This window comes from Dipteris shenzhenensis, chromosome 13, assembly GCF_047967505.1.
Source record: "Dipteris shenzhenensis isolate YYH24624 ecotype China chromosome 13, Dip_SZ_1.0, whole genome shotgun sequence".
NCBI lineage: Eukaryota > Viridiplantae > Streptophyta > Polypodiopsida > Gleicheniales > Dipteridaceae > Dipteris > Dipteris shenzhenensis.
In genome coordinates, this window is record NC_141608.1 from 24,251,707 (window position 1) to 24,323,795 (window position 72,089).

Genomic DNA, 72,089 nt, shown 5'->3' on the forward strand with positions numbered 1-72,089 from the left:
ACTTGCATTCTTGGACTTTCTACACCCCCCCACATGGAGGGAATAATCCAATATAATTCCTATCCTACATGGAGGAAATAATCCAATATAATATCTATCTCCACCTATTTTATATTACTTCTCCATGGTCCTTGGGCCATATCTCACTAAATGCAGGCGTGGGACTGCCTAGGTGCAGGGGTGGTGCATGGAGGACCCATGCCACCTTATCATTTTACTTCTGAATAGCAAAATCAACCTATGGACTATTCTACAATTTCAAAAAGTAAAATTTGCATTCAAATCAAAAATGAAAAACATGAAGAACCCACAAACAAAGCCTCTTTTTTATTTTCGCACCAGGCTTAATGGAGAAACCTAAGAAAACCTTCATGATAGGCTTCTCCAAACTTGTATGAGTGACATCCTCGCTAAAAAATTTATGGCCAAATCCCCATCATTGTCAGTGATTAAAATTGCATAGGTTTTACTTTTCTCAAATAATTCTAGATATCTCCTAACATGCATGCAACCTACCCATGCTCCAAGCCCTATGAAGGAGAATTTGAACTAGGCTATATAGCAAAAGGTCCTCCAATTGAAAAGAATTCAAAATGTATTAATCATTAGAAAAATGAGGAGGGCTCTTTCATCTTCATTTTGGTATAGAGTAGGTAAAGTGGAGCAAAAGGGAAAGCTCAGGAAGCATACACATAATCAAGGAACACACGAAGTTGGTATTTGGATCTGTTCAACAGGAGTTTACTATTGCATAAAGCTATTTGAAGATCTTGAAGCAAGTGTCTACAAGTTGTGTTATAGAAGGAGAAAATTGCGTGTGTAGAGACTTTTGTGTTGAGCTTAAGCCATTGACTCCATTTTAGGAAGTTCCAATTCAATTCCTTCTTAGAGAAATCAGAGGATGAATTTTCTTTGAACGACAAAGCACTTCTGCAGGTTGTGCTCTCCTTGTTTGCTAATGTGAGAGCTATAAGAGGTGCATAAAGTTGTGTATAGAAGGTTGACAAATCATTGAGAAAAGGAGAAGGTGTGATCAGTGTGCAAGCCGTCGACTCATTAACAACCAAAAAAACTATAAAGCTACGCGTCTGAACTACAATGAGATCCTTCTCATGAAATGAGCAAGGTGACGAAGGGACAGAGGAGATCTATTAGTCCAGCTTATAAACAACTGTTTCAAAATAGCTTCATTGAAAGCATTACAAATTGGGCTTTAGTATTTCTTGATTCTGCCACATATTGAGCTTAGATGTAGTTGGAGAAGAGGTGTTGCCATAGCTTGGAGGTGACAAGAAACAATGTGCCTGAGGCAGTAGAGCAATCCATTCCACGAGTGTTGATAGGAGCTACGTAGATGATCTAAAGAGGCTGGCTTTGAAGCTTGAGCCTAAGAGGAGTTTAGTATTTCCATAGGCTTCTATTGCTTCTGATAAAATATCATCAATTGCTTTAGCAAATATCCCAATGTAACGGCAGACAACAGGTGAGGTTGAAGGCAAAGGATTTGAAGAGCAAGAGGTAGGAATTGGTCTTATTACTGATTAGAAGACAAAACATTGCAACCTGCAATTTCCCTATAGCTCTATAAAAGATTGTAACTCTATACAATACTATAGCATAGATCGTTGAGGCAGCAACATGCATATTGAGGAGTAGAAGATTGCTTTGGAGGAAGCCCGAAGTTGCATAGAGAGGCTTTTGATAGAGTACAATCACATACAAATAGATCAAGGTGTATTTCGCAACAAGAGGGATAGAATTTTATGAAGAGAAGATTTAGAGTCAAGGAATACATACGTGAGCTTGAGATAAAGCTTGACCTGACAAAAAGAAGAGCATATACTATCACGTCAAAGACTTTGGTAGGATAGAACACAAGCACAAGCCTGGCCTAAGCTAAAGGTTATCAATTAGTTACATGCTTCCTAAGAGGATTTGGGGTTCTTTGACAAGGATGATGCCTATTCCGTTTGAGGTCAAGTAAGTATTCATTGCTCTCTTCGAGTCATTTACTTCTATTTTGCATTGCAACAATTGGCATAATACCCATGGGTAGCATGGTGGAAGAATTTGACATTGGGGAAGAATTTGCTTACAGGACTTTGCTAAAAAAATATCAGAGAATTATGCCTTGAAGTAAGAATATGCATGATATCGGATGTGTCAATGTCTTGTTGGTGAAGTATTGATGCATTAGAGCACTTGCAATAAGGTTTCTCTAATAAATTTGAGTTGGAGGATGCATATGAGGGTGTGAATGCCCAAAACTGGATGTGCTTGATGCCCAAAAGAGAGGGATAAATTTCAGTTTGGCAAATCATTGTAAGAGAAAGTTTGGAAAGAATTTGATGGCCGTTTGATGCCCAAATATACGCATTTACAGAAAGTGGAAAATGCCATAAGTGCATTGATGCATACTTGGATTGATGTCCAAAAGTGGACTGGTTGATGCCCAAAATTGATGCTCTTGGATGCCTAAAAATAGAGCAAGGTTGAGCACTTGAGAAGATGGTAAATTCTCAGATTTTGATGTCATTCATCTCACTTGAAGTGAGTTTGATTAGAGAAATAAAAAAATCACGATTGATTTGGGGTTTGTTAAGTTGCATTTGGAAGCAATTGTATGCATAAGGCTTGTAATCAAGCATGGTTGAGGCCTCACAAGTAACCCAAATAGTGGGTGAAATTTTGACTGAGGATAAGTATAGCGTGTGGTCTTATCGAATGGAGATTTTTCTCCTACTCTTTGGGATTGATCACAGGTGAAGATGAATGCCCGGAGGTACCATGGTATGACCCAATGGATGAGCAAAAATTGGAGTACAAAACATGGGTGGAAAAATCAAGAAAAGTATTGCATTGGATATCTCTTTGCATTTTTGATAACTCATCCCTCACATTAAGAGGGCTAGTATGCCTAAAGAATCTTGGGATATCATTCCCAAATTGTATGATACAAGCACGGAGGCAAGAAAAATTCAGCTCAAGTAGAGGCTCCATGGAATGTGGGGAGGAAATAAAAGTATCACGAATTATGTGGCTAAGATAAGGAAAATTTGAGAAGATTTGGCCTCTATAAATTGCAATGTAAAAGATGATGACTTGGTGTCTATCTCCTTGAATGATTTGGGCCCTCAATACAAATCATTGGACACTTCTTTATTCGTGCGAGGCACTACGCCCAATTTTGAAGAGCTCGTTGCATTATGCATGACAAAAGTAGTAAAGCTTGGGCTCAAAGGTTCCACAAGTAGTGGAAGAGATAATTTGTTTTATCACTGCGGTAGTAGAGGTGATTTTAGAGGTTGGGGTGACCCCCAAGAGCCCATGGGAGAGCCTCATATGCCCATCAAAACACTATGGACATAAATTTGTTTGCCCAAAGAAAATGTGGTTATATGCTAAGAGGAAGGGGGAGAGCCCCAATTCGTGGAAGAGGAAGGGCCACTCATACTTCACAAGCTGGAAATTACCACTTTTGTGGTAATTTTGGACAATGTTAGTGAGATTATTATGTAAAGCATAATTCCACACATAGAGGGTGTGGTAGAAGACCATAATACAATCATTATGTTGGTGGAAGAGAGTATGCACATGAGCATGGATATGGCACTCACCTCTTTCGTATGGATTATGTTATGAGCAGCATGCAAGAACCTTCATTTAGTGATGATTGATCATAGATTCAGATCCACAAATCATATGACGCATCATGGTGAGTGGTTCATTCACAAGGATGAGATGCCCGATGAGGAGCTTGTTGGCCATGATACCATGCACAAGATTACTCATATTGGTGATATTCCATTGAGGGATAAGTATGGTGTGGAGTACATTGGGAGATCTTCTATATGTGCCCACAATCACAAAAAATCTTGCTCCCATTTGTCAGATGGATGACCAAATCTTTCAAGTGTATTTCAATAAGTTTGGATGCTTTGTGGGCAAGATTGTTACCAAATGCTTTGTGGGCAAGATTGTTACCAAACGTCAAAAAAGAAGAAGGTTATTCACATTTGATGCAGGAAAGCCCTATTTACAGTAAGGAATGTATGCCAATAGTGCCCCTAAACAAGATCAATAGGCTGAACTTTGGCACATTAACTATAGATGCTTGAAGGAGATGCAAACTAAAGAATCAGTGAGAGGGATGCCTATATTTGGCTAATTAGATTTCAGCCATGTATGCCCAGCATGTCAAAAAAGGTTTCCATTTCCAAAGAGGGACAGAATAAGAGAGTACCCTTTGGAAATAGCTCATTCGGATATTTAGACAATGCAACACCGAGGGGAGCAAGATACTATATCACTTTGATTACGACCGGATGACATGGTTTTATTTCTTCAAAGCTAAAAGGGATACTTTTCAAATGTTTTTTCTATTTAAGAGAATGATAGAGAAGGAGCTTGGGTCTTACATAAAGTGCTTTCCTATGGACAATGGTGGAGAATACATGTGAAATGAATTTGATGAGTTTCTATATAGCCAAGGTATTAAGAGATCGGTCACTTCTAGATATACTCCCCAATAAAATTCCGTTGCAAAAAGGAAGAATAGGGTGATTGGTGACATGGCTAGAGCCATGATGGATGAAATGAATATGCCATTGACTTTTTGGGGTAAAGTAATGCATACAGCTGTGTATATCATAACTAGAACACCCATGGATGCCATACACGGGATGATGACACCCTTTGAGGGGTATAAGCCAAGCTTGACATATTTGAAGGTGTTTGGTTGCGTTTGTTATGTGCATATGCCAAATCAAATAAGGAAGAAAATGGAGCCAAGGTCTATAAATGCATGTTTTTGGGATACCCATCTGAGAGAAAGGGATATAAATGTTATGATCCCATCACTAGACAAGTATATGAGAGTCGGGATGTGAAGTTTAGTGAGCATGAAGCATGGTATCACCCCAAACTAGTTGTTGTTGAGTATGAGTATATGCCAAAGGGTGAACAGATAAAGTTACAACAAGCTAGACCCTCAAGTAAAGTGATTTCAGGGTGAGGAAAGTATTGATAATGTGAGCCTATGGAGTGGTAGTTTAAGGGGGAGCAAGCATGTGGACAAAGGGAAGCAAGAAGTTAAAGTTGAGGGTATTAAGGATGCATATAGAGATGAAGGTAGTGATTTACAGCTTGTTAAATCTTAGGAGACAAAGAATGCCTCAAAGTATGTGCCACCACATGCTAGAAAGAAAATGGAAAGTACACAATCCTTAAGAAGATCAGAAAGGATGAGACACCCTATGGATAGATTGACTTACAATGGATATATGAGGATGCACTATGCATACATGGTTATCCCAAAGCACAACATGTTGAGCCTTTAGGTTTTGAAGAGGCTGTAAAAATCTCATATTGGAGGGATGCCATGGATCACGGCTATACAAAATGGATGTCAAGAATGCATTTTTGAATAGTACACTTCATGAGGAAGTTTATATGCATCAGCCGGAGGGGTATATATGTCCCAAATACCCTATGCATGTGTATAAGTTGAAGAAAGCCTTGTATGGGCTGAAGCAAGCTCCAAGAGCTTGGTACGAGAGGATAAGTAAGACCTTGTTGAATATGAATTTCAAGCAGTCTAAAGCTAATAGCTCAGAATGTGAAGCAAGAGGGTACAAAAAAGGTGATTGTGATCATATATATGGATGATTTGATCATCACAAGGAGTCTTGAAACAAAAATTATGGCAATTAAGAAGAGATTGACATTGTCAAGTGAACTTGATGTGAAGGATCTTGGATAGGTAAGGTACTTTTTTGGGATTGAGTTAATTGATTCACCTTATGGTATTTGAATGATACAAATACAATATGCTTTGAATATGGTGGAATAATATGGTATGATACCATGCAAACCGGTTGAAACTCCACTTGAGCAAAATGCTAAGATGGTTGAGGATGGCTACTTCTTGCAAGATTTGACTATGTTCTGAAAGATGGTTGAAAGTCTTATATATCTCACCATCACTAGACCGGCAGACTTGAGCTATGCTTTGGGTGTGGTGAGTCAATTTATGCAAAGGCCCTGCAAGAATCACCTTGATGTAGTAAGAAAGATACTTAGATATGTGAAAGCCACAATCAATGTTGGCTTGTTTATGCCAAGGAAAGAGGAATATGCTTGCATGGCTATACCGATGTAGATTGGGCTGGCGGCATTGATGATAGAAGGTCAACTAGTGGGTATGCATTCTCTCTTGGAAGTGGTGTGATTAGTTGGAGCAGCAAAAAGCAACCCACAATTGCATTATCTAGCACGCAAGTTGAGTATAGAGGGGCTGCCATAGTAGCATGTAAGGAAACTTGGCTAAGATTGCTTCTTCATGAGTTGGGTGTATACATTGATGGTCCAGTAGTGATATACTATGACAACATTAGCACTATAATGCTGGCCAGGAATCCTATTACCATACAAGAACAAAACACATCGAGGTCCACTATCACCATCATCAGGGAGAAAGTGATAAATGGAGAAATTGACTTGAGATATGTCAGGACAGATGCCTAGGTTGCAAAAATCTTTACCAAGTCTTTGGGTAAAAATAATTTTTATCTTTTTAGAGATGCTTTGGGTTTATGTGATGTACAAGCTCATGCTGAGCTTGAGGGGGAGGATTGTTGATTTATAGATTATATATATATGGATGGTATGTGGATATAGAGAGTGGAGTATCCACATGAGGTGGCATCTTTAAAGCTTAGGTGAAAGGGACTTAGATGCCTTCTCTTGTATATTGAGAGGAGTTTGGTAGATGTTGTATAGAGTGTGTATCTTTGAGGTTTCCCCGTAATGAATAAAGTCTACCTTATGAGCATTGTTGTGAGAATCTCCCTCTCTTTCATCTTTACCTGCTTGTATTATATTACATAGAGGGTAAAGGAATGAAGCAAGTTCTATCTCAACTGAATCCTTAATATATGCAATATGTACTCACAAATGGATTCACATTTGCCATTGTTTGGTCTTTTGTGAAATCTCCAATCTTTAAAGGGGTTGTGGGAACTATAAATCCATCTTTTGATGAACAACCACTTTTGTTATGTCATTTGATAATAGGACTTCAATTCTTCTGTAAGGGAAAATCAGCTTTGCTACTTTCTCTCCACATGTGATCAAAGTATTTGTTTTTTAAAACTAAAAACAAATGCCCCTTATTTGTAAGTAAAGAAATATTACTATATGCTTTGAAAAGATTAAGCTATGTAAACATGGTTGGGAAAGATGAGCCAAATATGTCCCTTATGCTATCCAAAAGATGTCAAGTAAAAGGTAGTAGTATATAATGAAGCAGTGGAACAAAGATAAGCCAACCTTATGTCATCCAAAAGATGGCATCTGGAAGATATTGAATATGATGTGAGAAAAATATATTACCTTAAGCTCAAAACACCTGAAAAATAGATGTGCATTACATATACCTCAAAATACATGAAAAACAAATGTTCTTGCATTACCTTAACCTCAAATACATGAAACACTTTCAGCAGTTACCTACCATTTGAAACATGTGACATGTCATCGCGGTAATATACTTCTTGCATTATTGAGAGGGTGCCACCATAAAAAAGATGTCGTTCATGAGATGAAGAATATGATAATATTTTCCTCCATTAAACAAAAGTTTCAAAATTCAATTAGTTGAGATACTATTAGCTGTGGAGAGAAGAAGAAGAGTGAAAAAGAAGAGGGAAAGTGCATGATTAAGGAGGTGGAATAAAGGGGGGAGGGGGGGCGGGGCCTTGCCAATTTACGGGAAAGAGGGAATAATGGAGGGGGCAGTAATACAGGGGGGCATTGAAGAAATAGGGGGCATGTGATGTGGGAGCAACCATTTATAAATTGCATGTTCCAAATTTTTTTTCCATGAAAACCATTGACCTCAAGAGCTCACGGGTTTTATTGAAAAAAAGGGGGGGGAAAAGACGGGGACCACATGCACCTTGAACATTGAATTTCCCATTTCCCACAAAACTACTAGAATGTCTTAACTCCTTTAGAATAGATAAACCTACGCATAAGTATAGGATTAATTAGCCTCTATGAGCCAAAACAAATACGAGGAATGAAATTGAGCCATTATGACAATTTATTTCATCTATTAGCTTAGATGCAAAACACTATAGGGCTTGTTTCCGCATAGCCCAATGCGGTGGCCAACTGTGTACCTTGGGAGTGGGAGGGTGAGTTGTCACATTGAGGCCACACGCACAAGGAGGGGTTGGTGAGCACGTTGTAAGTTGAAGTAACAGAGGGTGTTGGTGTAGAGTGCCGAGTGCGAGGGTGACCAAACGAGTCCAACAAAAATCATTGGACTTAACACAAAGAACAAGTTGAACTGCGTTCAAGTGGCTTACTGTGAAGAGGAGCCAAGAAAAAGGGGGACCGAAATAGAAACAAGAGGGAAAGGGGGAAGACAAAGGAGCCAAAAGCCTCAACAAATCACAAAAAAGATAGAAATATTTTAACAAGTTGAATACATTCAAAAGGCCTGCCTTGGAAGTTGAGAGAGAGAAGAAGAAGAAGAGAGAAAATAAGAAGCAGCAAAAGAAGGAGAGAGAGAGAGAGAGAGAGAGAGAGAGAGAGAGACAGAGAGAGGATTCAAGCTGAGAAAGAGCTCCGAAAGAGTGAGAAGGGGGGGAGAAAATGATGGAACCAAAATAGCAACAAGAGAGAAAGGGGGATGAACAAAAATAGAAAATGGAAGCCACCAATGAGGGCACAACAAAAATAACCAATCAAAACCACACGTTTTTAGTTTCTCTAAGAGGGTGACACTTTACATAAACCTACTCATGGAGGGCACCAATCAAAACCACACGTTTTTAGTTTCTCTAGAAGGGTGACACTTTACATAAGCCTACCCCCAAGAGCAGGCCAAAAATTAGTGAATTTCGCTTCTACAAAAAGTCGCTGCCTCAACTTAGGCCTAAGCCAAAAACGTCGTCTCAATCTCTTGCATTATTCAAAGGCTACCTTAACGGTAAACCCATCCGTTGCTGAGGTTTTTCAAGTATTATAAGTATTATTGAAAGAAGTTATCAATGCCCACACAGATAACAGTTTCCTTCCTCGCAGAGCCTCAGTCGTAACCGAAGTTATGCAATACAACATTACTGGCCTTGTTGGCAGTTAAGTTTCTCTCATTTCCTGCACCGTTGAGTGCCATTCATGGCCGAACCACATGTCTCCCATTATAGATTAAAGGATCCAACAGATATCCTCCATACTTACGGTATCATCCCGGAGTTGGGAATGTGGAAAACATATCAGAATTGATATGTAATAAATGAATAGAGGATCGTCGGCACAATTTCGCCCCTAGGTGTGATTGTTGTATGAGTATGCTGCATGAAAAAATATGGCCTTCGGCGGACCTATCAAAATCTGTTATTGCTGACATTTTGGGTCTTCATGTTAACGCGGCAGATTTTACTGGGAGGTACTTGAGCTGTGGGTGCAGGCTATGCGTTTTAGGCCATCTAAACCATTACACATGGTGACAAAAGAAGAAGGTTGACAATTGGGTCTGTCTTGTTGGCGAGATAATAAGCTTTAATCTACTTACTAGGCGTTTTGGGTTGGGTTGTTTTCCTTTTCCTCTAGAAATACTCTTTAGGCTATATGTTCCTACAGTTGTTCCACGTCCGCCGAATGCACAAAGTGTAAGCCTAAAAAATCAGTCATTGCTCAAAGACATGCTCTCTCACGCATACATATCTGAATGGTTTCTCACAAGAATAAATGAAAAAGAAGGGCACTAAGTTCTTTCACGCACACGTTTTTTGTGTGTGAAAGCCATTTGTATTATATTACAAGAAACCGTGGACCTGTCCCCCAAAAAAGAGGGGACAAGTAGTTACAACATCAAAAGATCTCATTATAGGACAAAAAGGCAGGATAATCCAGATCCCATGCATGCAGGCAATCAAAGAAAGATTGCCGTAGGGAAGCACGGAAGAAATGATACTTAGACAGGGAAGGGTCACCAAAGACTCTATCTGTAGACACACATGTCGAGTCATACACACACACTCTCTCACTCTCTCTCTTATATTATGTCTGATGATGAAGTGGGACCTCATTAGGTTTGAAAATCGTAGCCTTAGTTTCACCAAGGTTGATCTTCAGATTGCTGATGTCTTAGAAAACCTCTCGTTGGACCTGTTGCTGTGTCTAAGATCGGCACTACATCTTTTGCATACTGTAAGATAGAGTGGACAGCCCTGTTACAAACAAGTAGTGCTAATCACCTGTAAGCGTATGAGGGTCAATGCCCCCCACATATGAGTCTCCAAATGATGGGCCTACAATAGGGTTACAGTTTGGGTCTCTCAAGGGGGCAGCACAATGGCTCCCATGTCACCAGGAGAGAAGGCAGAAACTATGGCTTGGGCTGATGCATGCCCGTCCAAGAGATGGAGCGCATACTCATGGAAGGGCTGGGCATATTGTTTCTTGTTGGGATTGGTTGATGTCCATGATTAGGCCTGGAATGTCGACGTGGGACCGTCATGGATGAGGCCCATCGTGGGGCTACCAAACAGGGTTGGACTTGACTTGCAGGACAAACAAGACTCCATGATTATCTCACGACAGCTGGCGTGGTCATAAGGTGGACACGAAGCCATGCTCATAATTGACACGCTGAACAAATGACTGCAGAGCAAACCAAGCCACTCACGTTCATGGAGTTGGGGATGTTGCTACTGCAGGTGGAATAGGAAACAAACTTCCATGTGTTTGCTTTGGTGTTTCGTTGTTTTCTTGGATATCATTCTCGATGGCAGAGGGGGGAAGCATACCTTCCAGCTTCTTTATATTCCAAGTCTTGGTTTCCACTTGTTGCCAGTACATGAAGTATGCTTGAAGAGGATTCAGTGGCCATCAGGGTCCAGGGACAAATCGATAGGCCAGGTTGTTTGGGAAGGAGCAGTTGAAAATGGGATCTACAACTCTCTGTACTTTTTTTTTTACAAGTGCTCATCTTGGTGATTAGTGGCATTCCTACATGGTGGAGCGAGAGCGAAGCCTCAAAGTTGGAGCGACTCGGGTTGGGGAGGAGACCCAGGCACGTGGAGATCCACATTAAAGTTCAGTTGTACCCATGGATCTGGAGCAATCTCATGGAGCAGCCATAAGCAGCCAGTTGTGGCCTTGTCATCAAAAGAGGCCGAGTATCAGTATGCATGTGGAGCTGCATATGAGATGGTGTGGTTACGAAGGCTACTTGGTGTAAAGGCAAGTTCGACGAAGGACATGAAACCTCTTCAGATGCCCTATCAGCATTCTAGCTCCCTGGGTTTGATTCAACATCGAGGAGCTAAGAGGGGGTGTTAGAGTTCTGGGCATCTCCTGTTTGTATTACAGGCAATGAGGGTCACTTTGTGGGTGTGCCCACACGAGATGGTTGTAGTATTCTTCCTGTGAAATATGCAGTCAGTTGGGGGTAGTGCCAGGCCAGTTAGCCAGGGTAAGTAGGCTGGGTTAAGGGCTGGAAAGAGGGGCTGGTTAGAAGCTGGATAGGGCCTAGTAAAGGGCTGTTCAGCCTGTGTTTGGAGTCTTCTAGGGTGCAGTTTTCTACCCTGGGGTGTATCTTCCAAGTTGTGGTTTAAGAGCAGAGGTTTTTCCAGCACCAGTTTCTTGCAATCACTTGCAGTTCATTGTGCAGCACAATATCTCTAATCGCAGTATTTTCTCTTTCTAGTCGCATTTCTGTCTCTCTTCCACACGCTTAGTTCCGCAGCATACTTTGACAAGCTTTTGTTGTTTATGGTTTGTCTTTAGCCTCATAGACTCTTCGGTCTTTCGAAGACATTGATAATACTCTCTCTCATCTCTCTCATCTCTCTCTCTCTCTGCATGTAGGCACACCCCCACACCCTTGTAGGGATTCCACCTCGATGACCTGCCGTGTGGGGGCTCTCTCTTCCCTTGCTTGTCGTTCATGCCCTTGTCCCCACCTTGTTGGATTGTTGCTCCCCATCCTACCTGCCTTCTTCCCCGCCTCAAACCCCCAAAAGACTAGACCACCTAGAGGATGGATTTTGCCAAGCTTCTTCCTTACAACTTTGTAAACTTGGGACCCGAGCCCTTGTGTCCTTAAGGAAGAGGCCTTCAGTAGAAACCCATGCGCGGTCCGCACGCGCTCGCGTGCGTGCACACACACAGACAGAGTAGTGGACACCCTTGAGGAGGCATCATCAGGGCTAAAGCGCATAAAAAGACGCAAGAAAACAAGGTATTCCTTGAATTTTGACATCCTTTTGCAACTCTTTTTTCGTGGGTGCAAGGAGGCACAACATGCCTGTAAAGTTAAAGACACTGAAGGCCATGGAAGACACGGTGAAAGAGCGACAAAATCCGACTCCGCTTGAGCTAGCTACGAAGAATGGATTCCATGCATACAAGGGGGCCATACTACCATGTCTTGGGGAACTAGAAAAACTGTTGCCCTAATGAGAGAGAATAAAATGCTCAAGCAAACACAAACAGAGCAAGCCAATGGCATGAAAGCATATGAAGTGGAATTGTAAGACGTCAAGCAAGCACATTCCAAGGATAGCATGACTTAGATGCCCAGATCTTAAATAACAAATTGATGAATTAGCATGTAGTTTGTTAAAAGTGTTCTTATGCAGAAGGTGTTTCTAGAGATGTTAACTTAAATCAACACTTAAAATAGCTATTGGATGGAACAATTAATAAACTCAAATCCACGTGGAAGAAAGCAAAAGAGAGGATAGGTTAAAGAGAGAGAGAAATCGTGACACTGCGTGGGCTATGAATTGTTAGAATTCATCTCGTGTCTCCTTGAGTGAGGGCCTTGGTTGTGGGTCTGCTCGCTCATGTGAGGGAGAGTGAGGGCCTTGCTTGTGGGTTTGCCCTTTGCCCACCCCAGAGAGGCAGAGGGGGTTCACCATGGATGTCTACGTGCGCCCGGGGCCTGGGCATGGCTGCCTGCCCCTGTTTCAAGGTCACGGAGGGGCCGCCATCTGTCTGGAGCTATGCGGGTGTCTGCAGGCCTGTTCCGGGCCTGCTTGAGTCACACAAGGGGGCATGTACAGCCCGCCTTGGGGGCTGCCACCAGGCCGCACGTATGCGCCTGGTAGGTGCCCTGCTTTGCTGGGCCATTGGGCCGCCCAAGAGCCCGGCCCCACAGGCGACCTGCTAGTTGGTTTGCACAGGCTAGGGTCGGCCCCTCTAGTCGGCTACCTACTCCCCCCCTCAGTCGGTTGGTTGGGGCAGGGGGTGACCCTATAAATAGGGTCCCCTCCCTCCCTTGTTTCTCAGTGCACACTTGTGCAAGCCACCAGTGGAGGGTTTTTCTCCGGCAATTGAGGAGGTTTTTCCCGAGATCCTGTGTAGTCTCTCTTGTTCTCTGGTTTTATCTTGTGATTTTTTGCTGTTTTCTCTCCATCATCGCTTCGCACCGCTGCACTTCTCACATGGTATCAGAGCCTAAGGCTGGCTAAAAGACATTAGTTGTGGAAAGGAGATTCAGCAAGCTTGGGAAGCTATTCATAGTGGAAGATACAGGCTGCTGTTGATATGCTTTGAAGGGTGTTTTCAGATCGAAGGGGTAGTTTGTGTGAAGGCCGGATGCTCGGAGGTTGAAGGAAGCATTTTTTTAACTCATACCTCTTCAGCCCTCTCTCCTTTCTTCTTTCTTCCTTCATTGCTCTTCCTCTCTCCCGATCTTCACTGTCCCTCTCACTTTTATTCTATGGCTTCTCTACAAGAATTGGCAGAAAACAAGGTGAAGATTCCTGTTCTACCCACGTTCCCTGTTGATCGACAACTGGACGGGAACAATCATGGCGTGTATGATGGAGTCGATATTGCAGTCTTATGACTTGGTAGACTTCATCCTGGTAGGTGTCACAAGGCTAGATCCTCTTGATGAAAGTTTGGGCATTTTGGATCAGCAGACGGTCGTGAATCTAGCTCAGATCTGGGACCGTGTCAACGCAAGGGTCCGATCGTTCATTTTCTTGAATTGTACTCCTCAGGTCATTAATCATGTAAAGCACATGACAGCATCAAAGAGTATCTAGGAGCATTTGGCTTCCCTCTATAACTGGACTACTCCTATGAAAAGGGTCTCCCTTGAGGTTCAGATGCGGATATTAGATCCTGCTAAGTCATCTTCTATGAGGGAACACATCAATAAGCTTCAGGAATTCCAACAGGAGATACTTCAGGCAGGGAAGGAGATCTCATCTGAAGATATGGCCATTACTTTGTTGTCCCATCCCACATCCCAGTACTCTACTTTTTATTCTTCCCTGATTACGAGTGCAGGATGAGTTCTCTCACCTAGGAGGAATTAGTGCCTATGGTGCTGGATCAAGAGGACCAATTTCAAAGTTCAACCCATGGCACTGGCTCCGATGCCCTAGCACCCCCGCAGTCGGCGAGCGAGTCTCAAGGACGCCGTTCCCTTGATACGAGGACCGTAGCTGAGAAAGAGGCATTGAAGGCGGAAAGGTCATGTAATTCATTGCGGTGAGAAAGGACATTACTGGAAGCAGTGTCCGCATTGAGCTAACAATAAAGGCTCCAGTTCCTCCAGAGGGTCAGGATCTTCCTCTGTTGCTATCACTCCCGCTTTTGTGCATATTGAGATGCTTGATTCTGTTGCATCCTTTGGTGGAGAGGGGGTTCTATCTCTCACGCCATAGATGTCCAGCCCTGGATCATTGATAGTGGGGCATCCCGGAATATGAGTCCTTCTGCAGTTGGGTTAAAGGATTTTGTGATCTCCGGCGGTGATGTCTGTATTGGTGATAGCTCAACCATCAAAGTTCGTGGTGAGGGAAACCTCGACATCATTCCCAATGGAAAAGGAGGGATGCACTCCTCTCGAGTTTTGTTCGTTCCTTCTCTTGAGTTCAATCTATTGTTTGTCTATGAGACTTGCCGCTATGGAACCACAGTGTTGTTTGATGAAATTTTGTGGAAGTTAGAGATAAGGCTATTGGTCAGGTGATCCAGACTAGTACAACTAGTCATGGCATTTACACCTTGTCAGCACTCTCCACGATCACGTCATCTTGTCAAGGAGATCTTTGGCATTTTTGGTTTGGTCAATTGAATGCTGATGCTCTCTGACATGCTGCTTGAGAACAAATGGTCCTCGGACTACCGGATGTGGGCAACAAGCATGGACAATGCCGGTCATGTATTCAAGGCAAGCAACACCGAGATGCGTTCCCGAAGCAGGCCTCACGGCGGGCTTCCTTCCCGTTAGAGTTGGTCCATGATCCTCTGTGTGGACCCATGTCTTTTGCCAATCTTGGTGGGGCTCTCTACTTCATGCTACTGGTCGATGACTTCAGTCAGTTTATGTGGATATATTTCTTGCCCCTAAAATCTTTGGCATATTCTTGCTTCCAGGAATAGTGTGCCTTAGTTGAGAATGAATCTAACTTTCATGTAAAAGCTCTTCGGTCAAACAAAGGTGGTGAATGATGTTTTCATCCATTTGAGGAGGTTTGTGTGACCAAAGGCATTTGATACGAGTTTGACAACACTGGCACAGCTTCTGAAGCAGGCGTTGTTGAATGCAAGAATCGAACCGTAGTAGAGATGTCTCGGTCCATGCTTACTCATCGAGAAGTTCCTCGGCTCCTTTGGGCTGAAGCCACTGCCACAGCAGTGAATCGCTCTCCGGCGTTTGCTGTTCCCAAGGTCACTCCTTTTGAAGCCGATTTTGGCAAGAAGCCTGATGTTTCCTATTTCCGCATATTTGGATGTGATGCCTTTGTCCACATTCCCAAGAAGCAGAGGGGGAAGTTAGATGTAAAGTCCACTCAGACGATCTTTGTCGGATATAATTCGCAATCTACAGGCTATCGACTATGTGACCCTTTCAAGAAGGAGATTGTTCTCAGCAGGGATGATGTTTTGATGAGCAGCTTCCATCTTCTATCATTGATCATACCCCACCCCTTCTTCCAGCACCTGAGGAGGATGATAGTAGTGATGGAATTAGTGCCCTCTATAGCCCCCGCTCCGACAGTTCTTGAGTCTTCTCCCGAGAGTGACCTTGACTGTGATCCAAATGATTCCCACCTCTCTAGGACGTCGAGGATTGTTCCGGGGTAAGTTCTCAAAAGGTACCTCGTTGGTTGATTTATATAGACTCGGGCCCCAAGCGCCAAAAATAGCGAAGACCTATAAATGGTTCGTACCCTTGTCACTCAATCCGAGAATCAAGCCTGCCTAGCTCTAAGCCTCCCCAAGTTACCTGAGCTAGTCTTGTGTACCTAGTACACGTCAGATACCAGTCCATGCACATGACATACTCCCCCTCCTCTAAGAACTCACTCCTGAGTTCGCTAAAAAATCGGGAAATATTCTCTGGAGGTTTTGTAATGTCTCCCATGTTGCATCCTCCTCAACACGATCCTTCCACTTGATCTTGTATTCCGTGATAGATCGATTACGAATCTGTCTGTCACGAAATTCAAGAATACACTCAGGTTCATGTGGAATAAAAGTCAAATCAGTAACTTTTATTATCTCATGAGGAGAAACAAGTTGATCATCCGCACCCAAGACTTCTTTCAGTCTACTGACATGAAAGACTGGATGTACTTTAACATCAGGAGGCAATTCTAGTCGATATGCAACTGGTCCAATTCTTTTAATGACCTTGAATGGACCACAGTATCCGGGGGATAATTTCGGAACCAAACCAGTACTTAGGCTCTTGGATTCCTTGGGAATTCGTAAATATACCATCGTTCCTTCAGAGAACTCTCTAGGTGAACGATGTCTATTAGCATAAAATCTGTCCCGATCTTGGGCACTTCTAATAGACTCCTTGGCAAACTGCAACATTTCTTGCATGTCTTGCAAGAAGTTCTTAGCAGCATCATTTTGAATCCCTTTTAACCCAACCATAACTGGTGACTTAGGTTGAAACCCGTACATAAGCATAAAAGGACTCTAACCAGTACTCGAATGCTTTGCACTGTTATAAGCAAATTCTATCATAGGTAGATAATCTTCCCATGAAGACTGTCTCTTAGATACATATGCCTGAAGCATGTCTTCAACCAACTGGTTGACCTTCTCTGTACTGCCATCAGATTGTGCATGATCCGAGGAACTTATACTTAGAGTAGTTTCTAACTTCTCAAAAACAAGTGTCCAAAAGTTACTTGTAAAGTTTGAGTCCCTGTCACTGACTATGTCAGATGGCAAACCATATAGCTTAAACAAGTGGTCCACAAACTTGTGAGCCAGCTGAACAGCTGAAATAGTTGTTCTAGTAGGTAAGAATCTAGCCATTTTTGTCAAACGGTCGACTGTGACCCAAATGGAGTCATGACCCTTGCGCGTTCGAGGCAAACCAGTAATAAAATCCATGGAAATACTTTCCCATTTATTACCTGGAATCTGTAATGGCTGTAATAACCCCGCGCTTCTAAGGCATTCTGCCTTAGTAACTTGACAAACCCGGCAACCTACTACATAGTTTTCAATAAATGCACGCATCTTTGGCCAATAAAAGGTATGCTTCACAAGAGACAGAGTCCGATGTATACCCGGATGTCCAGCACTAGGAGCATCATGACACTCCCAGAGAATCTTGGATTTAAGGTCCAGAACATCTGGCACACAAATCTTTTCATTCCGGAACAGCAAGCCGTTCCTAATCATCCACTGACCTCCCGCCGCCTGTACCGTAGGTGGCACAATCCCTGAGTCCTGGTCAACCATGGAGCTCCCATCCTGGACTCTCTGCCAATAAGAACTGAAATAACTATCAGTTGTATATAGCTCTCAAGGATTGAAATAGGTCTGAGGATATTTCCGTAAATGGCAGAGCATTTACAAACTTAACTCGACTTAAGGCATCGGCCACACTATTCAACGAACCCTTACGATAACGTATTTCAAAATCAAAATCTTGCATTAATTCTGCCCATCTAGCTTTCCGTCCCCTCAATTCAGATCCATCACACACATACTTAATTGACTGATGATCAGTCAATACAAGGAACTTTGAACCATACAAGTAGTGTCTCCAAACCTTAAGGGCATACACTACAGCATAAAGTTCCTTTTCTAGTGTGGGCCAACGATATTGGGTGTCGTCTAGCTTCTTACTTTCGAAAGCTACAGGTCTGCCCTCTTGGAATAGAGCTGCCCCAATCGCATAATCACTTGCATCGGCCTCTAAAACATAAGGCCGGGTAGGATCGGGTAATGCAAGAACGGGTGTTTCCTTGATAGAAAACTTCAAGGTTTCAAAAGCCTTGTTCAATGCATCATTCCAAGAGATTGGCTGGGTAGACCTGCGTCCACGACCCTTCAATATGTTGGTCAGGGGTGCCGTGATATGTGAATAATCACGCACAGACTTCCGTAGAAATACCGTAAATCTTAGGAAAGAACGAAGTTGTTTCATAGTCTGAGGAATAGGCCATTCTAAAACCTTTTGGATACGATCCAGATCAATGCTAATATCTTCAGAAGAAATCTTGTGCCCTAAGTAAATGATCTCCTTCATAAAGAAGTCACATTTACTCATCTTGGCATAGAGCTTATGCTGTCTTAGAATAGCTAAGACAATCCGGAGGTGCCCTATGTGATCCTCAAGCGTTCGACTATATACCAAGATGTCATCTAAGAACACTACAACAAATTTGCCCAGAAAATCCCTGAACAAATCGTTCATCATCTGCTGAAATGTGGCAGGAGCATTGGTCAAACCAAAAGGTAATACAAGAAACTCGTAGTGACCATACCTAGTTCGGAATGCGGTTCTATCTATGTGTTTAGCATAGATACGGATTTGGTGATAACCCGTACGCAAATCAATCTTAGTGAAATACATCGCTCTGGCCAAACGGTCTATCAGATCATCGGAACGAGGTAGAGGGTATCGATTCTTAATTGTCACTTTATTTAATCGTTTATAATCTATACACATTCTCCATGTAGAATCTTTCTTCTTTCTTAAGAGGACAGGTGCACCCCAAGGTGATTTACTTGGGCGTATATAGCCCATATTCAGGTAATCCTGTAGCTGGGTAGCTAACTCATCCTCCTCTAGCCGGCTCATCCTATAAGGTGGTACACTAATAGGTTGAGCCCCTGGGACTAAATCTATGCGATGATCTATTGCCCGTTCTGGAGGTAAACCTTCCGGCAGTTGAGCAGGGAATACATCCTTAAAACTATCTAACAACATTCTCAATTCACGGTGTTCAAACACACTTAAATCATTCTTGTTAATTACAGAGACAACAAATGAAGAAAGCGGAATCAAAACACACTGATAGACATCATAATGAGAAGTGTTTAATATATTCCGAAGCTTCATCGCAGATACAATAGGGCCCTGAGAAGAGGGAATTTTATCACACTGAATACAAAATACTGAATACAAAATTGGGTGTCCTTATCTACAAAAGAAAGTGTATGCTCCGTCCATTCAATCTGAATATTGTGGGTTTTAAACCACTCTATTCCGATTAACAAGTCTACATGCTCCAGGTGCATAACATAACACGTAAGAGCCCCTATATAAGCTTGAATCCGGATAGGTAGCGCTTCAACCTTGCGATCCCAAAACTGCTTCCCAGCTGGAAGCTGCACCTCATAGGTGTGATCGCTAGGTACTGTGGACAGCCCCATCTTCTGCACAAATTTGTAATTAACAAAGTTGTGAGAGCGGCCCGGATCAAAGAGAATGTGAACCTGTTGGTCCCTAACTTCTCCACAAACTCGGAAAAGATCATGGGAATCAAACAACGAAGTATTGAAAGTGCAATTACAAGAAAGTGGGCAGGTAATGACATTTACAGAAATGCCTGTCATCGAAACTTGGTTCGCTCCCTTGGGTTTGGTACCTGGACCCGCCTGGAGCTTCGGTCCAAGCGCTAACTTTTGATTCTTGCGCTTTGGACATTCATTCTTGGTGTGGCCCCGCTCCTCGCAATAGAAGCATCGTCCTTCCTTCTTTAGCTTCAATGTGCGAAGGAAACGGGCTCCACCATTCTTTGCCTGAGTTAAGTTTTTCTTGGAGGCGTTGTTTGTAGACTTTGTCTCCCCGGTACCAGTCGTAGGCTGAAAGAACTTGCGTTTGTTCTTTCCACTCGTGTCAGAAACTGTAGTTGCTTTTGCACCGGCCATGGTATCATCATAAATACGCGCGTAGTTCATGGCCTCTTGCAACGTTGTAAATTTGTTGTTCTTGATTTGCAACTTGTACGAATCTGGCAAACCATCCACAAAGAAACCTAACAAGGTCACTGGATCCATCTTTGTGGCCCTGGTCTGCAGATCTCGAAACCTTTGAAGATAGACTTCAAATGACAAGTTCAGCTTTGACATATCGAGGGCTTTAAGCTTGCCAACGATATCATAATCGTCCTCCTTCTTCAGGAACTCCTTCCTGAAGACCCCTTCGAAATCTATCCATGTATCCGGCTTAGGTTGGAGTTCCTTCCACCATAGCAGAGCCTTACCTGACATGAAATCGGCTGCAAGCTGGATTTTCTTCTCATCTGGGTACGGGTGGAACTGGAAGTGTACCTACCACTTGTGTAACCAAGTGTCAACAACCTCCTTCGTTCGAGACTTTTGATCTCCTGGAAAAGGGTCTGGAGTTATGTTCGGACCTAGCACTGAAGCCATGGCATCCACATGCGTGAGTGCCTGCACAGTGCTAGTCAGAAGAGTGAGAGTCGCTTGAATCCCTTGGAGTTGCTGTGTCAACCCTGTTTGATTCGCATTAACCTGCTCGAATTTTCCATCCAGAGTAGTGGTGAATTCACTGAAGGCCTTCTTCGTAATCAGATTGTCATAAAGACCCTGGTCTTCCTCTCCCACAGGAGTGTAATCCAAATCCTGATCTCCCATGGTGAACTCGGGATTTGTAGAATCAGACATATCTAAAATCTGATTTGAAACGAATATAACTGAGAGAAATAACTGGGTGAATCGAAGCTGAAAGGAGAGTGGAGTAGAGAAAAATCGTTTGATTCGCATTAACCTGCTCGAATTTTCCATCCAGAGTAGTGGTGAATTCACTGAAGGCCTTCTTCGTAATCAGATCGTCATAAAGACCCTGGTCTTCCTCTCCCACAGGAGTGTAATCCAAATCCTGATCTCCCATGGTGAACTCGGGATTTGTAGAATCAGACATATCTAAAATCTGATTTGAAACGAATATAACTGAGAGAAATAACTGGGTGAATCGAAGCTGAAAGGAGAGTGGAGTAGAGAAAAACCGTCCCAAGAGATGCTGACGAAAGAGGATGCTGGAAACTGGCGAATAGCGGCGCAAATAATCCCGGAGTCTTCCTCTTGCTGAATTCGCTGCAGGCTGCAGTGTACGGAGATCTGCAGCAAACCGTACTGTACGGAATCCTCGTGCTGACCGTACAGGTGACGCAAACAGTACGGATTGCTGACGTGGCTATACGGTTGCTGACGCAATATGTACGGATGCTGACGCAGTCCGTACGGTTGCTGACGCGGGTGGTACTGCAGCTGACGCGGGCTGTACGGAATCGTGATGGCGCAATCAAGACGATAGGCAAGGAGGGCTTCTTGCACAAGGCTATGGCTGAGCTTGGGACCTTGCCAAGCTATATAGGGAATAGGGCAGCTAATCTAGGAAGCCCTGCTTCCCAGAAAAGCTCACCCTCCCAACTTTGGAGGGTGGTGCTTTTTCGAAAAAAACAGCACCTCCCACAGGGTGGCCGCACCCTGTTCCAGCCCCTTGCGCATCATCCTGCCTTGGCCGAAACTCCTTCCAGCCCTAGCGCACCACACAACCTCACGCCTCTGCGTTCTCTACCCCCACGCAGCCCTGACCAGCCACAATCTGCACGCCTGCCACTCAGCTCCTCTATCGCCTCTCCTACCTGCACCTCCGCTCTCTCCCAGCTATGCTCGATCCTCTCTCACCTAAACCCTTCAGCAAATTCGAATCACACTCTCTCTTTCTCCTACCTTTTTCCCTACATCCTAACCACCCCTGATAACCCATGAACCAACCAGAATTTGCAGCAGCAAATTTCGAATTTTAGGGCATACCTGGAGGAAGAAATCGTCCAAAGTACTCGCATAAAAAATTCCTACCTTAGGAGCTGGCTCTGATACCAACTAACACGTCCCGGCACTCCTGAAACCTCTGATCTGCAAACAAACACACACAACGTGAGAAACTGAGCAGGCTGCTCACCACCCAACCATGACATCTACGGGATGTGATCCCGAGTTAGGAGATGTCCCCTCCGAGCCACGAGCTGAGCTACTGGCACGAACTCCCAATGAGATCCAAACCAGCCTGGTGTCCCATACCACCAGGTGGCGCTGTGAAGCCTGGGATAACTTGCTCCCATCGGCTCCCTGAGAACTGAACCCTTGGGCCCCTTATATAGACTCGGGCCCCAAGTGCCAAAAATAGCGAAGACCTATAAATGGTTCGTACCCTTGCCACTCAACCCGAGAATCAAGCCTGCCTAGCTCTAAGCCTCCCCAAGTTACCTGAGCTAGTCTTGTGTACCCAGTACACGTCAGATACCAATCCATGCACATGACACAGATGCAGTGGAGAACGTCTAATGTTGTGCAGATGGTGAAAATACCAATAGGGCTGCAGGTGCATTATTGGAACAAAGGTACCTTGGCTAAAAACTGTAATTGATAATGGAAGAGAGATAGTTGGGTTCATTACACGCCATCATTTTTCTCTCTCTTTGTATCGCACCTATGCAAGGAAGGAGCTTTTGAAGTATGCAGAGACAAGGTTTGCATACAATTATATGATGCTTCGAAGACTCATTGAAATGAGACCTTCTCTTAAGCAGGTGGTGGCAAGCCCACAGTGGGATGCATGGCCCACTTCAAAGCAGGCTCTTGGGATATTGGTCTACGATTTGTGCATAGGCAGTGATGACTTTTGGGCTGATGCATCACACTTGTATGACTTGTGTAAGCTGATTGTCTTGTTACTGAAAAAGGTTGATGGAGACATGCCTTTTATTGGCAAGGTATATGAGGGGATGGATCGTATGATAGAAAATATCAGAGTGTTAGAGAAAGATCCTCGCAGGTTGAAAGAGCTGGAGGACTTGGCTGTGACTAGGTGGAATCAGTACTACTCTCCCATTCATGCGGCTGCATTTGTGTTGGACCCAGAGTTTCAACACAAGGCAACTGCACAACAAGGTGATGCAGAGGTGGTTCGCGGTTGGAACCTCACTCTTCAGAAGATGGTGAATCTGGTAGCAGATTTCTCCACATCTACAATACCTAGGCCTCCTATTGCCTTTGGCATCTGGAGAGTGAAGGACCAGCTCGCCAATTACCGCAATAAGGAGGGCATATTTGGATGGCTTGATGCCCAGCATGATAGGTAATCTTAACTCATTTAAATTCTTAAATTTTACTATTTAATGATTCATAATTTTCAGATTTCATGAGCTTTGCCATATATCTGAATTTTATGAGCTTTAAAATTTCAGGTTTCGAGTTGGGTGTTACATGGTGGGAGGATTATGGAGTTGATTTCCCACAGGTGCAATCACTTGCCATTCGGATTCTCAACCAGGGCTGTAGCTCCTCCTCTTGTGAGCGCATGTGGAGCAGCTTTGCCCACATCCATACAAAGAAGAGGAACCGTCTTAAAGCACACAGGGCGAATGATCTTGTCTTTGTTAATGCAAACTTGCGTTCGCTTATTAAGATGAGACAGGAGTACACTCATGAAAAGTTCATTGGTTTTCATATGCCTGATGATGCCCTCACTGATGATGATGAGGAGGGGGAGGAGGAGGACGACGATGAGGAGATGGCAGTGGAGGAGGAGGTGGTGGTGGAGGACTCTTGAGCAGCTGAGCTATCTAGGTTCTAGAATCTACATTCTAGATTTTGATCATATCATCAGTGATGTAGCGGCTGGCCTTAAGGCTTAGAGCCTAGGCTTTTGGGAATCTGAATTTTGTACTCTTGATTCTTGAGTCTTGAGTCTTGAGTCTTGACTCTTGACAATGAGACATATATGAATCATATATTATATTGCCTTTGGCATTTTGTAACTTGTCAATCTTCAGCTTTTCTCATTGATTTCAGATTTGTCATTTATATTTGTAATATGTATTGCTCACTGCTAAGTTAACTTCTAAGCTCTAAGTTCTAAGTTCTAATTTGTAACTTGTTCTAAGTTCTAAGTTCTAACTTCTAAGTGACATTGTGCCATGTGGTAAGTATTATGCACTATATTTTAAGTTACAGGTAGGGTGTAGGCTGTAGCATTCTAAATTTGTGTGTTCTCATCTCAAAACCCCCTTTTCTAACCCCCCCCTTGCTGACGTCGCGTTTCCCCGTTTCATCCCTCCCAGAAATCTTGAAACGTTTCCATTCCATGTTTCCCCATTTCTATTTCCCCTAACTATGGCACGTACAACCTGCCTTGGGGGCTGCCACCAGGCCGCACGTGTGCACCTAGAAGGTGCCCTAGTTTGCAGGCCATTTGGCCGCCCAAGAGCCGGCTTCATAGCCGACCTGCTGGTCAATTTGCACAGTGTCAGCCCCTCCAGTTGGTTACCTACTCCCCCCCTCAGTCAGTTGATTGGGGTAGGCCTTTCTCATCTCAACGCACACTTGTGTAAGCCACGAGTGGAGGGTTTTTCTCTAGTAGTTGAGGAGGTTTTTCCCGAGATCGTGTGCAGTCTATCTTGTTCTATGGTTTTCTCTTGTGAGTGTTTGATGTTTTCTCTCCATCATCGCTCCGCACCGTTGCACTTCTCACATGAACGAGGATTATCCCCTTCTAGAGATAAACGCATGAATATTTCTCTATTGAATGGTTCTTGGATATGATTACAATAGCAATCTCAGAGGTTCGGACAAAACCAGTGAGTTAGGAGTTCCTAAACATATACAAGTATTTGTTTACTCCTTGAAATAGGAGAATATGATAAGCGAAAAGTCCCCTTGGTGATCCCAAGGATAGGAACTCGTGAAGGATGCCGTACGATAGTGATGACAACTAGAATATAGGGAAAAATGAACAACATATTGGGATAGCAAGGTCATCATTGAAGATAAGAAACCATCCCATACTACTCTTATATAGTAGAGCATCCCACTTTATGAGAAGCGTTCTGGATAAATGTAGCCAAATGGCCCTTTGATAATGTTCAAGTCCGCTAGTCTCATGTTAGCTTGCTTTCCTTAATCTTGGTCCCAGCATGATTTGAGCAACCTTTGGTGTCCTTCCTTCAAAAAAGGATCTCAATCTTTTGTAACTACTTAATGTCAGACATGAGCATTGTCACACCTAGATCAATGAATCTCTTCAAGAGGCTACAAGGTGTAACCACCAAGAACAACAACTCTTTCTTAGCCAAATAAGTTGTCTGATCACCAGACTCTTTCGCCTTGGGCTAGTCCTCCTTTTTCTATTCTGCCTCTTCTTCCTGCAGTCTCACATAAGATGTTCAAGCTTATCACGGTGGTAGCACTTTCTCTTTTTCTTGCTCTCACTTTCAGAAGAGTTCCGATCCCTGAAGGATCCGTTCTATTTGGTTCACCCTTTCCGGGATTTTCCCTTTCCCTATGCTGGAAGCAATACTCACCATCTCATCATCACCCTTGTCGTGCAACTCTTCCTCTTAGTGTAATAGAGGGACAACTTCCTCAAAGATGAGAAGCCTCAACCTTGCTCCTACTATCGAGACAGTTATCGGCCCCTTGAAGTCGCATACACTTCACTCAATCGTAAAATCAACCACTAATTGTGAGTAGGAGAAAAACCTTAAAAGAAAAAGTGCCCCTAACCCTCCTAACTCTTAATACAACGGCCACTGTCTTTGATATTACAGTATTTCCAACACCCTATCACCACAATGTAAATATCCTACGTCAAAGTACAGTTGATAATTTATTTGATCATAATTAAAGAATTTTCCATCTAGGTTAATTATGGTCAAAAGAGTTCTTCTATTGGTCAAAGAATTGACTACGGTCAAAGATACTTGACTTCGGTCAAGTAAGCCTGCAGGAAGACTGGGTTTATACCAAGAAGGTTAACTGCGGTTAACCAAGATGTGCCAACTTCGGTTGGAGAGACTTGACTATAATTCAAGCGCCTCGACCCTTGGTCAAAGCCCCTTAATCATGATCAAGAGCGTTGACTCCGGTCAACTAGAGAATATATATATTTATATATTTGTTATGTGTGCACGTGTTTAGTGGGGATGCCCACCGTGACTAGGATTAGTCCACAATTTATTATTTTTGCATGCAAAGCGCTAACAATTAATGGGTGCCATGGTGGTGCGCTTTAATTAATTGTTACATATACTATGAGAGGCTAAAGACCCAAGCAATTTGGAGCGTAGCAAGCTTTTTGGAGGCCACCCGTGTGACCAAGTGCTACGAAGATCCCAGAAATTGCCCTCAGAGGCATGTAATAGGACTTAGTCTAGATTTGAGACAAGTGGCATGTTGCCATTTTGGAATGAGCTTGAAGCTCTTGTAAAAATGGAGTCACGTTTGAAAGTATGTATGACAGCTATACGCTAAACTATGTATTCCTTCTTCTCTCAAGCAATAAAATCCTTCAGGGGGGTCCAGCCAACTGTTGTCCTGGGCCCTAGTACTATGTAGAGTGAGAGAGAGAGCAAGAGAGTGCCTGCTATTACGTGAAGATTCGTGATGATTCCAACGAAGTAAAGAAAAGGGAGCTGTTCGTAGTGTCTGAAAAGAACTAGGCAAATTTCATTGGTATCAGAGCCTAAGGCTCAACCCTTTCTTAAGGGATGACGGTCCGCGTAAGCTTGAAAAAAAAAAGGCAAAGTGGCATCGTGTTATTCCGGGGATGTGAAAGGCTTCATGGGATATTTGCATGGAGGAGCAGTTCCATGGAGGACATTGTCGGTGATTTCCCCGCTAATAGGCGCCTTCTTGTGCGTTCAAGCTTTCACGCTGGCGCTTGCTTGAAGTAGAGACCTTGAGGCAACATGATGACTCCAAGACCCCGTGAAGGCAAGTAGAGACCTTGAGGCAACATGATGACTCCAAGACCCCGTGGTAGGAGCCGCATACGCGAATGGTTGCTCATTCTTCGCATACGTGACGATCTGCGTTGAAGCTTCACGAAAATTGACAAAAGCACTAAGGTGTTGAGCGCTTGCAGAGTTGCCGACATGGCATGGCCAACTCAATCGATGATGTGGCATTGGCAAGCATGAGTTAGTTGATGCGTGGCAGTTTCTGTGTCCAACTGATAACGTGGCAGTAACATGTGGCAGTTTCTGTGTCCAACTGATAACGTGGCAGTAACACGTGACAGGTTTACAAGTGCTGACGTGGAGCACGTGTTAGCTGACGTGGCACACACGTGTGGATGACATAGCAGTCCATGCTGGCAGACAGCTGAGATGGACAGATTAGCTGACATGGCAACCAGCTTAGCAAACTGATGTGGTAGACCAGTGGTTAAGTTAACTTTGGTTAGTTAAACTTGGTCAGAGGTTCAATTAGTTAGTCTAACCAAATTAGACTAGTTAGACAAACCAGGTTTGACCAACTAACCCTGGTTGTAGTTAACCAAACCATAGCTGGTTAACTAGACTACAGTGGGTTGAGTTCAGTTGGGAGCCAACCAAACCAGACCGGAACTAGTCTGGTTAGTGTAACCAGCCGGTTACTGAAACCGGCCTCTAATCACTCAGAGGGCAGTGGAACTAAACCTTCAATCACTTCAGCACTTATTTACAGCTCACAAAGCATATATCACTACGAAGGGGAGGCAGAGGGGAAGCCATCGGGCCAAAGAGAAGTCGAGGAATCCAAACGGGTGAGGCGTTATGAAGAAAAACGGAATTCAGCTGAAGGAGGCTGAAAAACCAGTCCAAAATTTCAACAAAGGGAGAAAATGAGAGAGAAAACCACACATGTGAAGTTTAGAAGGCCCAGGAAGGTCCAGGAATGGCAAAGGAGCATGTAGAAGGCACTAGAGCCACCTGGAACTCTAGGGGGGCCACTGAAGGTACATGGCCCTCTAGGGGGCCCATTAAAAATGCCACGTCATCATTTCCCAACAACCACTCTTTTAATTCCTTGGAATGCCTTTGGGCCTAGGGATTAATTACGCTTATGTACTAGGCACCATGCCGCGTTTAATTACACATTATTAAGCCCACGCTTGGACTTTTAAAACCAAAGTTGTCACGGTCTTGTAGTACATTAAAGTACTTAGAATTTCACGCCCCCGTGACATACCCCTCTCTTGAAACAGCAAACCACAGTTTGCTGCCCCAAAACACAGGAGCGAGCATGAAATATAGCATAAAAGAGTATAAAAGAAAGCCGCAGCTATAGCATACAGAGACAATGAAAATATGGCTAGGAGAGGCATGCATCCATCCATATACACTGCTCAAAATCTATGTGATCCTCGGCGATCAATAGTCAAGATGCATCAATATCATGAAGTCTCACAGCAGAAATACTGTCAGCTCAGTATCTCGGATGAAACATACAGTGTCATCAAGCGACCTCATGAAATCATAGTGAGCCCGTCTGTACTGAGGGAGTGGAGGTGCTACCCCCCTCTCGAACATTAGGTAATGCTCCAGACGCTCGCTCTGCTGAACTACCTGTAGGAGCCCGGGCAGTCGGCTCTAATTGAAAAGCATCAAGGTAAAGCTGCAATATCCCAGGTGAATCTGCCAGTTCACCTTCCTCCATCCATTTCACATCAAGTGATGGGTAATTTTGAAATTTTACCAAGTAGCGACGGATAACTTTACCCTTGAGCTTTCTATCTCTTTGTGCCAGAATCTGCTCTGGGACCAGAAGTTCATCCTGTTCTTCCACTTCAGGCTGCACCTCATCAGGTACATCCTCGGGAATATCTCCATGATATTGCTTTAATAAGCTCACATGAAAGGCATTATGTATCTTCCAATGCGGAGGCAACTTCAGCCTGTAAGCTACCTCGTTTATCTTTTCAGAAACCAGGAAAGGACCATAGTAACGCATGTGCAGCTTTGTGTACAACCTTTCCTTGCCTTTCTGATTTTTCAGCCTTGCCTTCTGAAAACGCAGCAAAACCCAATCACCTTCTGTGAATACCAATTCCCTGCGGTGCTTATCTGCTGCTCTTTTCTGCTTGTTGTCTTGACTTCTTTGCAAGGCATATTTGATCTTCTTGTAAGCCTCTTCAAGGCTTTCCACAAAATGATCAGCTTCGAAGATTTTCTCTTTTGTATGCAAAATGGGAGGTATCTTCCTGGCACCTTCCACTATTTCAAAAGGTGCTTTACTTGTGGATGTGTGCACCGTATTTTTGTAAGCATATTCCAGCAAAGGCAAATAATGCTCCCATTTGCTTTTGTGGTCTAAGACATAGCATTTAAACATATCCAAGATGGTAGAGTTTTCCTGCTCCGATTGTCCATCAGACTGAGGGTGAAAAGATGACGAAAAATTCAGCGTAGTGCCCATATTTTCAGACAGTCCTTTCCAAAAGAGGCTGGTCATCCTCGGATCTCTATCACTGATTATGGATTCAGGCATCCCATGATACTTGAGGACATGCTGCAAAAACAATTTGGCCATTTGATCTGTTGTAATTTTCTTTCTTACTGGCACAAAGTGGGCTTGTTTGCTAAACCTGCAAATTATTGTCCACAATCCATCATGTCCAGTAGTAGTACGTGGAAGATCAAACACAAAATCCATAGCTATGCTTTGCCATGGTCTATCCGGAATTGGCAAAGGGTGTAACAACCCAGGTGCCTTCTGCCTGTCAAACTTTACTTTCTGACAAACCATGCATGTTCTCACATATTCTTCCACATCTTTCCTCAAAGATGGCCAATAAAAGTATTGCTCCACTGCTGTAATTGTTGCTGTAATTCCCCTATGTCCTGCATATGGAGGAGCATGACTTTCCATTATGACTTTCTGTCGCATCTGATCAGTGACACAGAGTCGTCCATGCATCAAAATGAAACCCTCTTTCAACATATAGTGATCATGCCTTTGACCATCAGAAAGCTGATCATAAATAGTTGAAAAATCAGCATCATTAACATACTGATCTTTCATCACATCTAACACATTGTTGTAAGCAATGCTCACTGCTGAAACACTGGGTTTCTTGGAGACTGCTTCAGGCTGTGGTTTCCTGGAAAGTGCATCAGCCACGACATTTTTGTTACCCGGCACATGTACAATTTGAAAATGAAACATTGAGAGGAAGTTAGCCCATCTCATGTGCTTTTCAGATAATTTTCTCTGCGTGAGAAAATATCTAAGTGACTGATGATCTGTCTGCACATAAAAATCAGCTCCAAGAAGGTAATGTTTCCATGTGGTCAAAGCATGTATCACTGCTAACATTTCCTTCTCGTATATCTGCAAGTACAATTCAGCATCTTTGAGAACTCTACTCTCATATGCAACCACTCTGCCATCCTGCATCAAAGTGCCTCCTATGCTGTTTCCACATGCATCACAAGTTACAGCAAAGGGTTTTGCAAGATCTGGCAAGATAATAACGGGTTCAGAACACAACTTTTGCTTCAGCTCTTCAAAAGCTGCATTTTCCTTTGGTCCCTACCGAAACGGTACAGCTTTCTTTTGTAAAGCATGCAAGGGAGAAGCAATTTCTGCAAAGTACTTTATAAACCTCCGATAGTATGAACACAACCCAAGAAAGCTTCTGACTTCATGCAGATTTTTCAAAATTGGCCAACTCCTTATGGCCTCAACTTTTGCAGGATCCATCTTGACTCCATCCTTTGACAATATATGACCGAGAAAATGAATCTCATGCATAAAGAATTCACTTTTCTTGGTGTTTATTAATAGCTTGTGTCTTTTCAACTCTTGAAACACAATAGTGAGGTGTTTCTTGTGCTCCTGCTCATTTTTAGAGAACACAATGATGTCATCGAAGAAAGTGCCCACAAACTTTCTGTGTGCTCTAAAAATTCGTCCATCATTCTATTGAAAGTGGCAGGTGCATTAGTCAAACCAAAAGGCATCACAAGGAACTCATATAAGCCAAATGAAGTGCGGAAGGCAGTCTTGTAGACATCTTCAGGCTGTATCCTTATCTGATGGTATCCACTTTTAAGGTCAATACGACTGAACATTGAGGAACCTTCCAACCGATCCAATATATCATCAATGCGTGGAATTGGAAAACGGTTCTTAATTGTGACTTTATTCAAAGCCCTATAATCAATACACATTCTCCAACTGCCATCCTTCTTTTGCACAAGCAACACAGGGGAACAGTAAGGAGAATTACTTGGCTGTATTAATTCCTTTTCCAAGAGTTCCTTCACTTGTGACATTATCTCTTCCTGTTGTGCCTTACTGACACGATAGGGAGGTATATTAGGCGGTGAGCTTCCTGGAATTATATCAATTTGATGATCCTCGGGCCTCTTGGGAGGTAATTCTTGAGGAAGTGCATCTGAGAAACAATCCTGAAAATCTGAAATAAAAGCAGCCCTTTCTCTATCTAAAGCAGAAAGAGTAGAGCCTTCTTGAACTGGTTGGCTGTCCTCTTTGAGAAAAATCAAGTACGCTGAAATATGACGCTTTATTACATTGGAAATACAAGAAGCTGAAACTACAGGGATGGACTCTCCTTTCAACTTTACATCAAGTACATGATTTTTGCCTCTATGAGTTATAGAAATCTTCTTGTTTCTCATCTGCACATCAGCCCCCACCCTGTACATCCAAGGCATCCCAAGCAAAGCATCACACTCTGGCAAAGGCATAATGTAGAAGTCCTCTGCATCTTGATATCCCTGGATATGTATCCTCAACTTGCCAATGATAGGAGTGACAGGTGTGTTGAGTTCAGGGTTGGCCATATCACACATGCCGGATGGCCCCATTTCCTCAGGCTCGATGCCAAGCCTTCCTGCCATATCAGGAGTTATGAAATTTGCCTTTACCCCAGAATCAAAGAAAAACAAACAATTCTGATTTCTGATTTTTCCCCATGCTCTGCACATCTCAGTCTTTTTCATTTCCTCTTCATCATGTGCATGTGGCAAACTCCCAATCACATCTGGAAGAAGTCCTGCAGAAGGTTTAGGCTTTTTGCCCTTCCGATCAGCCTGTTTATCACCATTCTTATCATCATCTGACCTGTCTCTTTTCTTGAATGGGCAATCATAAGAGCGGTGTCCCTCTCCTTTGCATATAAAACATTTGTTTTGCTCCATGAGTGACTTTTTCTCTTCATCAGATAACTTGGTACGGGGCTGTTTATTAGGCTGTCCACGCCTTTGACCAGCTTTGAATTGGGCTTTGCTCCCTTTTGAAACGGTCCTTTGCCATAATTTTTATTTTCAGATTTGATGTCCTTATCCTGGTGTTTGGCAGCCCGTTTGTTGTCTTCTTTCTTGCTGTCCATAAAGCCCAAATTCTTCTCCTGCATCCATGCATATGCTGTCCTTGCATTCTCAATTAATTGAGTCAGAGAACCCACCTTGGTTTTGATGCAATAATCACGTAGCTCACTAGGCAATCCACAACAGTACCTCTCTATTTGCTCTTTCAAAGAAACATGCCTGTAAGAGCTCAATGGCAGCAAAACATCCCAAAACCTCTGGGTGTAATCATCAAGATTCTTGCAAAGTTTGTATGACAAGTCATGCCAGTGTGAAAGTACTTCAACTTCAAAAGTTGGAGTAAGCCAAGTAGAAGAGAACACTTGCTTAAATTCCAGTCAAGTAGCAGGTGCATCTCCATGAAGCATAAGGTTGGTGTACCACTTAAGTGCATTGCCTTTCAAAAATGTGGCAACCTTCCTCATCTTGGATGCTTCTGTAAACAAACCCCCAAGAAATGCAGCATCAAACTGTTGAAGGAATGTGAGGGCTTTGTACCTGTCCTGTACTCCATTATATGTATTAAACTTGACATGAGAACCACCATCCTTAAATTCTTTATATACATTTGATATTGGCTGTCCCAAAGATGGCTGTATATTTGCAGCATTCCCTTCACTAGGGAGAGCCATGCTTGGCTGAACATTAGGCATGGGAGCATATGCTGTAGCTTGCATGCCTGGCTGCATTCCCACATTGTCATACATGACTTGTTTTCTATGCCCAATTGGTGGTGAAATCAACATAGCATCAAAGATCGAATCTGTGCCAAAATATTCAGGTTGCTGCCTCAAATATGGCTGAGGTGGTTGAGCCACATTTATGGACTGCACATTATTATTTTGAGGAGTAGAAATACCCAAACCAAGGCCTTGTGCTGGTTGATCATACTGTTGCATTGGCTGTACTTTTTGTACCTCTTTCTCAAGTGCTCTTTTGGGCGATTCCTCTCTTGGAAGTCACTTTCTGAGTCATTTTTGATGGCTGTCCCTCATGGGAAACTGATGCATGAGTGTGCGGTCCGCCATGAGAAGCTGATGCATGTGTGTACTCACTCTTTCCGTGCTTGTGCTTTCTTGATTTCTTCTTCTTCTTGGCATTTGTTTGCACAATCTGAGCCAAATTTTGAGCCAGCTGAGTCAAAGCAGTCACTGCACTTGCAAGCTGTGCATTCAACAAGCATCATCTGACTCACTGCTAGAACTAGTATCACTGTTGAGCTCAGTTGTAGCTTCATGTGTGGCCTGCTCAAAAGGCATTTGTTGTGCTCCCTACAGCTGTACACTAGCTGGATCATTAAGGCTTTCCTGCCTTCTCCTTTGAGGAGTTGTGGAGCTCTCTTGTTCATGGGTACTCACCATGTTTATGGTTGTAATATTCAGCTGTCAAAAAGTGCAGCAAGGATATCCTTCCACCAAACTACCGAGGCCCACCTCTTGAGAAAGAGTGTGTGGTGTCCCGGCAACGGAACCAATGAAACCGGCCTCTAATCACTCAGAGGGCAGTGGAACTAAACCTTTAATCACTTCAGCACTTATTTACAGCTCACAAAGCATATATCACTACGAAGGGGAGGCAGAGGGGAAGCCATCGGGCCAAACGGAAGTCGAGGAATCCAAACGGGTGAGGAGTTATGAAGAAAAACGGAATTCAGTTGAAGGAGGCTGAAAAACCAGTCCAAAATTTCAACAAAGGGAGAAGATGAGAGAGAAAACCACACATGTGAAGTTTAGAAGGCCCAGGAAGGTCCAGGAATGGCAAAGGAGCATGTAGAAGGCACTACAGCCACTTGGAACTCTAGGGGGGCCACTGAAGGTACATGGTCCTCTAGGGGGCCCATTAAAAATGCCACGTCATCATTTCCCAACAACCACTCTTTTAATTCCTTGGAATGCCTTTGGGCCTAGGGATTAATTACGCTTATGTGCTAGGCACCATGCCGCGTTTAATTACACATTATTAAGCCCACGCTTGGACTTTTAAAACCAAAGCTGTCACGGTCTTGTAGTATATTAAAGTACTTAGAATTTCACGCCCCCGTGACAGTTACCCATCCAAAAAAAAGAAAAAAAAAGACAGTTGCAGAGACTGTTTCTGCCAGCAGTTTTCACCTACCTATCAGACTTTTGCTGTTAGAAAAGCAGCAGAAACACAGTAGAATCAAAGATTTGCAGAAAAAGGAATATGCATGCCTTTGAGCAGTGAAAAAGTGGAAAAACAGATGCTGGGACAAGTTGTGAATGCAAGACACCTCTTGTTGAGGTAATTTTCTCTTTGAAAAGCAAAGACTGTGTGCATCAGTTGCATACACAGTGTGTGTGAGAGCTTGCAAAAGACAAGCTGTAGGAAAATGGCTCAATCACCTATCCAGTGGGATTCACAAAATAGGGATGCACATCCAAGACAAAGAAGTGTGCAGCAAACACAACAAGAATTTGAGCATATGGTACACATTCATATGCAGGAGTTGGAAAAACTCAAAAGGGATCCAAGAGCTCAGCATCTGTTTCAAGCAGAAACTATGCTTGATGCAGCTTATAATATGCCAATGCCAGAGGCACACTCTCGTGTACAGCCCCCGAGAGAGGGACCTCATAGGGGACGGTCTCATAGTAGGAAGAGATCGAGGCATCATCACCGATCTCCAAGCCCTTCACCGTCTACTTCAAGCTCAACTTTTGTATCTTCTTCTTCATCAGATAAACCATCCATGAAGAGCAAGTCTTCTAGGACTAAGGAATTCAAAGATGGAGGTAAATCTGTCAGGTTTAGTATCTATAATGGACAATATGGTCATACAGAAAAGGCACTGCAGTTCATTAGGCAGTTTGATGCTGCATTTGGTACAGAAAACTTTTCAGAATCCTCCAAATTGAGAATGGTCAGCTTGCACTTGACAAGGACAGCTAGTGCATGGTGGAGTGCACAAACCACAGGTGGGTCAGCCCCAAAGAGGTGGAAGAGCTTCAAGAAAGCCTTCTACCAGCAATTCATGCCTAAACAGTTCAGAGATCATGTTCTTCAAGGTTGGGACAGTTTAAATATGGATGTAGGGGATACAGTGGAGGTGTACATTCAAAAGTTTTGGGATGCTTATTTGCAGGTTGCACCCTTCAACAAGAACTCCAAAAGAACCCGAATGAGAAAGTACAGAGCAGGTCTTAGTTCAAAAATTGAGGCAGTGGTGAATGCTCTGAGGGCGAAGAGCATTCAAGACATTATGCATTCAGCTTCAGTAGCCAGTCTCGTGCAGATGCAAGATCCAACCACAGTGCCATCCTTGCAAGTAGGAGGTACTGAAAGGAAGAAACCTGATTTTTCAAAATCAGAAAAGAAAGAGTATCTCAAGGTTGAGAAGAAAGGGTCTTAGCCACAGAAGCCGAGGGGTAGTCAGCTTTCAAAGACATATAAAGGCAAATCCCAATTCACTTCGGAACAGATAGTTGCATTCCCCAGAGATGGGAAACACTTTAGATGTGGGAAAGAGGGGCATATGGCTGCCCAGTGCCCTGAGAAGCCTTCGGGTTCTAAGGAGCAAAAAAACCCACAAGTACCACCGAGACCAATGGTGGGAGCAGTCCCAGATGTTTTGGGCAGTACCTCAGACCCAAAGGAAAAAGAGTTTTTGCTATCATGGGGAAAGGTAAGAGATCAGCAAGCATTAATCCTATTTGATCCAGGGTCTACAGACAATTTCATATCTGAAGACTTAGCCCTGAGATTAGGGATTAAAACTATAGAGCTAGGGAGAACTCTTGATGCTGATCAAATGTTCCATGGGAATCCAGTGCAAGTTACTCCTTTGATTGGAAAGCTTCGTGTCCATGTACAGAGTTATATAGATCAAGAGGACTTCTTAATTTCTCCTCTTAGGTAGCATGATGTTGTACTTGGTACACCGTGGTTCCATCGAAAGGGAGTAAAGATAGAATACCCTGAGAGGGTGTTGAGTTTTATCCACAGGGGGAAAAACCAGCATTTAGTTGCCAGGAATAAAGGGGAAACTATTCCCATTGTATATGATGTTACATGTGGTAAAGCAATAAAGTCTGCAATTTTCGCGTACATGGTTTTTGTAAAAGAAAAAGAGAATGATATGCATGCTGAAATGAATGATGCAGACAATGATAAATTTTCGTTTCTTGTAAACTTTAAAGATTGTTTTTCAGATTCTTTGCCAGGGGAGTTACCCCCATAGAGACTAGAAGATCATCAGATAGAGTTAATGCCTAGTAGTGAGCCACTAAATAGACCACCTTATAGAGTCAGTGCGACTCAGAGAGAGGGGATTATGGATCAGCAGGTGCAAGACTTGCTGTCCAAAGGGTTGATTCAGCCCAGCTCATCTCCTTTTTGCTCACCAGTACTTCTAGTACAGAAGAAAGATGGTTCTTTTCGAATGTGCATTGATTACCGTGCATTAAATAAGATGACCATCAAAAATAGATTTTCAATACCATGCATAGATGATGTGCTTGACCAGCTCAGAGGAGAAACAGTTTTCAGCAGGATAGACTTAAAGAGTGGTTATCATCAAGTCAGAATACAACCACAAGATGTACATAAGACAGCTTTTCGCACTACATTTGGGTTGTATGAATACTTAGTGATGCCTTTGGGGTTAACAAATGCTCCAGCCACATTCAATAGAATGATGGATTGCATCTTCCAAAAGTATAGGCACTTCACAGGTACTTTCTTTGATGATATCCTAGTCTTCTCAAAGTCAGAAGAAGAGCACAGAGAACATCTTGCTTTGGTGTGTCAAGAACTTCGAATTTTGCCAACTGCAAGAAAAGTGAATTCTTTTTGGAAGAGATCTATTATCTGGGGCACATAATATCCAAGAATGGGATATAGATGGATCCTGCAAAGCTCCGAGCCATCCAAGAATGGCCAGAGGTGAAAACTATGCATGAAGTCCGTAGATTTTTGGGACTCTGCTCCTATTACAGGAGATACATTAGGCATTTTGCTGATATTGCAGCTCCACTACATGACCTTACCAAGAAAAATGTAGCCTTCACATGGGGAATGTCATAGAAGAAAGCATTCAATACACTCAAGGAGAAGTTGACTACAGAGCCTATTCGTGTAGTCCAAAAGTATAGGCACTTCACAGGTACTTTCTTTGATGATATCCTAGTCTTCTCAAAGTCAAAAGAAGAGCACAGAGAACATCTTGCTTTGGTGTTTCAAGAACTTCGAATTTTGCCAACAGCAAGAAAAGTGAATTCTTTTTGGAAGAGATCCATTATCTGGGGCACATAATATCCCAGAATGGGATACAGATGGATCCTGCAAAGATCCGAGCCATCCAAGAATGGCCAGAGGTGAAAACTATGCATGAAGTCCGTAGTTTTTTGGGACTCTGCTCCTATTACAGGAGATTCATCAGGCATTTTGCTGATATTGCAGCTCCACTACATGACCTTACCAAGAAAAATGTAGCCTTCACATGGGGAATGTCACAGAAGAAAGCATTCAATACACTCAAGGAGAAGTTGACTACAGAGCCTATTCGTGTAGTCCCGGATCTTTATCAACCTTTCGATGTTGATTGCGATGCCTGTGGAGAGTGTGTTGGGGCTGCATTGCATCAAAATAGACATGTAGTAGCATATGAAAGCCGAAGATTGCGTGATGCTGAGAGATATCTGGGAATTTATGAAAAAGAATTGTTGGCTGTAGTTCATGCTGTGAATACATTTGGGTGCAGATTTTACTGTTAAAATAGATCACCAAAGTCTGAGATATTTTCTAACTCAGACAAATCTCTCCGAGAAGCATATGCAATGGGCAAATATGCTGTCAATATATCATTTTCAGATTGTCCATGCTCCAAGTGTTTGAAACAGAGTGGCAGATGCCTTGTCCCGAAGACCCCAGGTCAACAATGTGACTATTGCTTATCATCAGGACCTGGAAGGCATGAGGGAGCAATATGCTAATGATGCAGATTTTGGTGAGATTTTACAGCAAATGCAAGAGGGACAGTCCACCAGTCACTATTCCCTGAAAGATGGGTATCTAATGAAAGATGACTGCCTATGCATCACTCAAGAGATAAGGAAAAAGATTTTGGAGGAATACCATGCACCTCCCTATGCTGGGCATAGAGGAATTACAGCAACAACTCAAGCACTAGAGAGGTATTTCTTCGGGCTAGGGATGCGTCAATGTATCATTTTCAGATTATCCATACTCCAAGAGTTCGAAATAGAGTGGCAGATGCCTTGTCCCGAAGACCCCAGGTCAACAATGTGACTATTGCTTATCATCAGGACCTGGAAGGCATGAGGGAGCAATATGCTAATGATGCAAATTTTGGTGAGATTTTATAGCAACTGCAAGAGGGGCAATCCACCAATCACTATTCCCTGAAAGATGGGTATCTAATGAAAGATGGCTGCCTATGCATCACTCAAGAGATGAGGAAAAAGATTTTGGAGGAATGCCATGCACCTCCCTATGCTGGGCATAGAGGAATTACAGCAGCAACTCAAGCACTAGAGAGGTATTTCTTTGGGCCAGGGATGTGAAAAGATATACATTAGTTTGTTACTGAATGTCTTACGTATCAGAAAGTGAAATATGATAGATGGAAGGCACCTCGCCTACCTATGCCTCTTCCTGGGAAGACTTGGTTTATACCAAGAAGGTTAACTGCGGTTAACCAAGATGTGCGAACTTCGGTTGGGGAGTTGTGCCAACTTCGGTTGGAGAGACTTGACTATGATTAAGGTGCCTCTTGGTCAAAGCCCCTTAATCATGATCAAGAGTGTTGACTCCGGTCAACCAGAGAATATATATATTTATATATTTGTTATGTGTGCACGTGTGTTCAGTGGGGACACCCACCATGACTAGGATTAGTCTACAGTTTATTATTTTTGCATGCAAAGCGCTAGGGTGCGCTTTAATTAATTGTTACAGGTACTATGAGAGGCTAAAGACCCAAGCAATTTGGAGCGTAGCAAGCATTTCGGAGGCCACCTGCATGACCAAGTGCTACGAAGATCCTAGAAATTGCCCTCAGAGGCATGTAATAGGACTTATTCTAGATTTTAGACAAGTGGCATGTTGCCATTTTGGAATGAGCTTGAAGCTCTTGTAAAAATGGATTCATGTTTGAAAGTATGTATGACAGCTCTATGCTGAACTATGTATTCCTTCTTCTCTCAAGCAATAAAATCACAAAAGTGGTTGAGAGGTGCATATTAGCACCAGAGGTGCACTAGAGTAGGTGCACAATGTCAAAATGCTAGCTAAAGGAGGCGGCTACAGGAAAACGAGCCGATGGTTGCCTCGGAATTTTTGGTGCCAAGCCTCCGAGTAGCAGCCGAGCATCAACTCGGAGAGCCAGAAGCTATCAAACTCATGGATGATGTGGGTGCAGGATAAAGTCCACTAATTAGTGGATTAGGGTCCAGGTACATAACATTCTTCCCCTGTTTAAGCATTTACTCTTACAACGACATTGGGAAAGTTCTTCTATAGACTAGCAATTGACTCCCAAGTTGATTCCTCCTTAGACCTATCCTTGCACTTAACTTTGAACTCTAGAATTAACTTATTCCTAGGTTTTCTTTCCCTGAAATCGAAGTCTTTCAGGTTCATGTGGAACATAGGTCGAATTCTCAACTTCCGCAAGTTCTTGGGGCAAAACGAGACTGCCTCTAAGTCCCATCACCTCTTTCTATATATTGACATGAAAGATCCAATGAACTTTTGCATATTCTAGTTTATATCCAGCCTTATTAATCTTTTTCAAGGTTAAAAAGTGTTCAGAGTACCTAGAGGATAAATTTTCTACCAAACCCTTGTGCAACGTCTTTGAATCCTATCTGGTTGGTCAAACCGCCTGGCTAGTCGGCTGTTTTCTAGCCCTATTTAAGGGGCTGTTTGTCCCTCAGCCTCTCATTCAGTTCTGGCATTTGTCACCTACAGTTCAAGCCTCCCAGCGCACAGATCCAGCCCCCCAACTTGCTCCGATCAGCTCCATACACCTTGCAGCCAGGGCAGATTATCCATGCAGCAAGGGCGTGACATGGACAGCAACAATTCGAGGTGTTTCCAGTCCTGTTTCAGCAGCATAGCTCATTCTCCCACAGCCGCAATTTCTGCCTCAAATAGAGGAGTCTCCAGCTCAATTTTGTATGCCGATTGGTACGCATGTACAACAATGGTTAGGGCAGTTTCGCTAACATTTATACATTGTAATTAAAGCAGTGTATAGTAGTAAGGAAGATCTCTGTTGTCCTTCATGCTTGAGTTCTGTACTTGCATTTATCTATTCTGTGTGCTTGCTTCCACACAGTAAGACCCCACATGTCACATTCGTATCACAACAGCATGGTTCCTTTGGATCTGAGGTTCAAGGAGTCCTAGCAGCACATCACCATAATGGGGATGCCGTCGACAAAGGAGGGAGTATGGTCGTGATATTTTTGAATTTTGTATTTTGGCCTACCTTGGACTAGTGGTAGTACCATACTCCATTAGCCTCTCCCTACCTTCCTTCATTGCACATTGGGTCGGCTCTCGTCTTCACCCTCCTGCATTTTACACCTTGTGGCAAAGTAAGGTCCCCCTGTAGTTGATGGGTCTAGCAGTCTTACATCATGGATCCATCCAGCATTGCAGCTCTCATGCGACTAGGATCGTCTCCTTGAGCACAATCGTTTCCTTTCTGAGTAGCTCTAGATCCAAATCCAACATTGTCGAAGTTCACCATCCATTGGCTTCCACCTCAAAGCATAGTTCCGTGGACTATCCTTCGGCAGTCCCCATCACAATTAGTTCTTCATCCACATGCATTCCTTCATCCACTCAAGCATCTTCCATCCCATAGCATAGTCCAATGGACTTAACTTGCCTCAGTTTATTACCACCCACAAGGACCATCCAGTTTTTGCAGTAGCTACATGTAGTTCCTCTTTTCTTCTACCCATGAGGTTATTGCAGCCATTTCCACAGATAGCTCTCAGGGGTCTTCCACCCTTGGGGTCACTATCTGGCAAGATATCATCTACACCTTGTGCGCTATATGGGAGCATAGGACTCCACGTTCTAGAGAGACCACCAAAAGGTGGGAGCATTTTTGCAAGGCTTGGCCTGTAGGTATCTTCTATACCATCACGGAAAGCCTCCTTTGCTGTTAGCTTTTATCCCATACCCTAGGTAGTGAGCTGAGTTCTCTAGAAACATGCTGGTTTTTCTAATAGCCAGTGTGTTGTTTGACCTTTTCCCCATGACCGGTCCCCTGCGGATTGCTGATTTGTATGGTTGATTCTTAAGTTTTCATAGAAGGATCTTTTCTCTAGAAATAATAAACTATTATTCTTGCTTAGTTTGTCCTCTTATTTGCATATCTGAAAATCTGAGCCAAAAGGAAGTAAATAGCAGCCAAATGCTGTGAGCTGGTTGGAACAAAGCAGGCAGATATGGAAAAAGCAGGTCGCATTTTCTAGAAAAAGCAACAGTTACTATTTTTGTCATAACTTTTGATCCATAACTACTATTGGGGAGCTATGTGTTTTGTTAGAAATCTGGGATTGTGATCTGCAACTTTGTAGAAGAAGTCGGATCTAAATCCGATATATATAAGGTCGAAAATCTGGTTTATGCAGCGTGACCTAGCTTGAAGACATCTCGTTTTTGGAGAAGCTGACATTAGGCTATTGTTGGAAGAGCCTTTTGGGAGAAGCAGCCTTGGGTGGAGCACAAGGCAAGCTTTTGTCTATTCTTGGGCCCTCTCTACATCTATAAATTGAGCCTTGGGACTACCCTCAGACTCATGTAGTTGCCTAGCCTTGATGTGCCCAACTCTTGCACTCCCAGCATTGTGTCACTCAATTTTGAGCACGGCTTGGTGCTCCCCATTGTATTTCCTTACTTCTATGCATATAATATCTATATCATGTTGCTTCTCCATGGGCTCTCTTCTACTCTCTTGTAGGTGATGTGTAGATTTTGCCTCCTCTCTTTATGTTTATGGTGATTTGTTGCACGTGAGCTCCTCGAGAGTTGTGTTTGTGTTGCTCAGTGGTTGGTTGTTGATGAATGCTCACACTTTCCGTTAGTGTATGCAGAGATTGTGAGGTTCTACACTTAATCTCTAATTGTGTGAGAAGAGGTGTTGGGTTGTTATTTGGAAGGGGTTGTGTAGATCTAGAGCAAGTATTCTCTTCATTGTGGTGATTTTTTTGTGGAGTTGATTTGTGTCACACGGTGCATATAGGTAGGAGCAAGAGAACCTACTCTAATACGACTATTGGGCGAGCAATGGAATGGAGACGCAATGCAAACAACAAGATGAGGAAATAAAAGTACTTGCAAATGGATACGAATAGAAAGTCCATGAGGTGGTTCCAAAGAAGTCAACCGGAGGGTAGACTGAAGTCCTGACCAGCCTACAAGGCCATAATAGGGCTAAGTACTAACAGAGTTTGCATAGCCCTAGGAGGATGGAAGTGACTCTTACGCCTAAAGTTCTTTTTCACGAAATTCGTGGTAGGCTGAGTTCTTCTACGAAGAGCTCCCTTAGGCATAGTATCATCGTAAATCTTGGCATATCTAATTGTATCCTCAAGGTTTTTCCTTCGGTTGTTCTTCACCTGTAACTTGTGTTCCTTTGCCAATCCATTTATGAAGAATCCACATAGGGTAGTACGAGGCTCTGCAAGTAGGTATTGAATGGTATCGCTTCCATATTCAAGTTTGTAAACTTAGTGATGAGATCAAACCCATCTTCAGGTTGCAGGAACTCCGAAATCGGCCCATGGTTTTGGCTTCTCCTTCTACTCATGCCACCAAGCTAACGCTTTGCCTTTAAACATCCCTTGCACCTATATATCTTCAATGCATTAGAAACGGGATGGAAGGAGAAGTGTGCTTGGCACGGGTTTATCCATGCATCAATACATTTGGGAGTGTGCTCCTTCTTACATGTGCACGTCTTGGGTGTTAAGGAGGACACCACGGATATAGTCCCACCGGTTTGGGGTGCTCAAATCTTGGCAAAACAGTCAAATTGTGGGGTTACTCTTGATATAGTTGCAGCCTGGACATGCAATGTAGCCTATTTACCTCTGAATTGACCTGAGAAATCGGGTACATATGAAAGACATGATAGATTTTTCTGTCCGTCAGCATTCTTAATATGCACATATGCTCGCAGCAGAAGTAAAACATGTAAATTACAGAATTAAGAAGTATAAGTAGAACTGAGAGGTATAAAACATTGCATGCAAGTGATGCATCTTACAAATCCATGTGTCTAGGCAGATATGAGTCCAGAGTTGTCTGCAAACTTGTTTTTTTAAGGCTGAATTAGGCTTTTCCATGCTTTTGTAAATAATGAATAATTACAGGAGAACCCAGGATTGCTGGTTTATGCCCTTCGTGCCCCTAAAGTACTTTACTGTTAGAAAAACACCCCTTATGAGAATAGGAGATGAACTATCCATTGGAAGAATGCTTTTTTTTTTTTTTTGGGTGCAAGAGAGGAGTTTTTGTCTTGTTGCCGGTAAATGTAGGACTGTCTGTAGATGGGTGATTTCAGCAAGCCACAGCTACAGAACTCCAAGACATAGGACATCAATTTTCTAAGATTGAACTCAAAAACTGGAGGAAGCACATGGTCTTTGACTTGTGGACCTTCGCTTGCAGATGCAAAAATGAGGTTGAAGCGAGAAGCAAATAGCCTTTGTGGACATTTCACACATGCACAAGAAGATTTCTCTTCAAAGAGGAGAAGACTAGTGACACCTTTTCCTGAAGGATCCCCTTTCAAAGATCCTGGAGGAACATGCAACTATGGTATTTTACAGGTTAAAACACAACAATATTGGGTAAAGCATCCTCTCGGTTGTTATGAAACTCTTGCTCTGATTTATAACCACTGTATCTGCATACCCATGTCCAGTGAAAGGTTTTTATCTCATCTGCCCAGAGATCTTTGTGCTTGGGCTGGGTTTGGTTGAGTAAACGAAACCATTTGTGCATAGGTGTGTGCATGTGAAATTTTCTATCTTCATTCCAGAAAATTTGTGTAACCATGCTAACAAAAAGATCAAACGTTGTCAGTATAAAGATGACATGGAGGTGGAATCACTTGACAAGAATGAAGGGTCAGGGAATGGATGGAATGGTAAAGATCCTGCAATTTGTGAATACGGTGCTGCACTTGGCACATCATAAATTCTTACCACGATATCTGTTCTCTTTGGGCCTGTAGACTTAACACATGAAGTAAAACAGCGGCATATTAATAGCATGATAGTTGATGCTCCAAACATGGGCAAGGATATCCGCAGAGATGCTGAAGCAAATGAGGTCAAAGAGCTTAGTCAAACTAGTATTCAACATACTGGTGAGTCCATAGTAGCACGAAACATGAAAGCCCTTGTTACATTCACAGTTAGATTGAAGGCTTTGAAAGAACTAGTAGAGCTCGCAAGGATGAATAACTAACCACCTGAAATTGCAAATCTTTATTGCCATCTGTCACCCTGTGAAAAGCTTGGAAATTCGAAGTTGTCCATATTGGAACCTGATGATCTATAAGGAATAACTTTCTAAAAGAAGATTACAACACGAGGGTTTCCAAGTCTATGGACTGCAATCTCTGAACTTAGACCCATAATTGATGCATTGGGACAGGATGCACCAGATTTGATGTGAATCTGAGTACTCATTTCAGAGAAAGGGCTTTTAAGCGCTAAAATGCCTAATAGAAAGTATGTGAATCCTCATGTGTGTGTGTGTGTGCGCGCGCACGCACCACACACACTTGTTGTGTAGAAGTGCTATTTCATACTATGGCAGTAAATAACACTGCTTCAAGTCCAATTGCTTCATTTGCTTAATTTTCGAGTCCAAATTTTCTATTTTGTATTGAGGCCTCCAGGCCCAAGGCTGCATGCTTGAAGCATAAGATCTTTAGCTGCTACTTTGCTAACCACTACATAGCACTACATAGCACTGCCAAGGTTTGGCAGTTCTACATCATAGCAATGGTAATCGATAGAGGAGTGCCATGTCAAGGTCTAGCATACATACTCTCTCTCTTTCTCTCTCCACAGTTTTTTTTTTAAAAGTGAAAATTTTTCTCTCTCCACACACACACTTTTTTTTTGGTAATATCCAGTGCATATATTTATATGATCATAAATTTGCATGATGGGAGGTCTCCGAAATTTAGAGTATCCCAAAGATCAGAAACATAAAAAGAAGAGCTCTATGCAAGAAGCATCCATATCACCCTCATGGCAGGCATCATATAAGGATTGCCGCAATGAGGCTCGGAAAGATTCATATGACTTGTGAATCTGCTGGCCCAAGTATGCCAAATTATGCTCACTCGAGATTGTCCAAAGAGCCCAATATCGCACCCAAGAGAGAAATAGTGAGTATTGAGACAAAGACTCCATAAATCTGCCAAAGAGCCAGAAATGTTTCCCAAATCTGCGACTCGGGAAACGGATTCGAAGATAATCTGAAATTCTCCCGAGGAGGATCTTAGTACACGGGCAGTGCCAAAGCAAATGAATAACAGTCTCTGAAGGAGCCTGACATCTTAAACATGTGGATGGTGCAATGCGACGTTTAGCAAGTGTGACCCCCACTGACAATGTACGTGTCATACATCTCCAAAGAAAAAGTCTTTGTTTCAATGGCATTTTACACTTCCATAACATCCTGAGGTTCTTCCGCCACCATGAGAGGGGCTTTCTTATATGCCACAGAGAATTAGCATATTGATGAATCCATGGAGCAGGATGAAGAAGCCTATAGGCTTTGATGGAGGTTAAGGCAGGAAGAGGAACAGGATGAGTGCATGTAGCAGAGGGTTGTAATTGCCAATCCGTAAGCCTGTCTGTGTTAGCCACAGGAGGAACAGGTAGAAAAGGATGTAATAAATCAGCAATTTTCTTCCATATAGACCTATGATGCATTCCCAATGCATAGGAAGCAGTGGCCTGAGGAAAAGATAAGACATATCCCTGATCATCTACCACATCATGTATGTATCTAATTCCCAATTTCATGAGATTGTATGCCCGAATAGGTTCCTGTAGAGCGAGCGGAATGTCAAAGATGGCACTCCAATGAATACTTTCTTTCCTCATTGAGTTTGTTCCCGAGTAATTATCAGGAGCCCATTTGACCTTAGAAAGTACTTGTTTCCAGTCAAGTATCAGAGCAGTAGAGAAAGGACAGCCAGGTATCTTCCCTACAAATCTGCCAATGACAACCTCTCAATGATAAGTAGTTCAATGACCATAAGCACAAGTCCTCATGTTGACACACATGGATGCTAGCGTACAAGTCCATGGCTGTTGTTGGCGGAAAAAAGTATGCAGCATAGTCGCCTTCCTTGCAAGCACATGATATCTTATATTCAGGACATTAAGTCCACCATGCATCCTAGGAGAGCACACCATTTCCATCTTCATCAGTCTCAATGCTTTCACAGCAGTTTTTGTCCTCCGTAACATCTCCATAGCTTGAGACATAAAGGCTGAAATATCCCTGGAGGACCAATGTAGCAAAGGCAAATAGAACTGGACATAGGACATTACAATGGACTGCACTATTCTGAGCCTGACATGAAGAGGCCAAGTAGAAATCTTCCAGTATTCCAGTTTATGTTGAAGTCTTTGGAAGATCCATTTTAGCTGCTGCTTCCTGGTGATATGCCATCCTATGGGATATCCCAAATGCCTGACTACATCTTTGGAATGCACCACCTGACCTGGCCAAAGAGTAGAATGCCAATCACATTGTTCAGGGGAAGTAATTTAGATTTGTCAAAATTGACATGCAATCCCGCTGCCAAACCATACAATGAAAGAGTGGTCATAAGCATGTGAACTTCTCGGGGAGAATTCTATGGCATAAAGAAGGAATCATTAGCATATGCTTGTGCCAAAAAAGATGCAGCCCCAGGGATTTGAAGACCAGTCATCTGTCCTGTGTTTGTAAGATGATCAAGATACATCAAAAGGGGATGGGTTGCAATGGCATAGAAGAGAGCACTAAGAGGGCAGCCCTGTCTAACTGATCGACCTAATGTCCATGACCGAGACAGATGACTCCCAAGAATGCACTGAGAAGTAGAGTCAGAATAAAGACAGTAAACTGCATTTTCTATCTTGGGACCAAAGCCCAACTTTGTCATGATTTGAGAGATAAAATCCCATTAAACAGTATCAAATGCCTTAGCAATATCCACCTGCAATATAAGGACATCTTGATGTGAATACTTAGCATATTCAATTGCAGTCAAGGCATTGGAAATATTGTCATGGATTTGTCTTCGCGGTACAAATCCATACTGCACAATCTCCACACACACACACACACACGTGCGAACGCACACACATATGCTGCATAAATGTATATAACCAGAAGGAAATTAAGGAAACACTGGAACACCAAGTGATGAATGAAGTAACCAGGATGGACTTATTGAAGTACACTGTAAAAGTAGAAGGAATGGTATTTGTGGGTGTTCGGCCTATGGAGCCTTCACATATGAAGGGGATGCAAAGTCGGACCCTTTTTTGTTCAATGAAAAAGACTCCTAGTAAGTATGAACAAAACCCATGCGAGCAAGATCAGAGTGGAAATACAACATGCAATGCATGAAAATAAAGCCTCAAAATGGGCTAAAGAAACCTCTCAAAAATAGCTAGAAAACAACCAAGGTTGAGGCTGAAAATGCTATCTCAACCCTGAAATAGACCCTAAGAAGAAGGGGGACCCTCTGCATTCCCTAAGGAAAGTAACCCTCCTAGTAGAGGCAGCCCGGGAGGACCCCTGCATGCTCGTCTAAGTGGCCATCAGCGTATATATACTAGCTGTCCAAATATTGGCCAAATTGTGAGAGGGGTGGACCTAGGAATGATCCAAGGCCCCTAGCATCTGGCTCTCCAAATATGCCACTCTGAAATGCTCGACATAACCTCCCAAGAGGAATCCACAAAAACATGCACCACTCTAAAGGGTGAGGCTGGAACATCATCAAGAAAGCATGACTCAACTAAGTGTCACCGAATCGATAAATTTCAAGAAGAGTCATGCCTCTCACAACTAAGGACCTGAAAGGGAAAGCCAAGGAACTGATCCCGAGATCATAAAGAAAGGGTAGTGGGCAAAGGTGCTAAAGATCCTGGCAATCCCTTTCCTTGCTTGCTGTCTGCAATCCCATAAGCATTTTGAACCGATTCCACAGCAGACTGGCAACGAGGACATGTAAAATCTACCTCAAAGGTGGACCTCCACATGTTAAGTGCAAGCCCACCATGAATAGAAAGCCAAAAGAATAGAGTGATTTCTATATTCATGTGGGACTTGTAGAGTCTCTTCCAAATGTTTTTTTGCAAATCAGAAGAAATCTGAAAATTCTCCCAATGAAGAGCTCTGGAGGGTCTCCAGCCTCTACAACCAATCTGAAACCTCCTGGCATAGTGTAACGAAAGAAGGGGACGCTATTCTCTCGATGCCTTCATCAATCCATACCCACTAAGTCAAACCCCTTTTGAAATCCTTCTTCTAACAAATTCACCACTCAACAATACTAGAGGATGCAGCAGTAGTCAAATATGATGCAACAATTCTGTCACTTCTCTCCAAAAAACATATACATAAATATATATAAACACATATTTAAATATATCTTAGTCTATAAAATTGCCAAATTTAAAGAACTTGAAATTTAAAAAAATAAGATATGCAATAAATGAATTACCAAAAGCAAGTTGGGTATCGCTTTCTAGGTTGCAACTTGAATCACAAACCACCACTAGTTTCTGCACAATGCCAAAGAAGAAGTTGAGTTGCAAGGTACTAGTTGGCTCGGGTCTAACATTTGCGGGTGGATCCATTGAAGGGGTTACGGGCATTGGAGACGTAAAGACCACACCCCACTTGAGTTCCCAACATGGGGCCAATCAAATGCATAGAATGCACACCAACCCAACCACTATTAAAGAGAATGTTATAGTAGCATTGAATGTGGGCATGTGAAGATGATAGAGTCGAAAAGACATAAGACAAGACAATAAACTAATAGGCGTAATAGGTTATGTGAGGAGTCCATCCAAACTCAAACTAACCCAAGGCTAGCCTTTTGAATATAGCTAACTACTAGAATCCTAAGTGTGAAAACAGAAGCAAAATCGGAGTCATATTGATCACCGAAACCGAAACCGAAACCAGGGAAATAAAGAGTGGTTAAATTACCTTATTCCACAATTTCAGCATGCTGACATGGTAGGCTGATGTGGGATGCTGAGGTGGTAGCCATGACATGTGGCATGGGACGCATGGCAGCTCATGAGGTGGCATAGGACACATGGTAGCTTATGGGAACATGTGGAGAGCCATGCATGAACCAAGGAACTCCAGTCCCCCATGCAGCCCACAAAATTTTCTTGCTCCAAAATGGGCACAAATTCCCATGTTTTAAGTTGCCCCCTCCTACATCTATAAAAGAAACCCTCACCCCCTTTATTTGGACACACTCTCTCACCCCCTTGATGGTGCAAACTCTGCTCTAGCCTCTTGCATCAGCAGTCCCTTCTCCACATAGCCTCTCTAGCAGCACCTTCTACTCCTGCAGCAGCCCCTGCAACAGCCCCTGCTGCTCCTCCTGCAGCAGCCTCTACAACATCCTTTGCAACAGCCCCTTCTGCTTCCCCTTCTAGAATGGCCGAAACGCCATTTTATGAAGCCAGGGAAACTGGAATGGATAGAATGCCTTTTTTGGGGGGAGGGGGCTCAAATCATACATTAGGGAAGCATAGATTATGAAAGTTTCCAAATATGTGTTTTCCAAAATTCTAGAACTGAAATGGAAAATTCAAAGCTGTAAAAAGTTAGTTTTTTTCATGTTCTAGTATAGTTTTATGTCATATGATGACGTGTCATGACGTGGTGTTCCCATTCCCATTTCCCTATTCCCCTTCCTGAAATGTTTCCGTTCTACCAATTCCCTGGTAACTACGCCTTTTGCTCCTCATGCAGCAACTGCTTCTGCTCCTCCTGCACAGTGGCCTTTACACCAGCCCGTCTACTCCTCTTGCAGTAGCGCTCTATAGCAGCCCCTTTTGCTCCTCCTGCGGGCGCTCCTTCTGCTCTTCTTGCAGTAGCAACCCCTTCTGCTTCTGCTGCAGCAGCCTCTGGAGCAACCCCTTCTGGTCCTGCAGCAGCCCTTCTGCAAGTTTTTTCCCACACAAGTCCTGCAGTAGCACATTTCCCTATGCAAATCCTACACCTGCTCAACAGAAGATACATGAGCTGATGATTGATAATGTATTTTAGAGATGAGGGTGGCACATGAGTGGTCATTTTGATTAAGGTTAGAGTGGAGTCAAAAGGAAAAGAGCCTATCATAGAAAAGGGTGAAGGTTATGACAGTGAGCTGGGTATTGGAGGAAAGGAGGGGGTCTGATATATTACGTTATAAAGTTTCTATCTAGGTGCAACCTTCTTATTGTTTCTTTTTCTGTTGAAGAAAGCAGTGGATCTGGCTACCTTTTCTGAGGGGGCTTTCTTTGCTAGCCAAGTGACCAAATACACAGTGGAAATAAATGAACCCATGAGATCTCAGTGATGTAGATCCTACTCATCATGCATACAAGCATCAGTAAACCACTCACAGATCTGGATGATAGACAACGACATATTACAAGAAAGGATAGATATGCCACAAAACAGGACCTAAACTGAGTACAAGAGAGGTCTTACAACCTACATCACATGGAAAAAAATGTGCTGCTGCATTGGTGCCAGAGCTTTGTTCTCTTGTGCTGCCAACTCTCCTGCCCTCTTCTTTTTCCGTGTGCCTCTCAATGAGGCCTTTAGTATCTGAGGGAGGAGTTGCTTTTGCTGGTGCCTATGGATGCACCCTATAATGCCCAATGAAATCCAGCATGCATACATACACACACACATACATACACACATACATACATATGTATGTATGTATATATTTAAATGCTGATAAGTTTGAGGGTCAGCCAAGCCTACAAAGCTGCTTTATGGCTGACTCAATGTCGGAGGCCTCTTCCTCATCGGCGGTTTGGGAATCTGAGAAAAAATTGTTGTCCTCATCCGTGAGAGGGAGAGGCCAGATGAAAAACCTTACCCAACCTGGTAGCAGAGACATCCCTCTCCTGGGAAAATTCCTCCTATCACGAGGAGGGAAGTCAACTAGGGAAAGCACTCCCACACCTGCAGAAGGGGAAGCTATGTCCACGGTGATCTGAACAACCTGCTCCCCAAAGGTAGAGGGTACAAACTCCTCTAGCTCAAACTCTGCCATGTTTGCTAGAACTGCAAATGAATTCCTGAGTGATGCTTCTGGTGCAGGTGTGCAGAGGATCCCTGCGGATGGTGGAGTGGAACCAATAATCCCCTTGCCTCTGTCAAGAGGTGAAGAAACAGGAGCAAAAGAGAAAGGGGATTGCTGATGGAGCGAGGCCATATAAGTAGCATTAGCATGGAGTAAGGCACGGGTTTCCGCAACGAGTTGCTCCATAGATGGAAACTCCTCCACGAGAATGTCTGAGGGGACAGGAGCAACCTCATCAGCATCAGGAACTAGGACATGAATATCTCCTGCCTGCAAGGCAGGGTCTATGGTGCCATCAGTAGTCTTTTGAGGCGGAATTGGCTCAACAACTCTGACTGGCACCCAACGGGGGACGACTGGAACAGGACATGCTGACGATCCTGGTCACGTTGTAGAAGAAGGTCCAAGACGAGAGGCTGTAGCCGATGGTCCTGGGTGAGAGGTGGAAGGTCCAGCAATGCGAGAAGTGGTAGGATGTGTAGTAGATCGTGAAGTAGGTCCAGCCAAGGTTGTGCTATGTGACACTACACCCGTGGACCTTTTAGGCCTTTTCTTTTTTCTCTTCCTTGGGCAATCTCTGGCAAAGTGCCCAAGGATCCTGCAAATCCTACATTGATCCTGTCTCCCAGCGATCTCGACTCTCTGCCTGAAGAATGAGCCATCTGGACGCTGGAGAATGCTGTGGTCATCTGTGATGTTAGGGTCAGAGACAATGACCCTAACACGCGGTACCCCGTCCGAACTGACTGCCTCTGCTACCAAAGAAGGCATCCCAGGGAGGGGGGGGATCTCGGTGACCATCCTGAAAGCAGCTCCAATCGAAGATAAGAGTCGATGGTACACCTGAGGGATGCTGGGGAATCTGAGGAAGAGAAATCGTCCGGCTATCCTCCTCCACAGGGTCAGAACCCAACAAGAAGGGCGTCAAGAAAATCCTTCTGGAGCTCAGTGTTAAGGGATTGACCTGAAGCATTGTACATGTTGCATTTAGGGAGTTAAAAACAAATTGGAAGAAACCTTGACCAAGCAGACGAACATCGGTGAGGTGCCCTGTGAGGTCTCCAGGTAAAGCGGAGAGCATCCAGTCCCTAGCCTATAACTTGGAAGGGTGGGACGCATGGATGCGAGCAAAGAGTGATGTCGAACTCTCCTGCTCTGCATCTTTTTTGAGCTGCTGCAACTCATCTTTTGAGAATATAATGGTTTTCGCGGTCAGTGGAAGCGGATGAGGATTGGCTGAAGGCTACGCCATCAACAATCAAGGTGGGAAGGTGGACTCGAACACAATAAAATCCGTCCACTTTCGCCAATTGCTGGAGTACATATCTTTGAACCTCTCCTCAGGAGGAGATGGCACCATCGCCTAATATCCAAAGCTGAAAACATTTGCTCTTGAATCATGAGAATGTCAACTAATCATCCCACAAAAGCGTACTGCAACTCTTGGTAAAGTATCAACTGCCTCTTGCAGCTAATCATGTAGATATCCACATTCCAACTCACGATGGTCCAGCTCATGGGGAAAGGGGGGGCAAATAAGGCTTTCCTATGAGTTGAAGCTTATCTGAGGGATTTTTAGAAATTCGGTGGGGATTTTCATAGGGAGTAGTCTATGTCTGGCGACGGCACACTAAACGCATGATTGGCTTAATGCCCACTACATCAAGAAAGACATCTCCACTCTTAGCTTGCTAGCGCACCTGCCTAATTGTCAATGTGTGACTTGTTGTAGCTTCTCTTTAATCAAATTGCATAGATTGCTAAACCCAAGCCTCGTTTGTCTCTGGAGAAAGCAAGCTGGAAAGTGGAGATATAACCATGGGTTATCCATAGTTGCTTCCCGTATTGGACCAATGACTCCATCATACAGAACATCTTATCCTGCATAATAAAGGCAAAGAGAAGGGGCTTCTCTCTTGTGGCTACGAATGTAAATCAAACAAGCTACTTTTATCAAGGATTTGGAATACATAGTCCTCCAAGATAGAGTAAGAAGAGGAAGAATAAGCATGGGATGCTTCATATAATTTATGATTGTACCCTCCTCCTTCCCCTCCTTTATTTTTCACTCATTTTCTTTATGATGCCCTTTCTCTTTGTTTGTTTTGTCTTCTCTCCTCATTTCCACCCTTATCATCCTCGTGTCTCATTCTTTTATCATGCCCTCGTTTTTCTTCTACTGCTTCTTTTATTATTTGCCTTGCTTCTTTCTTGCTTTTACCACATAAACTATTGTTAATGGTTTTTTTTCTCTTATACTAATAGCACTAGGTCCCCCTTCACTTTGCACAAGATTAAGTACATTGCCTTCAAATATAGTTATGAGAATATATTACTTCATTCTTGCTTTCCCCATGTAAATTATTGTTAGTGGTTTTTTTTCTCTTATACTATAGTGCTAGGTCCACCTCCACTTTGCAAAAGATATGATAAGTACATTGCCTTCAAATATGGTTATAAGAATACAAATGACAACTTTGGGGTTGGACCTCATTTTTTTGTGAGTTGATCAAGTTTGGAAATTTCTTGTGCTGTCATTGCCAACATAGAAATTTATCATTGGATTTTCCTACATGTCTTAAATTTGATGAATCTTCCATAGGACAATCCTAAATATGGGTTTCTTTTGATTGTGGTTTAAGCGTAGCTATCCTATAGCCCCTTCACACTTACATCCTCCTTTGTTCCAAATTCTAGCTTCAAACATTGGTATTTGGTTTCATGAAGTTTTGCATCTAGCTTGAGCTTGCATTGAATTATATAGGTAACCTTGAATTGTTTTTGCATGTTCACTTACATATGTTGGGATGGTTTGGGAAAGGTAACCTTGAATCTTGCAAGATGTCATATTTCTTATGTTGTAACTCCACCTTTCTATCCTTCCTTTTAGGACCTATCTTACGACCAATCATATATTTTTATTCACTTTTCTCCTTTCAAAGTGATTCTCTTCACATGCAGACGTAACAATATAAATAAGGACATATCGCTTATGGGATTCGAATTGATTTCCTCTTTATGATGTTATCACATGTTAGTTTCTATAAGAAATTCCAAAGGCTTAATTAATACTAAGGGTAATATTTGTGTCATGCAATTGCATACATAGCTACTTGCATACAATTATGCATTGACAGTTTAAAAAACTAAATTTATGATTGAATTTGAAATTTCATCAATAGGTAACGTACCTTGTATTGGTCCACCTTATGGTGTATTGTATCATCAACCATGGATTTAATTGATTATAGGTAAGCTAGTCCATGTTATAAAGGATGTTTGTGTAAATTTCAATTTTAGAGTTGAACTAAAGAAAAGTCCACCAATGATGAATAGTGTGCTTAAAAGCTAACTTTAAAAGAAAATTTTAGTGAAATAAACAAATATTTGCTGAGATTGACTAAAATACCTCCTAGGATTAGCTAAATACTATACTCCTTAGGGTTAACCAAAAATTTCTATGATTAATGATAGGATTAACGTTCCTATTGATCTCTCTTTTAAAACAAAAAGTATACTTGTTAGAGCTAAAATAATATGTTTCTAAAGGAATAGATGAGTTATTCTCTTAGTGGAGTGTTGTATATATACACCTTTTGCACTATCTTACTCTTGGATTTTGAGAAGGTGTATGACAGGGTGGAGTGACCCATCCTAGAAGGCACTATGCAGTGGCTGGGATCAAGTGGATTAGAGGAGTCTCTGCCCTTTATGCAGGCAACTCTGGTCAAATCCTATTGGTAGGCACACATGCGATGCCTTCTCTCTCTCTCTTTCAGTTCGGCAGGGCTGCCCCCTCTCCCTTTTCTTGTTTCTTTTTGTCTTTCCCAATGGGACAGTTCAACTTGAAGATTTGCAAGGGAATGTATTCTCCAAGTTGTACAATGCTTATAAATAATGTTGACATTAATGACATCAAAGCATCAAAATAACTAAAAACAATGTTCGTATACATTAATGCAAGCCAAAAGAAAGATTGCTTTACTCTAATATTTGTTTTGCATTGAAATTTTCATTTATAAGAACTTCTAGTATATAATCTATCAGGGGGGGATGCTTTGGCTTATATAGTCCATCATTGTTGCAATCAATTTAGGATTTTATTTCTCTTTGATTGAGAGAACCTTCTAAGGAATTTTGATTGAAGTACCATCCCCTCTATACGAGAAACAAACTAGAAAAGATTGTGATTGATTTCCAATGCATCTTAACAAGGTCAAGTCATGACGCAGAACTAGAATGAGATATACTTTTGTAAGTGCATCCTCGGTTATAGAAATTCAACTAGCTACAAGGGATCCCTTTGTGCTTTTGTGAAAAAAAGGACCAACATTGATATTTTTCTCTATGCCAAAGGACCTCGTATGCTAAATTGTACAAGTTCAATCCCTGACATTCAAGATCATGTAACTCATAAAAGAAAAACACATATGGCTTCTCCTAATTATCAGTGGTCATCGTTCAGAAGGGCTTTGCATCAATACCATTGACATATGCCAATTTTGTATCATCCTCTAACAACAAAATATCAAAGGAGAAGCTAAAAGTAAGAAGGATTGGACCCTGTATGATGCTCTTCAAGATTTTCTTCTTGATCTCTATGGACGACATCTCCAAGACCTTTAACATTTTTGTTCTTACATCCTTTGTTGGTGTAGCATCAACATCCCATGATTTCACCCACCTTAAAGCTCGAGACTTATCAACCATTTGATCAAGGCCATATGCTTTCTTCTTATCCACATCAACTATTTGACCGGTTAACTCCTCATTAGAAGTCAGTTAAAAAAGTAATGCTAAAAAGGTGGCTTCTGCTTTAACCAATTGGGTGACTATGCTGTCGATCTGGTTATGCTTTCTCTTCTTGCCAAAGAAGTGATCACCATTAAGGATCTTTTTGCATATCCTCTTTGTTTTTTATTTGGAATGAACCTTAAATGATAGACATTTATCTTATCATTACTTTCTCTGATTCACCGTATGCTCTAGTGCCTCATAGGATACCTAACCTATTTCATACGTTGTACAAACATTCATGATACATTGAACGGTTGAGAATAATCTATGTATCTTGCAATGCTGGTCTTCAGATTTTGGGGACTTGGTTGCACATCATTTACTATGCCCCCCCAAGCATCGGTAAAAGTATTGCTTTTTTGAAAATTCAGATTTAGGTCTCATGTCCTTTATTGGTAGTGACTTGCCACACGCAATCTACAACTTCCTTGCCTTTGTGAGAATTTTGAAAAGATTTGAGATTTGAGCTTTTCTTCATCGTATATGGTAGGAAATTCAACCTTTTTGATTCAAGAATGTACTTGGAATCGTCATAGAATAGGCATATGTAAGCGATGACCCGTAAAAGTTAGCAATTTATTTATCATTTGATTTTCTTTTTGTAGTTTGTCAAGGGAAATCCTATAAGCCTCACAAAAATATTACCCATCAATGGGCTTGAGCTTGCATCTGTTGAAGAACCTATTTTTTAAAAGCAGATATCTCTTTGTTGAATTGTCCCAGTATCTAGTCTAGTACAATCTCACTTCACGAACTACATCACACTTTTGGAAGTCTTCTAAGGCTTGGAAACTCTCTCCATGCTCTTAAAATCTGACATTAAGCAATAAGGGATCATCACCTTGTGTTCGCATGAACATCACAAGATGTAGACTGATATTGAATATCATGGGACGTAGATTGATATTGCATGCAAGTGGCATTTTGATTATCCGTGTATCTTTATAGGCTTTGTGTGCAAATTGATTATCTATCTTCTGGTCAATAAGGAATATTAATCAATTTGCGCTATGGCCATAATAAATTGGGATTATCTACCTCTCATCTTCAGAAGGATATAAGTCTAACACCCTTATGGAAATCCCAGATAGAAGAGGATCTATAAGTGCATCTTCTTTAGCTACTTCATATGCAGCCTCTTCACTAACCAACTTCTTGCCTCCTTCCAAACAAGATGCAATCAAATGATCTAAATGCGGAGCTGGAGTTGTTTTGGTTCTCTTTCTTGGAATAGCCATGGTAGTCAAGCCTATCTCAGGATGGCTCTTATGCTTTCTCTAACCTTTTGTCATTGCATCTTGAGATGCTATGGGTGGCACACTCATTGAAGTTTGTGTTTGAAGGGGTACAACCTAAGACACTGTAGGTACACCATTCATCTGAACGCTTGGTAATGTATCCGACATGTTCTTCAAAAGTAGTTGCAGAAATCCTTCTATTGAATCTGATTCAACCTTCATGAAATGGTTCTTGTTGTTGCTAGTACATAGCTTGTAAAGTACATCTTGACTATTCCTATTTTTGCACATTGCTTTCATGAAACCAATTTCTTGGAGATCTATTCCTATGAGTACACTAGCATTATTAAGTGTCTCGGCACGATATGTTGAGCTCAATAAATTCTCTGTAGTGATGACTAAAAAGAACTTTGAATTTTGTCCCAAAAAGTACCAACCATGATCAATATATTTCTCAATGGCATTATCGGCTTCGGACATTACCATGATTTCTTGCAAAATTCATATTTCGTCACATTACAGCTCACTTCAGCATGTGCCTAACCACCCTAAAAACGGATGTCTAACTACTTAAGTATTTCTTTTTTTTGCAAAAAGCCTAACTACTTAAGTCTTTCAGAGTTCATCTCCTTAACTAACAACTAACCTAAGTGGCTACACTAATAATACCCTACCCCAAGTATAAGTTGCACCATTTGAAAAAAGAATTGATATTTAACTTTAAATTTTGTTTTAAAATTAATTTAAAAATTTTCAACTATTCTATTAAATTTCACTATGATTATTGGAAGAAGAAGGGGAGAGCAAAGTTGAGGGGAGGAGTGTGTTGATGAGGGGAGGAGGAGCACGATAGTGAGGGAAAGAGATGACAAGGGGGAATGGTGAGAGGCGGAGGCAAAAAATAGGAAACGATGGTGCCATAGCTGGAAACGATGGCGCCATTCCTTGTACTTTAGGGCTTAGCTAAGGTTTAGGATTTAGGATCTAGGTTTGGGATTTAGGAGTTAGGATCTAGGATTTAGGGTCTAGGTTCTAGGATCGGGGTTTAGGGTTAGGATCTAGGTTTAGGGTATAGGATTTAAGGTTTAGGATCTAGGGCTTAGGGTTTTGGATTTAAGGTTTAGGATATATGATTTAGGATTTAGTGTTTAGGATATAGGATTTAGGATTTGGGTAGACTCTCAAAAATCCATGGTTAATGGCATAGCCATTTGCAATCGAGGATATTAATGGTTAACTAAACTATCAAATGGTACATGTTGGAGCATTTGGCCAAGTAGGCCATTATAGTCCCATCTTTACCAAACAATGCTCGAGATGGAAGTCTGGAACGCCAACATCACCTTTAGAAATGAGAAAAAAGGTTGTGCTTCAAACTATTAATATAACTTTACAAGACAGAGAAGAAATAATAATTTCAAGGTAAACCTTGTATAACATTTGGAGTGGATAATTTTGCATTCTCAAGACACCATCAAAGCTAAGAATGTCAAAATGCTGGACATGTGATGAATTGAAAAATGCCATTGAACATAGTAAATGTGAGCAACTTTGAGAAAGATATATAAAATGGCAAGCAATCCATTTACATCATGTGTAGGATGCTAGAATGTTGTATGCTTATAGGAGGGAGGAAGCTATTTCAAATATCATTAAGTCCATGTGCATCACCATCGATGGCATGGATCAAAACATAATGACTTTGCCGTCATGTGGGTGCACCCCACCTCCAATGAAGGGTGAATGTGGACTAAGTACACACTAGTGTGGAGTGTTAGTATATGGATACAAACTCTTTTGAGATGTATGGATTGATAATTTGCATGACCACAATATTAGTTAAGTTGAAACATCCATCATGAAAGCAATAGATAAGGTCAAAGATGCATGTGGATGTTTACCTCGCATCTTGTGCATACAGGTTGATAATTACTGTAGAGAAAACAAGAATAGATACTATTAACTAGAAAAGAATTCGAGACAAGAGGCTAGACGCTAGGCATGGCGATGCTCGAGGGCCATATAGGAAAAGGGAACGTGAGGGGAGAAGCGTTAACATGGGTGGGGAAAAGGGATTAAGAGGGGTGGGAATGAAGAGGGAGACTATGGCACAAGGGAAGAGGGAGAGGGAAAAGAGGAGCATATACATAATGGGACGAGGAATGTATAGATGGAGACATCAAGGGAGGATGGTCATGCTTTATTTGAAAGGAAGGATGGGGGGAAGAAATCAAAGTACTAGCTAGGTGGTTTTACAAGAATGAGCGTGTTCTATCAAGGAATAGCCCCCTCCTTTTATAGCCAAGAGGGGGTCTCTCCTAATAAATGCATCCTCCCACATGCATGGTGTGTGTGGAAAAGTCTCCCATGTGGGCTAGGCGATTACGCACTCTCAATTGTGTGCGACAACCCGTGGCCTCCATTTTCCACATATATCAACACCCATATCCCAAGTCTAAGATACTTCCTTGGTCTCTTCCTAATTTTATAATACATTCAAACATCTAGGAGGACAAGTGGAGGGTTGGCACAAGGAATCTTGCCACCTCATCCTACTTTCCCATTATTTAACTTGCATTCTTGGACTTTCTATACCCCCCTCTCCCACATGGGCCTATTCTACATGGAGGGAATAATCCAATATAATATCCATCTCCACCTATTTTATATTACTTCTCCCATGGTCCTTGGTCCATATCTCACTAAATGCAGGCATGGGACCGCCTAGGTGGAGGGGTGGTGCATGGAAAACCCATGCCACCTTATCATTTTATATTATTACTACCATGGATTATGTACAACACACCTTATGGGTCCTCTTATGTGGAAGGGTGGCACATGGTCATGCCCTGCCACCTCAACCCTGGACCTTATGCACACCATATTTTATTATACTATTGCCACTCATACAAGCACACACACATATTTATGCCTTTTACTTTGGTTAAATTTATCCATAACATTTCCCCCCCCCAGGCAGGGAATGCACAACATTTCCATGCCTGGGACCATCACGCACAAAGAAGGGCTTGAGATAACGCTTGTTGATCACCTTCTTGCCATATGGCTCATGCAGCTCCTGAACTTGTATAGACCCATTGCTACATTCCTTGATGACTTTGTATGGACCAGTCCACAGTGGCAGGAACTTCTTATCCATTTGGTGGTCCAATCTGTTATCAAAGCATAGCACAACATCCCCCTCAGCAAAGTGTCTTTCCCATCCCTTGCAAAATTTAGCATCCAAGCGGGCCTTTTGTCAATTCTTTTGGATCTTTGTTTGATGTAGTGCAAGGCATCGGGTTTCATCTAACTTCTCAAGTTGTACCAACCTGGCCTCTACATTTTCATCTTCTATCATCCTCTGTTCTTATGCCAATCTCAAGGCCGGAATCTCTATCTCTAGGGGTAAAACTACCTCAGTACCGTACACCAACTCAAAAGGAGTGTGACCTGTAGACATTTTATGAGTGATGTTGTAAGCCCACACAGCTTCAGTGACCTTCTGATCCCACTGGATCCTATTCCCTATGGCCATTTTTCCCATGTATTTACAAAGGAGGCCATTGGTCCGCTCCGTTTGTCCCATGGATGCTGGATAATAGATGCTAGAAGTGTGATGATCAATACCCATGCGATCCATGAGCAACTCCACTGCTTCATTCAAGAATGGACTCCCATGGTCAGATACTATTTCCATGGGTGTCCCAAACCTTGTGCAGATACATTCAAATATGAAATTTGAAACTGCCTTACCATTTGTAGTAGGGAGGATGATAGGTTTAGCCCACTTAGTGACATACTGAGTGGCTACCAGAAGATACTTCTTTTTGTGGGCAGTCATGGGCAGGGGCCCAACAAAATCTATTCCCCACTTCTGAAACAGATGGATGGACATCATTGGGTGATGTGGCCCAAGACGCAAATCCGTCGTACCAAAGAATTGGCATGGTTCACAAGTTTTGCAATACATAGTGACATCCTTGAACAAGGTCGGCTAGTAGTACCCAGCATGTAAAATCTTCTTAGTTGTATAGTCACCAGCATAATGGCCTCCACAAAATCCATCATGATAATGCTTCAATACCTCAGATACTTCATCTACATCAATGGTCCGTCTTAGTACCCCATCCAGGCCTTGACGGTATAACACCCCATCAAAGAGAGTGTAGCGCCTACTATCTCTGTGGATCTTCTTTCTCTCATAGCTAGTACTTTTTGGAGGAAAGGAGAAAGCAGTTAGAAATCTATAGATACCACCATACCATGGATCCCCAACTTCTATGGCCACTACAAGGGTTACATTGAGGCACTCCTCTAAATCAATCAAAGCATTCTTCAAGTTGGAACAACCCCCTTTTACAATTTTGAAAGAAAAATCATATTCTTGTAAAACTGCCAACCATTTGGCCAACCGGCCCATGGGATTTGGTGATTGAAGAACCTGCTTTGCAAGACCATTGCTATAGATTATAATAAAGGACTTTCCAGCAACATAATGCTTAAATTTCTCAATGTAGAATACCAAAGATAAGGCATGCTTGTCAGCCTCAGAGTAGCGTCGTTCAGTTTCGAGCAATTGTCGAGAAGCAAATCCAACGGGATACATGAACCGATCCTCCCCTTGCTGGAGAAGAATACCTGCTAGAGTATGCTCACTAAACCTAGGATTGATATAGAAAGTCTTTGACCACCAATCAAGATTGTGTAGAATGGGTTCTGAAGCCAGAGCACTCTTGATTTGTACAAACCCATGATCACAATCCTCATCCCAAGAGAAATCAACTCCATCTTTTAATAGCATAGTCATGGGTCGCATCAAAGCAGCATATTGATCAATGAAGCAGTGATAGTATCCTGCTAGATTGACAAATGAGCATACCTGACGTTTGGTTGTTGGCGGGGAGAGCTTGAGGATAGCTTCTATCTTCTCGGGGTCAGGATTGACACCCTCGGATGAGACAATATGTCCCCAGTAACCTTCCTTGAGTGGCTCCAATGGTGCATTTATCAGGGTTGAGGTTGCCATTCGCATCATTGACCCTTTGGAAGGCCAACCTAACCTTCACGACGTGCTCCTTACATGCCGAGAGTATACAAAAATCATCTAAAAACACCTCCAAGAAAACCCCCAAATATGGAGCAAACACCATTTGCATAAATCTTTGAAAGGTAGCAGGAGCATTGGTGAGGCCACATGGCATTAGTTTGAAAGCAAACGTCCCCCAGGGTGTGGCAAATGTGGTTTTAAGCACATCCTCCTTAGCAATTCTGATTTGATAAGACCCAGAGTAACCATCACAGAAAGTATACATCTCATGACCACTTACCTTCTCAAGAATGAGGTCTTGAAAGGGAAGAGGATGATGGTCCCTCTTGGTGGCCGCATTGAGTTTCTCATAGTCGATGCAGACCCGCCACTTATTGTTTTTCTTTGGGGTGACTACCACTAGTGAAACCCATTCATTATTGTGAACCCAAACAATAAACCCAGCTTCTACAAGTTCTTGCAAATCTGAGCGCAAAGCATCAGTATATAGGGGCCCTAATCTCCGATACTTCTAAGCCACAGGCTTCGCATCAGGCTTCAACTCTATCTTGTGCTCTATGGTAGTCACATGGCGAAGGTGGCAGTAGCTAGTTGCAAAGAGGTCAGGGAAATCTTTGAGCGTTTCTAGGAACTCGTCTTTCTCACTTGGTGTGAGGTCTAGGGAAAGCATAGATTAAGCTCTTGAGGACTAGCTGTTACCTTTTCTATAGGTGGCGGGGTCGGAGACACCCCCATCATGTAAACTTTCTCTCTAAGAACTCCTCCCCCCCTCTGATTCTTCCATTGATTCAGACATCGAGGATGAGAGAGTATCACTGTCTTGCTCCTCTTCTTCTTCTGGTTCAGTGGCACATAGTTGCACCGGGATCTTCTCCTTAGAAGCACCAAAAGACATGTGTCCTATCTTCCAATAGCTGACTGCATCACTCTTTCTCAACCATGGTCTCTCGAGTATGGTTGGGTAACTCTTGCCTGTATCTTCGATGTCCACCACATAGAAATTGACGGTGGTGGTCAACCCATTAACAGTGATGGGCAAATCCTCAATGACTCCTAGGGTGGCGAGTCATCGACCATCTGCTACCTTGATTCGAGTGGAGGAACGCCTTGTGCATTTCAAATTCAATTTCTTCATGATACGAGGCACCATGATATTACATGCAGCTCCCCCATTAACACACACACTTTTGACACGGTAATTATCTATGATGACATCTACTGTATGTGGGTGCCAATCAATTTCTTCAGAGATAGAAGAGACCTCTCGTACCTTTCCCTTTTTCTTGCTCCTCCTTGTTGAGAGCCCTTGCTGTAGCTCACGTCTCACCTTAGGGCTTAATGCTATTAGTTGAGGGAGCATGATGCTCAAAGACCGATGAGCAAGGTCCTGAACATGACCGAATAGTCCTCTTGCCCTGAGCCAATAGGAAAATCCGAGGGTGACCACTTACTCCTGCAAGATCTTTTAGTCTTCTCTATTGGTGGGTCTACTATCTCAGCATCTGAGGGCTCCAAGAAGGACACCTTCTTCTTGGGGTAGCCAGGTCCACGATTTGGAGAGGGATCCGAGGTGGTACGACTTCTTTTCTCGAGGTCAAGGATCTCTACGTTAGAATCCTCGATGCTTGATTCACTTAGAAGATTCACCCTTGGAATATTGGGGCATTCCATGTGATAATGACCCTTCTGGTGGCACTTGTAGCAGCACACAACATTGGCACATTCTCTTGGAGGGCGATTGGCTTGATTTTTGATGCCCACCATCTCAAGCTGAAGATCGAGTGAAGATCTCTTTCAGGGCCTTGGCTAGGTCATTGACTCCGGGTTCTTTAGCGGGAGGGGCCAGGGGAGTAGGAAGTTTTGCAGATTTGCCCTTGTGAGGCAGAAGTTTTCTTTTTTTGCAATGACAAAATATTTTGCAGTGTTCTGTAATGGCATCTAATGCTCTTTCATAGATTGTCACTGAAAAGCTTAACAAGAATAACTTCCAAGCATGGAAGTTTAGAATGATACATTTCCTTAAGGGAAAAGGCTATTAGGAGTTCATTACTAGAGCTGAACAAGAACCAGTTATTCCTAATGTTCCCAATCAATAGGAGTTGCAAGCATTTAAAGGCTGGCATGAGAGAGCCAAAAAAGTTATGTACTAGCTGTCTATCAATATTTCAGATTCTATGATTGTGCATATTCAAGATGCATATTCAGGATGCAAGCATGCCAAAGGAGGCATGGGATACTTTGATAAAAATGTATAGCACAAGTATGCAAGCCAAGAAAATGCAGCTCAAGCAGGAGTTGCATAATGTGTAGAGAGAAAATATGAGCATCAATGACTACCACATGAAGGTGAAGAAGATTGCACATGCACTTGCTTCTATTGGGTCACCAGTGGAAGATGATGATTTAGTTTTTGTGACCTTGAATAGTCTAGGAAAGGATTATGCACAATTCCAGACATCCATTGCCATTCGTGAGAATTTTCCTGATTTTGAGGAGTTGATTGTTCTTCTAATTTCTGAAGAGCAGAGAAATGGTGGTGCATCTTCTTCAGGAGGAACTTTAAAAGAAGCTGTCTTCTACTCAAATGCTAGAAGAGGTAGAGGCAAAGGTAGAGCAGGCCAACTTGGAGGCCATGGAAGAAATTAGAATATGTAGCAAATTCAAGAAAACCAGTCCTATGGAAGAGGATGTGGTAACTTTAGAGGCAAGGGGAGCCAAAGAGGTCGTGGTGGATGGCAGAGAGGCCAAAATGCAAACAACAATGTTGAATGCTACTACTATGGTAAAATGGGTCATATGGTTAAAGACTGCTATGAAAAGCAGAATGACATCATGACTGGAAAATTGTAGTAGGGCAATTATGCATCCTCTAGTAGACAGGGTGATGACAAAAATGAGCATCTGTTTATGGTGCAGCACATGACCAATTCTATGACAAGTGTAGAAGAAAGCAACGATGTGGTATGTTGACTCAGGTGCATCAAACCACATGATAGGTCATGTATAATGGATGCAGGATGCACGGAAAATGGAAAGACCAAGATTTGTGGAGACCGATGATGATACTGCACATCCTATTGTGTTGATTGGTAAAATTCCTTTGTCTATGTAGGATGGAAAAAAGAAATACATGTATGATGTATTTCAAGTCTCGAATATCACCAAGAACCTGGTTTCTATTGGTCAAATGGTTGAGCAGGGCTTGCAAGTCAGATTTAATCCACATGGATGCTTTGTTGAGGATATGAAAAATAAAGGTCGCTTGACAGCAAAAGGGAAAAAGAAGGGCAGGATGTCTATGTTGGATGCGGACATGCTTGAATTGAGTGCAGCAATGTTTGCACATGGGATTGGTGTAGTTGCAAATATTGATATCTAGCATAAAGACATTGGTCATGTTAATGTACGACGACTTAAATTAATGCAGGCCCAAAATATTATTGCAAGATTGCCTAAGTTTAAGGTTGTAGAAATGCTGTTCACCTGAGTTTGTTTGCATGTTGAAGAAAGCCTTGTATGGCTTGAAGCAAGCACCGAGAGCATGGTCTGACAAGATGGGACAGTATCTTGTCACTATTAGCTTTCAGATTTCCAAGGCAGATTTCTCACTTTAAGTGAGAAAAATAGAGAAAGGCATTATGCTGCTTGTCATTTATGTTGATGATTTGATCATCACAGGTGATAGTGATAGAAGATATCCTTATGTGGAAATGCTATTGAAGTAGAAGTTTGAGATGAAGGATTTGGGAGCTGCATTACTTCTTGATCATTGAGGTGATTAGATCCACAAGTGGGATATGGCTCTTGCAGAGGCACTATGGATTGGTCATGTTGTCCAAATATGGGATGACAGGCTGTAAGCCTATTTCAATTCCTTTGGAGTAGAATGTGAAGTTGAGCGCAAATGCAGGTGAGCTTTTAGAAGACCCTACTATGTACAGACGCATAGTAGGAAGTTTGATTTATATGACTATTACCAAGCCAAATTTGAGCTATGCTATTGGATTGGTAAGTCAGTTTATGTAGGTGAATTTCATTTGGATGCGGCTAGATGCATACTGAGGAATGTGAAGTCCACATTGCAATATGGACTATTTTATGAGATTGGGGTTCAGATATAGTTGCATGGATACACTGACGCAGATTGGGCTAGTAGTATTTCTGATAGACAATCTACAAGTGGATATATGTTCTCTTTTGGGAGTGCTACAGTCACTTTGAGTAGCAAAAAATAGCCTACAATTGCCTTGTCGAGCATAGAGGCTAAGTACAGGGGTGCAACAGTGACTGCATGTGAGGTAGCTTGGTTGCATAAGCTACTTTATGATATGCATCAGTCTACAAATGGGCCATTTGTCATTTATTGTGACAACATGAGAAGTATACACTTGGCAAATAACCCAATCTATCATGCTAGAACAAAGCACATTGAGGTGCATTATCACTATGTGTGGGAGAAGGTTCTAAGTAGATTTTATTGATCTAGTTTATGTCAAGGGAGTGTTGAGATATTGACCTCCACTAGTGATATGCCAGGGTGACCGTTGTGCATTTGTCACTGACTTGTTAGCTGTTGATGCAGTTGGTACACCACCCATGAATAATAGCTAGATGACAGCTATCTTTATGTACTCTAGTTAGTGGCTCAATTAGTATGCCACCTAGCTAGCTGAGTTTGGTTTGAGACCCACATATAGGGTTCACCTATTTTTTTGTACTTAGAGTTCTTTTGTCTTTCACAACTAAGAAGAGGAAAACTATTTTCAGCCACCACCTTTGTGTATATTCCCCCATTGTGTATGTGAGAAAACCATAAGTGAGACTCCTTCCTTCTCTCCCACTCTCTTTACAATGTCCACCCATAGGTGAACTACCTTCTCTCCGCCCAATGCCGAGTCTCTGAAGATAACCCTGAAGCTAATCCTTCCCGAGTGCCTTGGTGAAGATATCTGCTCCATTTTGCTCTATTGGACAGTAGATCAATTCCACTATCCCGAAATCATGCACATAGTGATACTGAATCTCTTTATGTTTTGTGAAACACTAGGTTTTCAGCAATGGCCATGCAACTTTGATTGTCGCACCTCAGCACAGGCCTCATCCTCTTGCACTCCCATGTGCCATAAGATCCTCCTCAACCTGAGTAGAAGACATTGCCACTGTTGTTTGTTTCTTACTGATCCAAGAGAAGATACCTAAACCTAAAGAGAAACAATATTCAAAAACTGATTTCCTGGAATCAACATCTCCAGCCCAATATGAGTCACAATGACTAGCCAAGGAAGTGCCCGTATCATAGGTGATGCCATAATCAAGAGTGCCCTTCACATACTTGAGCATCCGCATACCTGCATTCCAATGATTCTCCCGGGGCTTATTAGAGAAACTGCTCAAAATGCCAATAGCAAAATTGATGTCCGGTCAGGTGTTGCACAGATAGATGAGACTACCGACCAACTTCGTGTACCTCTCGATGTCTGCTGGTGGTGAGGCATCCTCCATAGACAGCCTCACATTTACCTCCATAGTGTAGCTATCTCCTTGCACTAGGACATAGATCTTTTGAAGTTTAATTTATGAAAAATTCTATCTATCCATTGGTACCATGCTCGTGGGGCCTGTTTTAGCCCTCGTACAAAGCCTTCTTGAGCTTACGTACCTTGTTCACAGAATGGGGGGCCTCAAACCCTGGTGGCTGAGCCATCTACACCTCTCCTTGAGGTCACCATTCAAGAATGCTAATTTAACGTCCATTTGATAAACTTGCCACTTTTTATGAGCAGCCACTGATAGTACTGTGTGAAAAGTGGTCATTCTGGTAGCCAGAGTGAAAGATTCTTGAAAATCAAATCCTTCAACCTGGGAAAATCCTTATGCAACCAATTTGGCTTTGTACTTTTCCAAAGTCCCATCAGTCTTGTACTTTACCTTCCAAACCCACTTGGTGCCAATAACCTTTTTGTTAGGTGGTCAATCTACCAGCTCCCAAGTTTCATTCTTCATGATGCTATCATATTCTACTTGCATAGCGTTTTTACAATCTTGGTCTGCAAGTGCTTCCTCCAAACTCGCAAGCTCCTTACTTCTACAATAATCTCAACCATCAAGGCCATATTGCCTATGTGAGCAGAAGCCCTCCTTTGCTCCTTGATTCTTTGAGACCACCTTAGTCCATCTGCATGCTGCTCAATAGACATAGGCATCTGGTTATCTTGGTCATAGAGTTGCCTTACCCATTGTGGAAATGGATTTTCTAGTGGTGTAACAACAGGTTGGTGACTTATACCTTCATTATCTGATATTTCCTCCTCCTATACAGCTCTTGGGATAGGTCCATAGTGAATTACCTCTTCACTTAATGATAAAGTGGAAGAGCTCTTCTCTACCTCCACTACATGTGGCTGCTCCCTGAACACCTTATTGTAGCTTGCTATGATCTTCTTTGCCTCTCAGTCATACAACTTATAGGCTTTCTTCTCATCACAATAGCCTAAGAAGATACATTTGGTGCTTTTTGGTTGTAGCTTGTTTCTCTCTTTGTCTGGTACATGCGCATAGCATTCACACCCAAACGTTCTGAAGTGGGAGACAGATGGCTTCTTACCGTTGTAAGCCTATGTGTTGTTTTACCTTTGAGTGCCTTTGTATAGCTGCGATTAAGGATGTAAACCATAGTATTGATAGCCTCAGCCCAAAAGTGGTTTGGTAGCAGTCCAACACCTTTCAACATACACCTCCCCATCTCCACAGTGGTCCACATTCAGTATTCAACCAAATTTTGCTGAGGCGTATGTGGTGTCGTCGTTTGTCGCTTGATCCCTTTGCTCTTGCAAAAATCTCCAAACTCTGTAGAAACAAACTCACCACCACCATCCGATCTGATTTTCTTCACTTTTCTCCCTATTTCATTTTCAACAAGCTATAGCCATTCTTTCAATTTATCAAAAGCTTGAGCCTTTTTGCGAAGAAAGTACACCCACATCTTCCTACTATAGTTGTTGACAATCAATAAAAAATAGGAAGATCCCCCCAAGGCATGTGTAGGCATCTTACCACACAAGTCAACATGCACCAACTCTAGAGGAGCATTTTCTCTATTCTTGCTTTCTTGTGGGAATGCCTTTCTCTATTGCTTGCCCATCATGCAAGCTTCACATGGTTCTTTGATTTCTGCTACTGCAGGTAAATGAGCAACTATACCTTGCTTTTGCATCTCCTTCAGCACTGCAAATCCGATGTGCTCGAATATTTCGTGCCAAAGTCTGCTTGTTCCCACTCTAGTGGTGGCTGTCAGAGCACTTAGCTCATATAGGTTGTTCCTCCTTATTCCTGTGCATACAAGATTGCTAGCACTATCCAAAATTTGTGCTCCTATCTTGTTGAACCCCACCTCGTGGTCAAGGTCAGTTATCGAAGCAATTGATAGCAAATTTCTCTTGATTTGTGGAACATACAGCACATTAGATAATTTCTTAACATCTCCACTTACAAAAACAAATGAAACCATACCTGTACCCTCAATAGGGCATTTTGCGTTATTTCCAACTGTCACGGTGATGGGTTCCTATAGAGGCTGCATGGAATAATATAGACCCTTCTTGTAGGTCATGTGATGGGAGGCACCACTATCCAACACCCATGAATCAGTGGTTGATGCTTCTTGAACTGAGGAACACTCTTCCTTAATGGCCAGAAATAGATCCATCTCTACTTCCACTGTGTTCGCTATCTCTTTCCCCTTATCTGTCTTCTTCAAGGTACCATTCTTTTCATCTGCTTTCTTGACCCAACAATCTGCAATCACATGGCCCTTCTTCTTGCAGTAGAAGCATTCTCCCTGAAACTTCTTCTTGCCGCCCTTCTTCTTTTTGTCACCACTAGAAAAGGACTCACCTTTGGTGAAGGAACCACCTTTGCCTTTTGCAATGCAAGAGAATGTAGCATCCCCATTGCCACCTCCATCTCGAGCTTTAAGCCTCAATTCTCCTCCATAATAAGTAAAAAACAGAACTCCTCAAATGACAATGGTTGGGGTCTCATCTGAGTGTTAAGTGCTGTTACCAGTCCATCAAACCTTGGTGGACATATCTAGAGATACCGCCCAAGCTAGCTCTTCACTAGTCTTTTGTATCCCAGCACCAGCCATCTAGTCACGTAGATTTTTAATTCGGGTTATGAATTCCTTTGCTATCTCTCCTTCATTAAACTTCTCAGCTCCGAGCTAATTCTCCAGGTTCTGAATCCTTGTCTGATTCCACATCTCATATTGACTCTTCAATATGTTCCAGGCCACAGTTGCCTTAGATGTATGCTAAATCAAGGTCAAAACACTATCAGTAGTACTTGTAACCAGGGCACACTGAGCATCTGCATTCCTATGTTTCCAAGCTCATAGAAGGTCGGCATTAGGAGATATCGTACTCCCCAGATTTGCTGGGTCGCGGGTTCCTTGTGGTTCTGGGTCAGTCCCCAGTACTATCTCTAGAATGTAATACAAATCTAGAATAGCAGTAATTTTAAACTTCCTCAGATTGTAGTTCGTACCATCTAGCTTTCCTTCAGGCTGGTGGGCAAATCCTCAACGCCTAGATTGTTGGTGCAACTGGTGCAGCTGCAACTTTTGAACTTGAGCCGCTTCCTGTTGCCATCACTCTGTATGCTATTGAAGCTCTCGCTTCTCTTCTACTCTTCGATCCTTAGAGCCACCTGGGCTCTGATACCATGTTAAATTACATGGTGCATTGGAAAAGAAATTGAACAAAGAATAGAGAGTACACAACAAAGTAGAGAGGAACAAAATTTTCCTTCAATACTGATGTAGTACAGATGATGGCTCCATCCACCCGTGCACTCCCACAGTGGATCTTAGATGGTGATTTAGATAGATACTAGGTGAGGAGCTACTAGCTAGAAGATCTAATTTGCTCTGAAGTGATCTGATACAATGGACTAGGGAGGTCGCCTCTTTATAGCTATGACGGCAATAGTCAGATCAACATAGTTGGTGGAACTGACTAGTCAACCTAGTCAATGGAACTGACTAGTCATCCATGGAATATTCAAGGAATATTCCTAGCAAGAATAAGGGGCTCCCACACAATCACCTTTCTACCATCAATGGTCTCATTGGTAGACCTCATCTGACATGTAAGTCAGGATCCATCCAGTGTCCCGAGCTCACACATGGCTTCTCCTCATATGGGGGCCATACAACT

General features: G+C 42.6%; 1 protein-coding gene and 1 pseudogene across 2 annotated transcripts; both read left to right on the plus strand.

Annotated features, from left to right (window-relative positions):
- The first annotated feature begins 8,964 nt into the window (after positions 1 to 8,964).
- LOC147895196 (uncharacterized) lies at positions 8,965 to 55,781 on the plus strand. 2 transcript variants are annotated; one of them, XM_087384204.1, is made up of 5 exons: positions 8,965 to 9,146; positions 44,097 to 44,278; positions 44,514 to 44,577; positions 44,665 to 44,799; positions 55,417 to 55,781. In XM_087384204.1, exons 1-5 carry the CDS (start codon positions 9,116 to 9,118, stop codon positions 55,422 to 55,424), a joined length of 420 nt encoding a protein of 139 aa, XP_087240330.1. In that variant the 5' UTR covers positions 8,965 to 9,115; the 3' UTR covers positions 55,425 to 55,781. The 2 variants fall into 2 exon arrangements, with proteins under 2 accessions (XP_087240330.1, XP_087240329.1); XM_087384203.1 differs by having other exon boundaries at positions 55,428 to 55,781.
- On the plus strand, positions 35,134 to 43,855 carry LOC147895197 (uncharacterized; annotated as a pseudogene).
- Positions 55,782 to 72,089: the final 16,308 nt, after the last annotated feature.

Bases quoted from the DNA above. Each gene is read 5' to 3' on its own strand.
- LOC147895196 (XM_087384203.1), top strand. From the start codon at position 9,116: ATGCAATACAACATTACTGGCCTTGTTGGCA. The intron at 9,147-44,096 runs GTTAAGTTTCTC...CTTCGCTTGCAG, and splicing joins CATTACTGGCCTTGTTGGCA to ATGCAAAAATGAGGTTGAAG. The intron at 44,279-44,513 runs GTAAAGCATCCT...AAACGTTGTCAG, and splicing joins TTAAAACACAACAATATTGG to TATAAAGATGACATGGAGGT.